Source organism: Vitis riparia, chromosome 12, assembly GCF_004353265.1.
Source record: "Vitis riparia cultivar Riparia Gloire de Montpellier isolate 1030 chromosome 12, EGFV_Vit.rip_1.0, whole genome shotgun sequence".
NCBI lineage: Eukaryota > Viridiplantae > Streptophyta > Magnoliopsida > Vitales > Vitaceae > Vitis > Vitis riparia.
In genome coordinates this window covers 6,079,717-6,151,805 of record NC_048442.1, presented here as the reverse complement: position 1 = coordinate 6,151,805, position 72,089 = coordinate 6,079,717, and the positions used below count along the sequence as shown (strand labels likewise).

Genomic DNA, 72,089 nt, shown 5'->3' with positions numbered 1-72,089 from the left:
GAAAACACTCATTTAGCAACTTATAACATTGAACATTAAGTGGTTAACCGGTTAAATGCTACCGGTTGATACAATTTCTCAACCGGTAGCCACTGCCACTTTTTTGAGGCACCATAAAAATGTCCAGTGCTAACCGGTAGCAAAAAAAAAAGGCAATGTTCCTACTTAGGTGGAAGTTGACCAATCAAGAATAGGAAAACATAATGCCGTCAAATTTTGATAAGAGGCAAAGCGAATATGAAATTAATGGAAATGAAAAACAAACTTTGTAATAACAATATAGGGATGCATAATATAATCCATAAATCTAAACGTAAGTACATCATCCATATCCCATCACCAGCATAGAGGGAAAACGTTTATGCCATTTTTGTCAATGGCCTATCAGTAATAAAACACGTCTTAAGATGAAGTCATAAATAGAAAAACATATTACATAATCCAAATGTTAAAAAAAATCCCCAAACGTTACTTAATATATTTCTATGCAAAATGTAGAAGGGGTCAGATATGGTCTCGGCCATGAAGCGAGAAGTGGCCTAGTAGGAATGACATCTTCTCATCTTGCTGCCCTCGTATAACCTGCATACCCGCTTTGAATTCCTCTTGGAAGCCATCAATGTGAGTCTCCAAAGATGTCAAATGTCGATCATTGGCTAAGGTCATCTCCTCTAAGCGGGTACCAAGAAGGCTAATTTGGGCTGTCAAGTTATCCGAAGCCTCAGCCTCGTTCCGACCTATATGTGAAGGATGATATGCATCCGCTGTAGCTCTTACACCTTCTTTTGATAGTATTGGTGTCACATTTGCATTTTCAGAAGTTCTTGCCTCTATAGTCTGATTTTCATTTTCGTCATCTTTGGAGGACCCGTTGTCCGAAGACACATCCACCTCTGAAGGGGGGACAACTGACTTCCTTGCCCATGAACCATTTTTTTTCTAACAAAATGCATGCGCCGAAGTGAAGCTGCATTATATGTATCAAATGATTTCAGTTGCTTCCCGTCGGTCTCATTCCGCAAATTGACAGTTAAGTATTTGACAATCTTTGTGATAAACATGCCATATGGGAGCACTGAATCTTCGCTTAATGAAGAAGCTTTCATATGTCGAAAAAATATGTAACCCATATTAACCTTTCTTTCTGTGAGAATGTTGTCAACCAAAAACGCCTCTAAGAAAGATACATCGTCTCGATGGCCTCCTTTGGGGATGAAAATGTACGATATCATGTGTTGTAGGATGCGACTCAACATGGTCAATGAATGAGAAGTTGGTCTACCAGATTTCGGATAACCACATAGCCTCTGCATAGCTTGTACAACTTTGAAACGTTCCACCCGTGGCCACTTCTTTCCTTCATATAAACAAACCCCTTCATTTGGAATTTCTAAAATTTTACAAAGCTCAGCAACATCAAAATTGATCGGTACACCATTAATGCTCGTAGTAATTGGTCCTTCATATTCAAATTTCATATTGCAGTAGAAACATTTGACAATCCTAGGATAAACAAACTCTTTCACGGAGACAATAGGAAGCCAACCCATTCTCGCGAAAAACACATCAAAATGGAAATAATTGAGCTTTACAAAATCAATCTTCTTACCTGGGATTATGGTTCGATTGGCAAAATGAATATGAAATCTTTGTGCTAGGTCAGGGGTTGTGAACGTAGATCGATCAAAGGTGACCTTCTTACGAACCTCCGCACTTACTTCGACGGCTGGTCATTTTCCTTTGTTGGTGGTGCGTTGTGCTCCATCCAAGGTGTTCCGGTTGCTGTCGATGGGTTGTTGGCGATTGGAGGTCTTTCTTTTGGTCCCGCGCATCCTTGATACCGCCGTTCTCTTCCCTTTCCTGTCGGTGGAGGATGCTTCGGTCGGTGCTCGTTTTGGAGCCATGAATATTCCGAGTGGGCTTCAGGTATTGCGTGAGGATGAAGAAGACTCAAATGGAAGATGGACGGGTTCAGGTCTTGCGCGAGGATGAAGAAGAATGGAGTAGAAGACAGAGGGGCTGAGGGTTACAAGTTGGGTTTGAACATCGGTCGACCTTCCTAGTATATGGAAAGACATCCAGTTTATGAACTAATAAAATTTAATTAACTTAATGTCTTACATTATATTTGCTACACTATTAATTTAATAGTTTCCATATGAACTCATTTAACCTATACTGGATTATATGAATAAATCTTTTGATGTACCTTAAATAAATTAATTGAAGTTAATTTCACAAAATTTATATTAAGGAAAATAAAATATGACAACTTAAGTTAATTAAATCACATAAATTAACTAACATTTCTGATATGTACGATATAGTATAATGAACTCACTAAGATATAGTCAGCTTAATAGATAAAAATTTTAATTAACTAAATATACTACCATAGGGGCATTAAAATTAATTATGGTTGTATGACAAACTGTTAGAATAAGTAGGATATACCATGATGAGTGAAATAAATTAATGAATCTGAATTTATTTAAAATTTCCATAAGTAGAATATCATAACATATCTCATTTTACGTAATTAAGTCTAATTAACTAACCTTTCTCATATCTAGGATATATTAGGAAGCATTAATTAAAAATAAATCACGTTAATTGATGAAAAATATAGTATAATGAACTTACTAATATATAGTCACACCTATTAGATAAAAATTTTAATTAACTAAATATACTACCATAGGGCCATTAAAATTAATCATGGTTGTATGAAAAACTGTTAGAATAAGTAGGATATACCATGATGAGTGAAATAAATTAATGAACCTGAATTTATTTAAAATTTCCATAAGTAGAATATCATAACATATCTCATTTTACGTAATTAAGTCTAATTAACTAACCTTTCTCATTTCTAGGATATATTAGGAAGCATTAATTAAAAATAAATCACGTTAATTGATGAAAAAATATAGTATAATGAACTTACTAATATATAGTCACACCTATTAGATACAAATTTTAATTAACTAAATATACTACCATAGGGGCATTAAAATTAATTATGGTTGTATGACAAACTGTTAGAATAAGTAGGATATACCATGATGAGTGAAATAAATTAATGAATCTGAATTTATTTAAAATTTCCATAAGTAAAATATCATAACATATCTCATTTTACGTAATTAAGTCTAATTAACTAACCTTTCTCATATCTAGGATATATTAGGAAGCATTAATTAAAAATAAATCACGTTAATTGATGAAAAAATAGTATAATGAACTCACTAAGATATAGTCAGCTTAATAGATAAAAATTTTAATTAACTAAATATACTACCATAGGGGCATTAAAATTAATTATGGTTGTATGACAAACTGTTAGAATAAGTAGGATATACCATGATGAGTGAAATAAATTAATGAATCTGAATTTATTTAAAATTTCCATAAGTAGAATATCATAACATATCTCATTTTACGTAATTAAGTCTAATTAACTAACCTTTCTCATATCTAGGATATATTAGGAAGCATTAATTAAAAATAAATCACGTTAATTGATGAAAAAATATAGTATAATGAACTTACTAATATATAGTCACACGTATTAGATAAAAATTTTAATTAACTAAATATGCTACCATAGGGGCATTAAAATTAATTATGGTTGTATGACAAACTGTTAGAATAAGTAGGATATACCATGATGAGTGAAATAAATTAATGAATCTGAATTTATTTAAAATTTCCATAAGTAGAATATCATAACATATCTCATTTTATGTAATTAAGTCTAATTAACTAACCTTTCTCATATCTAGGATATATTATGAAGCATTAATTAAAAATAAATCACATTAATTGATGAAAAAATATAGTATAATGAACTTACTAATATATAGTCACGCCTATTAGATAAAAATTTTAATTAACTAAATATACTACTATAGAGGCATTAAAATTAATTATGGTTGTATGACAAACTGTTAGAATAAGTAGGATATACCATGATGAGTGAAATAAATTAATGAATCTGAATTTATTTAAAATTTCCATAAGTAGAATATCATAACATATCTCACTTTACGTAATTAAGTCTAATTAACTAACCTTTCTCATATCTAGGATATATTATGAAGCATTAATTAAGAATAAATCATGTTAATTGATGAAAAAATATAGTATAATGAACTTACGAATATATAGTCACACCTATTAGATTAAAATTTTAATTAACTAACATATACTACCATAGGGGCATTAAAATTAATTATGGTTGTATGACAAACTGTTCGAATAAGTAGGATATACCATGATGAGTGAAATAAATTAATGAATCTGAATTTATTTAAAATTTCCATAAGTAGAATATCATAACATATCTCATTTGACGTAATTAAGTCTAATTAGCTAACCTTTCTCATATCTAGGATGTATTATGAAGCATTAATTAAAAATAAATCACGTTAATTGATGAAAAAATATAGTAAGTAGGAAACGGTATGAAAACATAGTTACAATAAATAGGCTAAACAACATTAAGAAATGTTAATATTATCAATTAAGTCCATATCTCCCCTTTATATTTTGTTAAGTTATACATATATCCATTTCAAATGGGTGTAAAAAATATCCACATTAGACTGACTTTCCCACCTGCTATAAATGTTATATTTAATGGCACTTAAAAAACTGATGCAAATATCTAAACTATCAACCACCAAGTGTACCATTGTGGTGGTTGGTTTTCAACATGTGGCAACCTATTAAAAAATGTAATAATTCCATCAACCAACCACATACATATGTTAGTATATATTTGGAAGGGAACATATTGTAAGGAGCCTGGAGACTGAACGAGGTTTGCTATATGTTGGAGAACAGGTTATAAAAAACATCCAGAAGACAAATCTTCAGGTCAAGCTGCATCACAGTTGGACTTTCCATTTTCACGATATGATCTTTAACTCAATAAAGATTAGCTAAACAAATCCATAATACATTTTTTAAGCTGAATGCCCTCAACTTTCAAATGGATGGGGAAATATTCCCAAAACCTAATAGTGATTTTTAAATGGTATGTAATGATGTTAAAGAGTTTGGATTTTGATTGTCTATAGCACATTGTTAGTAATATGCATCAGTGATCTGTTGAATCAGTGTGTAGTGGTTGAATAATTTCTCATTACGCAAAGAGATAACCTTCGACAAATTGTTTTCACCAATCGGGTTTAGTAGACATAATTTGACAATTACGATTGTGCTCAACTAAGAAAAGGTACAGCTATATATTTAACAATATTGAGCTCCCGTACACCTAAACAAGGTTAGAGCAACAAGGTGAAAATCTACAAGGAGGGGCAAGTTTAATTTCAAATGATTGGATGGATTTTAATGAGATTGGAGTTAGGAAATGCGCATGGTTCACTTGAGATGTATAGAAAGTTAATGTTGAGGCTATGCAGACTACCAAAAGGGAGCTCTAAATAATTTTCTTATAGGCTTTCCCCCAATCAGACATGATTCTAGCACAATGACATTATTATCTGATATTGAAGAACAGTTGACATTAATTTATTTAATATAAGTGATTCATGTTGGCTTTAAAAAGCACACTATCATCAAAATTATAGGGTAATACATATTCAACTGACTTAAAAGGAGAGAATCAACCTTAAGAAATGTGTATTATTGACTCCCAATATGGGGTAAGTTTGGAATAAGTTTGGAGGCGTACCCAAAAGCTTCCATGCTTTTGGATAGAATTATATAAAAGTGATTTTCCGTGTTTTTAAAGAATGTGCATGAGAGGTATTAATTATTGTGACTGCCAAACTCCTTGAATATGGCAACTAAGCTTAATGATGAAATTTTTGTTAACATAGTATGCCTAAATAAGGCAACATTCTAATGTTCTGATAAGGAATGAAGGCCTTAATGAAATGAACAACGAAAACAAACAATTAGCTACTCTGTTAACAAATTATAACAGTGAACATGTAGAGGTTGAACGGTTAAATAAGACTGGTCGATACATTTTCTCAATCGGTAGACACTGACAATTTTTTTAAGCAGCACCAAAATGCATCTGGTTAATTTGTAGGTCAACCACTTTCTTCCACATTATAATAGCTTAGAGCAAGGGAAGAGAATAGATTCGGTTTATGAGGAACCAAACAATTGAACCGATTGTTTTTTTATGCTCATCAAGACCAACAACACCGTCCCCTACGACTAAAAAGTTGGTCAATCCGAAATATTGTTCTTGCACAAGGACCTCCAAAAGCACTACAACCTTAGCCTCACAGCAGAACCATGTCTAGCAAGTTGACTTTAACTATTCCTTCACTTGGTTGTCTAAGGTCAATTTAAATTATGGTGCGTTTCTGTATAGATGTCAAACGTCGATCATTGTCTAATGCCATCTTTTTAGGGTATTGGTGTCACATTTGCATTTTCACAAGTTATTTCCTCAACATAATGATTTTTAAGTGATATTTAATGATTTTAAAAAGTTTTGCTTATGATTGTCTATAGCAGACAAGTATCAATTTTGCAACATATGACCTTTTAAATTGAAAATCATGGGGAAATTATCATGTGTGCAGTGTACACCAGTTCTATAATTTCTCAAATTCTCAATTTTTATCCAAAAATGAGAATAGATGACGTTGTCGAATTCGGTTTATCTTCAAGTATGCAATCAATTGATACAAAAGTGATACGATAATTTGTTAAAGTATTATTGGGGCACTTTTTTACATTATTTATGAAATGTAGCTGATGAAATTGGTGAAGGAGAAAACAATCAAGCGGGAGTTTGAAGTGAAATAGGAGGACGTCGTCAATGACGATGCATATATCGGAGGCACTTACCACCTGGGTGGAAATGGTTTGAAAGAGAAGGTGTTGAAGGGTATTTCAGATGAAGAAGTATACAAATTGCAATTCGATTGCATAGATGAGGCTGAAACATTTTACAACATGTTAGCAAAAGCAGCCGGATTTAGTATTTGAAAAGATGATTTGAAGTGAGACAAGAATGAAGAGATAATATCTCAAATGTGGGTGTGTTCTGGAGAATGATAGCGAGCGACAAAGTTTATTGAAAATGACAAGTGACAGCGTGAGCCACGATCATTGACTAGAGTTGGATGTGAAGCTGCATTTCGTATAGACTTGAATAGGAAAGATGGAAAGTGGATTGTAAAGGAATTTATAGGAGAGCATAATCATAATTTGGTCGATGCTATCAACACACAATTCCTTCGGTCTCATCGAACAATAAGCAATCCAGATAAGGCACAAGTTGATATTTTACGTAAAGTAGGTGTTAAAACCACACAAATTATGGACTATATGGTCAAACAATCAGGGGGACATCAACACGTTGGTTTCACACAAAAAGATATGTAGAATCACGTTGATGCAATACGTAGAATTGAAATTAAAGACGGTGATGCGGAAGCCGCATTGGCTTACTTGTGTGGAAAGGCAGAAATTGATTCTTCCTTTTTTTTTTTTATAAATTCAACGTCGATGAAGAAAGTCGAGTAACAAACTTGTTTTGGGCTGATTCAACTGCTCGAATGGATTATGCGTGTTTTGGGGAGTCCTAGCATTTGATACAACGTATAAGACAAATGCCTATAAAAAGCCTCTAGTAGTGTTGGTTGGTGTTAATCATCACCACCAAACTGTGGTCTTTGGTAGTGCGTTATTGATAGATGAAAGTGTTGGTATGTATGAATGGGTGTTGGAGACATTTCTTATTGCAATGATGAATAGGAAACCCATATCCATAGTAACTGATGGAGATAAAGCTATGTGTAAGGCAATTAAAAAAGTACTACCCCATGCGTGTCATCGCCTATGTTCATGGCATTTGCAATGAAATGCATTCACGAATGTGCATATTAAGGACTTCACAAGCATCGTTGCAAGGTGCATGTTCATGTGTGGGAGTGTGGAAAAATTTGAAAAGATTTGGCATCAAATGGTTGAAAATTTGGGTCTTAATGAGAATCGTTGGGTCACCGAGATTTATGGGAAACGTAAACAATGGGCTAAGGCGTATTTACGTGGAAAATTCTTTGCAGGGATGAGAAGCACATAAAGGTGTGAGAGTATGAATGCATATTTAAATAGATTCTTAAAATTCGTTTGCGATTGTATGAGTTTGTACAACAATTTGATAGGGCGATATTGAGAATAAGGCAAAACGAGGCAAAGGCAGACTTCGAGTCGAACAATTCCTCACCTATGCTGTCAACCAAGCTATCCATACTTGAAAATCATGCTGCGACGGTATACATGAAAGAATCCTTCCTTAAATTTCGGGAGGAAATGAAGAATGCAGAGTTATTCTTTGTGGTAAGCCTTGTAAGTGATGTTTCAATGCGGGCATACACATTATCTAAGTTTAGACACCCGAACTTAAAATGGGAAGTTCAATTTTCCCCGAATATTGTAACATTAAATGCTCGTGCATGATGTATGAGTCAATTGGCATCCCTTGTTGCCACATGGTTATTGTTATGAAGGTGGAGCATTTGGAAGAGATTCCTAACTCATGTATTTTGAAGAGGTGGACAAAGTTGGCAAAGATGCATACAAGATCAGCACCGGAGAATCAGACGAATAACGACATGGATTGGTTTGTACGATATGGTTCATTGAGTTCGATGTGCAACAAGCTCTCCTACTATGCGTCTGATACGTCATCTTCATTTCTAGAAGCGAAAAATGAAATAGAAAATTTGACGGTGAGAATGGAGGAACTCTATAACAGTAATTTGAAAGGGAAGAAAGTAGCGGGAGATGGAGCAACAAGTCCAAACCAAGTTCGTGATCCAAATATTGTGAAGACCAAAGGAAATCCAGGCAAAGTTGCAACAAATTTTCAAAAAGGAAGACGATGTAGTCGATGTAAAAGAGTGGGTCACACAATTCGAACGTGTATTGAACCTAGAATCCCTCAAAATAGTCATCAGCATCAGATGGTATGTCAGATTTAGTAATAAACTGCCGCAAATATGAACTTGTTTAGCTATACTTACATAAATGACTAACATAATTGTTTTCATGGCATTATGAGTACGTAGCAGGAAAGCAATTTGTCTTCTCAATGTGACATTCAAATGGAAACGATGCCTTCAACAAATTCATCAGTTGACATGTTTGCAACCTTACCTGTATGTATAATTGCCTTGTTATATAAGAACACAAACTTTGATAACATCAAATTCAACAAGAATTGACAACACTTACTAGTTGAAAATGCAAGGAATGCGATAGGAGCATTTGTCAAATGACCAATTTGACATATATATAGATTATGGTGAATTTGGCAATGTAAGCTTGGGAATAAAAAAGGACTTTTGAGATGAATTTGATCTATGCGTTATTTAATGATTTGGCTGGAATAATTGGAATGACATAGGACACTTGAATTTTTACAATGGAATGTGCATGTGCAGATAACAGGATTTCAGCAATATGGACAAACAATGATAACACCATGGGAAGGTGGGGATCCAAACAAATATCCAAATGAGAAAGATATGCAACCTTTTTATTATTCATTAAAGGAGTAAGGGGTGCAGGTATTAAATCAGTATATCTATTAATGTACGTTGTCACTTTGCATAATATGTACTTTTAACTTAAGTATGTGATGGAAAGGTTAAATTCCGATGTGGATGGAATGTTGTGGATCCTACATATAATATTTACTTAGGGAATTTATGTTTCTCATAGTGTATAATTGGATTTTCAAAATACGGAAGCTACGGAAAAATTTAAAGAAAAATAAAATAACTAAAAGCATTATAAAAATAGGTTGCACATTGAGTTGAAAGCCGAGTTACGAAAAGCTTGACATCAATGTTTAATATCTTGTACATAATATCCATTGGACAAATTTGCAAAGAAGCTCCAACCACTTGGCCATATAGTCATCTTCATCATCATGGCCATCTCCAAGCAAAGCAGAAACGTTAGCTATAGCTATATGCTCAACACATGGGATTTGACTTATTTCATTAGCTTAGGAGTTAAGACTTTGGGAAGTAAAGGGCGGTTAAAGATCAGGCGTAGCGGACTTGCCCAATCCTATCTTTCCTCGAAGTAAGTCCGGAGCGGGAGCAACTTCTACAACAAATTAAGACTAAACTTGATGACTTGGGGGGGGGGGGTTATGAGGTAGTTGTAACCGCATGTTTATCATAGAGATAAAGCGGGTTCGTATCACTTTCTGGAAAGCCAGTCATACTAGAACCGCATGGTTCCATGAGGATCATTTTTCAGTGGTTGTGATGCCCTTTGGCTACCAAACAAAACTGTAACTTAAAATAATATTTAATTAAATTAAAAGAAACTAACTAATGTTAAACATTAATGTCCAAGCTTACATGTCATATTAATTTATGAACAATTTTTTCTTGGATGAATTCCAACAAGTATAGTATCCCGGGTTAGGAACTTTTTCCAATGTACGATTTCATAATCTTCCCTCCAATTGTGTCTCACAAGATTATAGGGTTAAACCCATAAACACCTTGATGGATTAGACAAAGTCTCGTACTAAGATGCGAAATCAATTTTGATATTATTTATAACCTTTCAATCTCTTTTGTGCGGACATTGTCCACTTTGAGTTCAATGAATCCTCACAACCTGAAAATGTGTCTATCCTATTGAATAGATACTCTCCGTATTTATGATGTTGATTTATAAAGATGAAGAAATTGTTTTAAATTTTGTTTTATGGGTGAATGGGAGCATGAAAAAGGAAAACAAAAAGGAAAAAGTTAGTAGATGTTGACTAAAATGGATAAAAAAAACACACACACACACTCACAAATATAAAAAATTCGCCAACCGGTTGCCACTAGTTAAAAATATTCTCAACTGGTCGAGAAAATTCCTCAACCAGTTTCCACTGGTTACAAAAATCCTCAACCGATTGACAAAATTCCTCAACCGGTTGCCACTGGTTAAAAAAATCCTCAACCGGTTGACAAATTTCCTCAATCGGTTGAGCAAATTCCTCAACCGGTTGCCACTGGTCAAAAACTTCCTCAACCGGTTGAGAAAATCCGTCAACCGGTTCCCTTAATTCCTCAACCTGTCTCCACTACCTTCACAAGTTGTACCTATAATTCACACCATAACCTATAGTCCTACAGGTACTAACTATATAATTTTTAGCATAGATAAATGAATATATATATATATATATATATATTTGAAAAGCAACCCAAACTATATAGGGACAAAAAAAAAAATCTAATTATCTAAAAGATTGTAGAAAATCAAAAATGTCGAACATGAATGATGCCTATATATTACAATTTCAATTTGCCGACCATATTGAAAGAAGAGTATAGCAAATCAAAATAAAACAGACTTAATGATGAACAATGTATGGTCATCCAAGGTAACAACTTCCCAATAAACATGATGATATGTGGAGATGGAAATTATAAATATTAGAAAAACAACAAATATCATAATAATAATTTTTTCATTGCTCGTGTCGATGTCTTTGTACAAACAATAGCGATGATGGTTTGTCTTTCTCTATTGCCTTCGTGTAAAACTAAATCACTTGCTATTTCCCGACGTAGTTTAATAGAATTACATAAGTCAGAGACCATCATGGAATCACCATTGTTGAATGTCTGCATATGTTTAATGACATGCACTCCACAATCCCACCTAAGAAAAATAAAAGAAAAGAAAAACAACTTATTGAATGGTTGTATAATTATAGCTCAGATAAACAATAGTAATGTGAGTTATGTATTCATACTAACCCATTCTCTTGGGTCGGAATCGAAGGAGCCCAATCAATGGAGAATTGGAAGACATCTTTCCCTATGTCATACAGTTTGAAGAACGTTTGACAAAATTCAACCTAATTTATTATGAAAGTGTTAATAAATATGGAAGAGAAAAAAAATAGAATAGAAGAAAAATATAAACATAAAAGCATACCACTATTTTGACACTCTAAAATCGGAACTTGTCTTGATTCTTCGATTGTAATGAATCCAAAATTTGGATATGAGATTTTTTGAAGTCAATGACGTACAGATACCAATGACCGGTGCATTCATCATGCATTGGAATAAATAGCTGTAAAGTTAGAAAAACAATATATATGAGTTGGGGCGCAAAAAATCTACTATATTATAGGTGAAAACAATATCTATTCTAAATTTCATATATGCAATTAAACATTAGAAATAATTACTAACCTTCTCGCAATCATCCAATTCACTAATGTACTTACTCACGATGGATTTTTTTTATCAAAAAAAGGATGAGGAGTCCCGCACAAAATCATTTGCTAATAATAAAACATAATACGAACATTAGTATATTGTACTTAATACGTAAGTAAACAAGAAGAGAAATATGAGCTTACTGAAAATGTCGTGGGAAGATAACATCTTATACTTGTAATGCCTATAAATTGCCTCTGAAAATAATTTAGCTTTGAGGCTTCTAGATTTATTACCTGTTGTTAAACAATAACTTTAATAAATTAATTTAATTAATTTAGCACGCAATTGAAATAAATGAAGTAGGTACTTACAACATCCATCAAATTTTGTCTAGGGCGTAAGCACTCAAAATCTCCACGAACTCCATGTTCATGATCAAAGTCAACAAGAAGCTCACTAAAATAATAATATGTTAAAACATTCTTTACTAAATTGGAAGCATATGAAGGCTAAAATTGTTACAAGACATCTATTAATATTCTAGACACTACAAACCTTTTTGACAATGCTTTATTGAAAACATAATCAGCAACAAGAGATTGAAGTACATTGAATGATTGACCATCCACCACGTCTTCACGAATGGATATGGGGATTGACTAAATCGAAAATAGGACATAATTATTACCTGTATATGTTGAGTATCCAAAATAAGAACATGATATTAAACTATTTGTATTAAACCTCTGATGCTTGACGTTTTCCCATCTTCCTTAAATTGTGTACAAACGGGGAGACCTTGAATTTACTTGGTTTCCTCTCCCTTAATGTACGTGTTTTCATGACATGATCGGGATAACCACATAGTGCTCGTAATGGTTCCTAATATGGAAAATACCATTAATATACATCTATTTACTATGTAATGGTTAAGTAGTTGTAAAGAAAATATTTTTTTCTTTTGTATGATACACACCTTTCCATAATCTCTTCTATTCCTTTTGATTGGAAGTGGTAAAATATCTATATTTTCGTCTAGAATGATATGCACTTCAATTGATGTAGCACATGCATCTTCATTCTTTCCATTCAAGTCCTCAGTGCATAACTTCTCAATTGACAAAGTGCGAACATAATGTTCATTTCCATTCTTATCGTCCTTATCTTCCAAGCTTCTCTCGCATGAGAGAATGTCATTCTTCGTTCCCTCATCGTGCATTCTCAAAGGTTTTCCATTTGATCCAACGAAGAGACCTTTCAATGTAGTATATTTCTCTTCAAATTCAGCCAAAACTTTTTCACACCTACTACTTGCACCATGACACAAATCAATTAGATATGTCTTTACTTGTTCAAAGGTTTTATCCATCTCCATTAAGCTCCCACCGTGTTCCTAGTGATATATAGGAACTTCATTAATAACATAATTATACAAGGGTTCACTACTAATATTGATACTCACAATGCATATTGTAAAACGTACTCGTTTAATAACATCTTTATTTGGATTGATTTCAAATTTCTGCTCCTCATCATTCTCTCTCTCCATTGTCATCACAAATTTGAATTCACTATGATGTCGATTAATTTTACAAGGACATTACCATTAAAAACAATAAGCAACCGCAAACCCCACTTTGTTGTTTCATCTTAAACTCTCCAATCCCATGCACAAGATAAGACAACACAAATTCAGCCCAATTCATCTTTTTTATTCAATTGATGTCTTCCACAAGATGTAAGAAAGAACGTTTCACAAAAAGCTTCATTGTTGGGCACAATAATGCACCCAACACAAATAATACAAAACGAACTTTGAAATCGTTTCCACCTTCTTTATCCTCCCTAATTTGATTTTCTAACATCACTAATGGCAATTGCCCCTTTTTATCACAATATTTTTTACATAAATCATTGTTATGGCTAACATCTTTGTTCATGCCAATCTTCAACCCTCTTGCCCTCAATCCCATAATAAATTCAACATCAACGGAGGATAATTTGATACAAGTATTATGCAACTCTAACATATAAGTGTTCAGGTTGAAACTATTTATCAACCAAAGACATAACCCATGATCAATTTTCCTACATCGAAGTTGCAAGAGGCTACCAAAACCTATTTCTTCTATGGCTGCTCTTTGCTTTGGTTCTAATTCTTCAATAACTCTAATCACTCGCTCGGGTGAGCATCGAGTTTGAAGATATAACTGAAAAAATACACAAACATCAAACATGTTTAAATTAATATAATTTCCAACAAATACATAAGTAATGAAATTAAATATTCATTACAAAAAAATTACCTTTGGAACCACACCCTTTTAAAGTGAATATTGTTTTGAACTTTCTTTGGACTTTGCCATGAAATCTTCTTTTTCTACTTTTGAAAGTTCATTCCACTTCTTGCCCAATTTTTTCCTCAACTACATTAATTGGTCACATACTTTAAATTCTAATTTTAAAATGTAATTATATTAAACACAACAATATTACTCCTTACATCATCATTTATCTTAACTCCTTTATCCTTCTCTTTGATCATGGCCAATTGATCGTTACTATAAAACAATTTCAAACAAATTTAACTATAATAACCACAAAAAAATACATTGAAAAACATATTCTTTTACATGTTTCTATTTTTCCTTACTAGTAATATATCCAAGCTCCAATAGGCCTCTTTGGATTTCAAACAACTTCAACAACATTGCGTTCGCTCCTATAAATAAAATCAAATCATTTAAGTCAATTTTTATAATATGATTTCAAATATAATAAATCAAACATACTTTCACCACCACTACAAAATCCTCCCTAAATCTATGTACATTTTAAATGGTAACAAAATTAGCATATCAATTATTTTCAATCTCCAATTATGGATCTAACCACATTATTTTCATTAATGTCATCAATCCATAAATCTCACAAAAAGCATGAAATATAATGGCTACAATATTGTAAAATACATTATCAATACTCACATTTTTTTTCCTTGATATAAAACTCAGCAAATAATTACGACACAACCGCCTTTCGATTAACAAAAAATTGTGTCCTTTTAAGCTTTCTTTCTCCTAGTACTACATGTCTTCTTCTTCCTCTTCCAGTTATGTCTTCAATTCGGGTCTTCAAACCACGAAATTTAAAAGCCAAAAACACCCCTTAAATAAAATATAAAATATGAAGAAAATACAAGGGTTATGGATAGGAGGGGGGAAGCGAGAATATTGTACTCTTTACTTCAAAACCCGAAAAAACCCTAAATATGAAAACTAAATATGGACATAATCAGAGGGGATACGAAAAAAGCCAGAACTCGAAAACATGCCCCCCGAAATAGCTACAATATCTCACTCGAAAACACCCAATAACACAAAAACATCCAACAATACACGAAGACAACTTAAAGCACCTGAAAATAACAGCCGATGGAGATGAGCAAAAAACACAAGTACCTGGAGAAGAGCCGAGTATGGAGAAGAAAGGAAAAGAGAGGAAAATATCGGGAAACTCGGTAAAAAATGGAGAAAACAGAAACTCGACTGAAGATTAATGGTGAAAAGGGTCTCTATCTCCTTCTTCAGTGCTTTCTTTCCCCCATTTCTTCATTGTCTCGCATTTGCCTCTTAGGTTTCTTCCAAAGATAGGATTTCCTTTTTTTCCTAGAGTAGACTCTGGTTTTTAGGTTGGTTTTGAGTTTATTCCGGAGTTGTTTGAGGTGGGTTTTGGAAGATGATGAGATTATGAGTGGAGATTGAGAGAGGGTTGTGATTGTGGAGGCAGGTTGGTGCTAAATTTGGCACTGGACACTCCTTGAATGAAGAGAGGAAAAAAGAGGAAACTCGACCCGGCTGTCGAGGATGAGTGGAGATCAGAGCACGGGGACACAACCGACTATGGAAGAGAAGACAGTCGCCTATGGAGGAGTGTGGAGATGAGAGCACGAGACACAGCCAACCATGGAGGAGAAGACGCTCGGCTATGGAGGAGAAGAGAAGGGAAAAACGAGAAAAGAGGGGCTGAGAGGTGGAGAGAACAAGTAGAAAATGAGGGACGAGAGGGAACAAACGAGAAAATGGGCTAAGATGGGGAGACAACAGGTAGCCAGTTTTTCTTTTTTCATTTTTTCTTTTTCTTTTGAATGGCTGAGATTTAATATCTTTCATCCAACAGCTACAAAAAATCTGAGGCATGGTACCTCTCTCGGCACCATAGAATTTTCCAAGTTTAAAACATATTTATTTAATATAAGAAGACTAGTAATTGAAAATTACATTTATGGCCTTTTACTAAATAATTTTTTATATATATATAAAAACAGAAGGAAAAATTAAGTTAAAACAAAATGCCACATAAACAAAAATATGTAAATAATTAAGGGCAATTAGTCATTATCTTAAAAATATCAATTAGTATCTTTATATGAAAAATATATTCAATCTTTTAGGAATAAAAATGTAAAAATATAGTCATATATATTGTTTCAAATATGTTTATTTTATTACACCTTATACCAATTTTCTCAATTTTTTAAGGGGAGAAAAATCTAATTAAATACAATAATGATTATCTATTAAATATAATTTTTTTCCCACATCGAATGTCACTTGTTATCTAATAAGATGGTAAACACATGGGAAAAATGATGATTCAACTACTATTTTTATTTTGCATAGGCCCACTCATTTGTAGGATGCCAAGGGGAAGATGACTTCTCATCTTACTCCATGAGTCAATAAACCTTTGACATAAACTTTCACACTGTGTTTGATTATAAGAAAGCACTAAGAAAGGAGAAGAATGGGAAGAAGAAAATGTCTCAAGTTTTATGAAACAAAAAAACAAAAAAAAAAGGAAAAATATTGAATATAATTAAAATTTGTTTGAAACTTGTCTATTCTTATTTAATTTTTACATCAAAAAATTAAATTAAGTGAAATGAGTTTAAAGTAAATATTAAAAATTAATTTATTAACTTTAAATCCATTTTTTTATTTTCTCTTGTTTTATCTTAATTTCTTTATATTTTTTTTCTCTATTTTCTTTCACTCACATTTTCCAAGAATCAAACAATCTTAAGGTTTTCTAAGCAACTATCATATTTTATGTTGGCTCATAAAATTCTATAAAGGTAATGCTTTAAATCCTATGGAAAAAATGAATCACAACCAAAATGCAAGTAAAATCTTTAATCTTAACGTCATCCCAATCCACAAGATCATTTAATGTTAGGAAGCATGCATTGACATTTTAATGTTAAATAAATACAATCTCAAATGATATGTTTATCATATTTGTTGTTTATGAATTAAGAGTTGGTTGGCAAGTGATTGAAATAGAAGTTTATTTAATCCTTAGTTTTTTGTTACTTGTCTAAGAAATGCTTTTATAAGAATGTAATAGACCTTGTTTGTTTATTTGATTGTTTGTTTGTTTGTTCGTTCGTTCTAACTTAAGAAACTTCAAAGTTGTTTCTAACTTATCTGTTATTCTAAAACAATTTTGGGTTAATGGAAAAAGTTGTTGTTGTTGTTGTTGTTGTTTTTTTTTTTTTTTTTTTTTTTTTTTGTCTTCTTAAAAAAAGGTATTTTTCTTATGACTTCTATAATAAGGACTCACCCCCAACCATATAGATATTGTCCACTTTGGGTTTAAAGGGGTCCTCGCGACTTTAAAATGCATCTACAAGGAGTTCATACTTATATAGCGACAAGAACTTTCTCCTTTATCTGAAGTGAGATATCACAATCACTATCCCATGTAGTCACAACATCCTCTTTGTGATCTAAGGGATTGCAAGGTCAAACAGATAAACACCTTTTACAAGACCAAACAAACTCTCACACTAGGGTCGGGAATGGGCTATGATACCATTTATAATGACCAACTTCCAACAGTGTAGATATTATTTTCTTTAGGCCTAAAAGGGCCATCATGACTTTAAAATGAGTCTACAAGGGTCAAGAGGAGTTCATACTTATATATTGTCAGGAACTTTATCCCTTATTTGATATAGGATATCACAATATGAAATAACCGTCACGCCCTTGGAGTGGGTTTTGGGGCATGACATCAATAATACTAACTTAATTTTGCACTTAAAAGATATTGATACATGCAAATGTCAGCTTCATAAGACCTACAAACCAATTTCTATCTTCACTCTCGTATCTTTGACAAGAGAACAATAGGTATAAATCCAATATAGGTAAGAAAAAGAACCAAAGGTTCACTAACTTGAAGTTAATTGAAATGTATCCCTATAAGCTTGTACCGGCTATAGAAATAGATAAATTCTAAAATCATCTAATCCATATGGAGAATTAAGCATCTAACATATGACAACCAACTAAGCTTTCAAATTTCTAAGAGAATGATTTTATTGTTTATGCATACATAAATGTGAGCTACCTGAGGTTAATCTTGCCTTCCTTCTGTTCTTATTTTTATTCCAAGCTTCTTGATCCAAAGATTTCTAAACACCTTACAAACATCTTAAGCAAAGTCTTAAAGAGTATTCAAATGTAAAAGGTCGTTTGGATAACTCAAAACAACCACATCAAAACTGACCAGTTACATTTCAAATCACCAACACTACAAAACAAAACAATAATCTCCAACTAAAGAAAGGTTTAGAAATCTTCAAACAAAACTTGCATTCTACAATGTTGATGTGAAGTGAGCTTTTACTTACATGTATGTGCAAAGAAAAAACAAGGTAGATGCTCCTTGAAAATTAGAACACAACAATATTTGTCTTACTGAAGTTTGATATGGAGTGAGATTCACATGAAAAATATCAAGCTATAGATTGGTTTATCAACCTTAAAGGTTACAGTTTGGTTTCCTATTTAGTTCTTTATGGAATGTGTTTGTTGAACCATGTATTTTGAACTTACTACTTTTGTGTATATATATTGACATATATAATGTTTTTTCTTTTTACATTATTAAGTTTTCTATTTCAAAATAGGAAACAAATAAACAATTAATCTCCAAATCCCAGGATCAAATGTAGTAGACAAATATTAATATTTCAAAGGGTTAATTTCACTCACCTTCCTTTAAATTTGGGTTGAATTGCCACCATTAGTTTAAAATTTCATCAAATGTCACTCTTATCTTTTTTTATTTGTTAATTTTACTCATATCCCCTTTAACTCAAAATAGAGGAGATATCTAATATCTTAAAATGATGGTGATGAAATTTTAGACCTTAAGGAAAATGAGTGAAATTGACCCTATTTAAAACTAATTTATGGATTTATCAATACTGGAGGTGATTGAATGAGAGGTAGGTAGAATAAGGCAACCCTAACCCAATGTAAAAACGAGTTCCTCCTTCACAGTGACTTGAACTAGCCTACTTGATCCTAAATCTTGGGCTCTAAGAAAATGAATGAATAAGACAACTTTGAACCAACCTAAGGAATAGGATAGGAGCAGAAGCCTTACAGAGGAAAAAGAAGAAAACAACTATAATAGAGAAAAACAAGCCTAGGATAGCCAAGGAGACAAATCTAGTGATCATATCCATTAGTGCCATCTATCGAAAATGCTTCATTCTAAAAGCTTAAGCCTTGACTTAAGAATGATTGAAGCCATGAAAGTCAAGGAGGAGTCTCAAGTAAGACAAAATGGGCAAAAGTGGAGCAAATAGCCATTAAAAAATAGGGTCTCCCTCAATAGGTTCTAAGAAGGAGAGTGTGGCTCGTCCAGTCACTTCACTCGTTGGCTCGTTCATTCACTTCGCTCACTTACACTGTCCCTCCTTAGCTCACCCTAGGCCCGAGCCTTTTGCTCTTATAACGTAAGCTCCAAAGCTTGACACCAAGTCTTCATTGACATAATATGCATGCTTAAGGACCCCTGATTTTGAAAAGTGCCGGTTGTTCCTTGTCTCAATTGTAACATTAGATGGAGTAGTAAAAACAAGAAAATTAATGGCAATTAGACTTTTTTTTTGTCACTAAGAGATGCAACTCCTCAAAAGAGTGTTGTGCTAAACCTCACATGACCTTTCCCAAAACACGTAGACCCCTACAAATGGTCCTAAAAAAAAAACATGACTAAACACAACTGGAACCTAAACTAGTCCAGAAGAACTTGCTTTATTGTACAACCGATGATGAGCCAAACCAAACAAGAATATAAGTACAAGGAATTGCTAACAAAAGTCTAGCAACTGAAACTTCAATAACTAACTCCAAAATAGCCACATGAGTGGGATGAGATCTATGCCTCTTCGATTGCACTCAAGTTCCTTCAAAAGAAATCCTCACCACTTTCCTTACTACTTAACCCCACGATTCAATCTATATGGTGGGACTGAAGACCTAGTAGAACATTTGTATCATTGTCAATAGCTCATTGCCTTAGTCGACAACCACAAAATACTACTTTGTCAAGTCTTCCTTGCAAGTCTTGAAGGCCATACCCTCATTTGGTTCCACCAAATGCCACCACATTTGATGCATGGAATTGCTCAACTTTGTGAGTTGTTCTTAACATAATATTATGCTTGCAACCTTCAGAAAAGCTTTACCCCATGGAAACCCTTTATTCAAGTCAATTGCAAAAAGTAACCTTGGTTGTATGGAAGATGTGAGTGTTTAGCTAGGTTGGAAATTCCAAAAAAAATTCCTAAGTGTCCTCTAACTCGGTTTTTCCAATTCTTCTTCAAACTACTTAACCTTTGGAGATTAAGCCTTTAGATTTGCTAAGAGGTTGAGGTTTGTAGCTGAGTGTGTGTTGAATGAAGTAAATCAACCCTATTTTTCATTTTTAAAAGAGTTAAGAAAGTTGGGAGAAATATTTTTGCAAAAAGACTTTTGTTCCCCTATTTTTGGATCAATCCAGGTGCAGGGGCAAATCAATCCAACTAACCTATTTTTAAGATCAAATTTCAACCATTAGATTAAAGGTTTTTTTTGCCTTTTAAATAAAAACTTCTCCCATTTTTGGTAAGGAATGACTGTAGTAGCCGTGAGAGAGAACTTCTCATTTTATATCATTTTAAGGGTGTTTGCCTACTAAGAAAATCTCATTCAAGTTTTCCAAGAAAAAAAATTTAATGGATTTTCAAAAGATAAACATGAGTTGATTTCTAAAACATTCATCTCTCATTCTCTTGGGTTTGTGTAAAAACCTATTTTCTTCTTGTGTGGATTCAAGAAGAGATCGAGATCAAGCTTGGTGTGGACTCCAAGTGTGCTCTGGAAGAAGAAGGTGAAAAGTTGAACATGAAAGGTACTAGTCAAGTGGTCCGAGAAGGATTGGTTGGCTTGATCTAGGTAAAACCTTGTATTCAGTTTTTATTCTTCATAGTGGATGTTTTCAATCAGTTGTAGGCCTGTGGTTTTTCATCTCTTCAGAGGTTTTCCACTTCAAAATCCAATGTCAATTGTCTCTTTCTCTCATTCTACTCGTTGATTTATTTTTTGTTTTTGATATCATTGGTTATTTGGGCATATATGTTGAATGAAAGAAATGTGAGTTGATACAAGTGTGATTATCCATGGAATATCTTCAATAATTTTTCTGTTCAATTTGGTAATGATATCTTGTATTAAATTGAAATGAGTTAAGGAGATAATTATTCTTTTGTATTAATTTTGAGTGTTTAAGCATTTTCATGTGAATTACATTTATAAATTGTTGGGAGAGTGTTAGTGCATACATACTTGCTTGTAGATTTTGTACTTTGTTGGAAAGTTGCTGGAAGAGAAGTTTATTGACATTGATAAATTCTAAGGTTGGGTAATCTTTGTTGGAAATTTTTTTTTTAGTTCAACACCTATTCACCCCCTTCTAAGTGTAGTCCATTATTGAGATTCATTCAATTGGTATCAAAGTAGGTTTTTAAAGCAAAAATCATTTTTTGGTCCTTGAATCTCAATTATGAAACCTCATCAAGAGGGAGCTTCCATTGGGAGACCACCATTCTTAACCGGTGAAAATTATTCTCATTGGAAAGTGAGAATGCAATTTTTTCAAAATGCAAAGTGAAAAAGTTTGGAATGTCGTTGAATTTGGTTGGTCTCCACCTAAGGTGTTGGATAGAGAAGGTAGACCAACAAATGTTATCAAGCCTAAGTTGGAATGGGATAGAGGTGACAATGAAGCTAGTAAGAACAATGCTCAAGTCATGTATTCCATCTTTAATGCTATTAGCACGGATGAATTCCGTAGGATAGCTACATGTACTTCAGCTAAGTAGGCTTGGGACATCCTCCAAGTGACTCATGAAGGAACTAATGCTGTGAAAGTGTCCAAACTTCAAATGTTGACCTCTAAGTTTGAGACAATTAGGATGGAAGATCATGAGAACTTTTGAGAGTTTCATGCAAAACTGATGGACATTGTGAATTCTAGTTTTAATCTAGGTGAGCCCATCCCCAACTCCAAAGTGGTTAGAAAAATTCTAAGATCTCTTCTAGAGAGACTTAGAGCAAAAGTCATTGCCACTGAAGAGTCCAAGGATGTGGATTCCTTACAAGTAGATGAACTTGTAATTTCACTCCAAACCTTTGAAATGACTCTTGGATCACCTAGGAAATCAAAGGGCATTGCCTTGAATGTCATTAAAGAGAAGTCCATAGGTTCTGAAGGTGCGGGTGACGAGAAAATGTCGGATGGAGAAGTTGCTAGATTTGCCAAAAAATTCAAAAAATACATAAAGTTCAGGAAATATAAGAAGAAGTCCAAGGAAGATGCTAAAAAATGGAAAAATTCAATGGGAAATTCAAATGTAAAAGACAAAAAGAAAGACAAGAATGTCAAAAAGGACCTTGAGGTTAAGTGCTTCAAGTGTGGGGAAAAAGGCACTATCACACTGAATGTCCCTCAAAGAAAAAAAAAAAAGGAAAGAAAGCCATGCAAGTCACTTGGAGTGACATAGAATAATGTCAATCAAGTGAAAAAGAATCCAATGCAAGTGAGGAATGCACTAATTTTACATCTTTTATGGCAAGTTTCATTGAGGAACCACTCAAGAAAGAGGTTTTTAGTGAGTCTTGTAAGTCAAGTGACTCCGAAGGTGATGAGATGAGTTTTGACTCTGCATATGAGACTTTGTACAAGGAGTACTTAAGTTTTAAATAAGAACAAATTGAGTGGAAGGCTTTTAAAAGGAGTTTAATCAATGAAGTTAAAACTCTAAAGGAAGAAAAGAAGTCTTTGCTAGATAAAATCACCTTTCTTGAGAGTGAACACTTTGACATGAAGAAAATGTGTGATAAATTGAAGAGTGAAAATCAAGTGTTTAAGAATGAGTTGAGTCTCAGGAAAGAAGAGTCACACCCTAGCTCTAAAAGACTTAGTGATTTGATCAATTCAAGGAGGAAATCATTTGATAAAAGAGGCTTAGGTTCTGTTGACTACCACTCCAAGTAGTGGTAAAACAATTTTTGTCAAGCCTTGTGAAAGAGTGGTCCCTAAGAAAACTCTCTCTAAACTGAAACTTCATTGTACTCATTGCACTAAAATGGGACACACCGTTGATAGATGTTATGCTAGGATGTTTGAGAGTTTCAAAAGAAATTTGACCAACCTAATGAATGAATCATTCACTTTGAGAAATAGGTTGTTACAAGGAGACAAGAGAGTGTTCAAGAGGGATTCAAATATCCCTCGTCATAGTGGTTTCCAAGGAGGCACTTCTAATAGAATGACCGAAGTCATAAGTGTCAAACAAATATGGGTGAAAAAGAGTGAACTTAATTGCCTTGTTGTTCACACTGTACTTAGGGTAGTGAGTCACATTCATGGTACTTTGATGGTGGTTGTTCATGTCATATGACAGGTAATAGATCATTCTTTACTAATTTTATTGAATTTGATGGAGGAAATGTGACTTTTGGTGATGGTAACGTTGCTAGTGTGAAAGGGAAAGGCACAATTTCTGCTCCCAGTGTCCTTAAGCTTGAAGAGGCCTTGTATGTGGAAGGATTGAAAGCTAACTTGATTAGCATTAGTCAAATATGTGACAAGAAGTTCAATGTTCAATTTTCACAAAATTTATGTAAAGTGTTTGATTTAAATGGAAATTGTGTGATGATTGGATTGAGAACTTCAGATAATTCCTAAGTTGTTTGTCAAAATCCTTCTACCTCTTCTTCTTCTTCCCTTGTATGTAGTAGTTCAAAAGTTGAATCAATTGATTTTTGGCACCATAGATTTGGTCATTTAAACTACCGTGATTTGATGAAGGTTGCTAATAATGAAGTCATTAGAGGGATTCCTATGCTTGGAAAACCCTCTAATCCTATTTGTGGTACTTGTCAAAAGAGAAAACAAACTAAGAGTACACATAGGAAAGTGGATGAAATTATGCACACTCAGTTGACATCCTCTAGAACTTGTCTAGGACATCTCTTTGCATATCCTTGAGTCCTAGTTGTCTTCCTATGTTCCTAATGTCTTCAAACTAGTTTTTTTTTTTTTTTTTTTGTCTTGGTTCAATTTTTCTCTATTTTTCACTTGTTTTTCATGAAAATTGTTAGTTCATGTCAATGACATACTAATTTGTATTTCTTAAAAGTGAGATTGATTCATAATGATCCTAAAAGCTTCAAGATGTCTTTGTCTCCATGGCTTGATTGATAAACATGATATTGAATCCTTATTATTTTGATTTGATTAGATAAACTACAAAAGGTTAGCTTCATTTCTTTTAAGTGAGTAAAAGCTCATGGTTGAACCTTATGATTGTATAAATGGTGAATAATGCTCTTTAAAGTCTAAATGTAAACTTATACCTATTTAATGAGCATTAAAGAGTGAATAAAGTCACCCAGAAATTCCTTGAGTGGTTGAGATGATTGTTCCTTGATTGTTTGCCCTCTCTTTGCAATTAAGTTTATAAAAAATATGGAAAAGAAAATAAAAGAAAAAGAAAAATATTAAGTTTCCCATAATGGTTATGGCTCCTTGGCAATGTTTCAAGGGTGAAAACCAATCCTAAGGGTAAAGTCTATATCTTTGTAATCATTGCAATACTAAATGTGAAAATCAAATGAGGTATGAACTTTGTTAAAATGATGCAAATGGGTCATGTTAAACAGAAATCCGGCCAAGAAAGGTGCAAATTGACTTCTTGGAATATTATCTTGAATTTCTCTAGGAATGAATAGTGTCTTGAAAATGATTTTTGTCTCATGGATGGATATATGTTCATAAGTGGAAATAATGGATATAAAACATAGCTCACATGCCACTAAATCGAGTGCGAAATCATCATATATCACAATTCAATCAAATTGATTTTCAAAGGAAACATCCAATAATGTTGGGCCCTCACCAAAGCCTAATTTATTTTTGAGTGAATCAATTTCATAAATTCTATCACTAAGAATTATGAAAATAAATTCACACTTATTTTAAAATGAGAAAACAAAGGCTATGCTTAATTAAGAAAAAAACACCCAAAAGGGGGAGGGGGGGGGGGGGGGGGGGGTGAATTGGGTTTTTTAAAATCTTTTCAATCACAACAAATTCAAACACAATATAAGCAAAATAAAAAGATAGAGTTAGAGAATTCAAACTCGGGTTTATAGTGGTTCGGCACTTCCTTGCCTACGTCCACTCTCCTCAATCTCCTAATCGAGTGAGGGTTCCACTAACTTGAATCTTCAACCAAACTTCCAATCTTTTTACACTTGGATTCTAGCTCCAATGGGCTCTTACACAATCTCTTCAAGATTCAAACCTCTTGAAGGCTTTAACACTCAGATTTTTATAAGAAACAATCCCTCAACCTAGCTTAAGGATAGCTCAAATACAAGACAAAGCTAGGATGACACACAATAGTGCACTAAAGGATATGTAAGTGGTGATTTAATGCACTATGAAAGAAATGAGAGCTTTTTGATCAAGAATAGGTAGGCAGATTATTGAATGCAAGTGTTCTCTTGTCAATAAATGAAGTGGAGCTCTCAATTTATAGGTTTCTAAGCTCGGGAGTCAAAAACAGCAAAAGGTAACCTCGTCCGATCGAGCTAAGGGTCGACCGGTTCACTAGTCGTTGGAGCATTTAATGCATGATAGGTTACTGTTGCCTTGACTGGACCTTGACCGGGAAGAGAATCACCTCGACCGGTCCTCGACCGGACGAGCACAACCGGTTGACCGGTTCCTCAACCGGTTGGCCATAACCTCAACCAGTTGAGCCTTTTTGGTCCCCAAAACCTTTTTTTTTTTTTATTCTTTTCTTTTCTAACACTTAGGCAAGGTCTTTAGGTGAATTATTAAGCCAATTATAAAACATTTTACCTAAGGTACATTAGTTAAAAACTTGGGTTTTAATGAAATCGAAGTTTTAAAGAATAAACCGAGTTTTCTAAGTTGCATAAAACGTGTGAAAATCCTAAGTGCACTCATGCATTCATCTTACATTAGTTTCCTATGATCACAAGTCTTCCAAGCGTCTCGATCTTGTATCCATTTGGTCCTTTGATGAATTTTTGAGTTTATGCCTGAGATTCTTAACCATTAAACAAATTAGTCACTTAACCATGGTTTGTTATCATCAAAACCCAATTAGAAGAACCCTTGGGCTAACATAAAACATTTTGAAAATCAAAGAAAATTCGAAAGTGGTTTACCGGAAAGAAAATGATAGCCAAATTTGATTGAAAATGGGATTTTGGTACCTAAAAACTCTTTAAGGATAGAAAATTTGGTGACTTGAAATTATTTAAAAGCCAGAAGTTGGAAAATCATTTGAAAACGGGGTCAGGAAAATCATTTTCAAAATAAATAAAAAATGATGTAACGGGAGATGGCACGTGGCATAAAGGTGGCCATGTAGACTATGCAAGGGTGGAGTGAGGAGTGATGGGATGGGTTATGAGATATCCAATGGAATTAAGGCAACAAGAGAGAGACCTACTGAAAACTTCTCAATGAGATCCACTTCTATAGGATCAGGTACTTCAGAGCTGAGGAAATGAACCATCATCATAAGCTGACTGCAACACAAAACCATAAGAAGAGGGTTCGATTCCAGGCTTGGCAAGCATCATCCTCTCAATCTTGCTCACAATTCACTTACCCATCACCTTCTACATCCATTCCTCGAATTGTCTCATCTATTTCTTTATCAGTCAATTTCTCATCGAGGCTTATCATTACATGTCGAAACTATGCAGCTGAAATAATTCCATTTTAAACCTTATTGAAGACTTGAAAGCTTCTTTGAGTTCTTTTTCAGAATCAATATTCTTTAATTTACGTGCCATCAAGTTCAAGAATCCAGGGAAATCGATGGTATCATTTTGATCAGCATCAACTTCATTAATCAAGTGTGAACATGAGCTCCTCTAGCAGGATAAGGGGCTTAACTAGGCTTTGGCATATCATCCCGGCTTCTAAAGCACTATGGTGAGTCACACTTCCTCCTATCAGTGCAAGAACGAACCCTCACAACATGGGAATGAATTTCACAAGACACACGGTACTGCATTTTTGCATACAGCTTGGGAAGAATATAAGTGTCGTAGACGTAGGTCTCTTGAACGTTCCTCACCGTAGCTTGTTCCACGACATTCCTCACCAAAAAAAACTTTGGATTGCCTTGTCCTTTAGGCGGCACTTCTTGCAATTTAAGCAGAGAATGAACATGACATGTCCACAACCATGTTCGTTGCAGTTACCGTTTCTACGCTTGAACGTCATAGCTGCTAGGCTTCTGGTTTTTAGAGACCGAAGCTTGATCAGAGACCCCTGCAATCTTCAGCACAGCGTCTGGCGCTTTTTCAAGTAGCAATGCATTTTTACCTCAATCTAGTTGACGCCTAGGGAGAGTCATCTCCTTATAGACATGCTTAGAAAAAATCTCATTGGTGCACACGGTCACATGTCTTGAGCATTGAGCCATGTTATTTACAAATTTGGTATGGAGGAGTCACTGCCATCATCCATGCAGTTACTAGAAGCGAGCGGCAGCATCAACCATGGCCATACGTTGACGCCTGACTGTCAAGTCTGAAGGACAAATTGGACCTGAAGTATCCTGACTTCTTACAGGCTTTTTCGACTTCTCAGACCGTGAAGAAGAGTTTTCAAATGTTGGGGAAGGTGGGTTCGTAGGGTATTGGGAGAAGTGGTTTTGAATGGTGGAATGAAATATAGAGATAGGAGGAATGGTAATGGTCGTGATGGGTATGAAAGTTAGGAGACTTCTTGCACTTGGAAAATAATAGAGATGAAATGAAGGTGAATCAGATGGATGGTGGGGATGATAAGTGTGATATTTGCATGATGAGGATGAAAAATGGGTATGGATGGTATAAGAAGGTGTGGGCATGGGATCAATGGAATGGGTAGTGCAAGTGAGTGAGAAATGGGTATGGTGATATGCATGGGCAGGGAATGGGTATGAACGAGTTAGTGAGAGCAATGGGTATGAATGTGAGCGTGGTGGATGGAAATATATCAATGAAGGAGAACGGGTATGATGGGTATAGTCACTGGGCATGCTGAAGTATGGGGATGAGGGTGGGCATGTGCAATGATCGCTACGTACATGGATAGGAAGTGAGCAAATGGGTTTGGTGGATGTGCATGGGGGTGATAAAATGAAAAAGTGGATAATGAGAGGTAATGGGAAATGGGCTTTTAAAAAAAATGAAGGTTCGAAAGGTGATGAGTGAGCATGGGGATACTTCTTGGAATTAACACAATCGTGACCTCCCCCAGCCGTTTCTAACCCAAGATGCCAGCTTGTGCAGTAATTGATTACTACTCAAAAAGTGATCTTTTATAGCTTGTTATAAACCCTTTTAAACACTTTTGAGTAGTATTTATTACCTTTTAACTCAATTAGCACATTAAGGACCCTTGCAAGGGTTACTGATAAGTTTTTGGTAAGTCTTGGTGTTTCTGATAGCTTTTTGATCATTAAAACAAGCTAAGATGAGGGAGAACTTAGTGTAGTCCATGGCAAAGCAATTTGAAGCTAAATTACATGAAGAATCCAAGTTTTGGAGAGCTTTGTAGCCTTTTCCAAATCAATCAAGTATGCAAGGAAGAGAATCAGAGAAGGAATCTAACATCCAACAATTTTGCAAGCTTGCGAAATGCCCAAAAGGAGTACAAGCTGTAGGATAGAGAGCAAGGCTATGAAGAATGAATTTCACACCCTCGCGAAACTGAGGAATGAATTTCGCAACCCCTTGCGAAATTTTTGCAAGCCTTGCGAAAACAAAACTGAAGAAAATGGATTTTGCAACCCCTTGCGAAATTTTCGCAAGCATTGTGAAATATTCCTGTGTAATCTTCAGATATTTTTGCACTGACTCCGTTAGATTTTTATCTCAAGATATTTTGTGTAATTACCTATTCTCTCCTTATAATCAGCTAAAGATATTTTTAGATATTTAGGATATCTAATTGAGGGGTTAAAAATATCTCTCTATATATGTCTTAAGATATCTCTTTTTGTAATAGCTAGGAATCTTGGAAGAAATTCCAGAGAACACTTGTAAATTCTCGTAGTAAGAAATATACAAAGCGTTGCTCTACCTTACCTACTCATTTTGTTTTTATTTTCTTTCTAGCCAAACAATCTCTGAGGATGTTTTCTCAGAGGATGAGTGGCTAGGCTTTTTGTTTCTTGGATTGAAGAAAGCTAGGTAAAGGATCCGGATACAAAAGTGGGAGGTTTCCTTGTTTTGAATGAGGAGAAGTTGTGACCCGTTAATGACTTTTATTTTTATATTTAACTTAAAATCCCTTAAAATCACATGGGCCAACACTTGGTAAGCTTTTTGGACTCCCTCCATGAGATCCATTAGTTATCTCTTGCGAGCCTCTAGGAGGTGGTTTAAAGGTAGGATTACCTAGAATAGCCAACACTTGGTAAGCTTTTCGGACTCCCTGGAGACATCCATTAGTTATCTATTGTGAGCTTTTGAAGGGTAATCCAAGGTTAAGGATCACCTTGAATGGCCAATACTAGGTGAGAGGTACGAGCCATTGAAAAATGATTCACAGTGAGAGGACTTTAGTGTTTGAAACCATTAATGGGAAGCAACTGTAACACACCGGTTCGGGAGATAACCATTCTTTATGTTAAATCCCCAACATGAGGAAAAGATCCGGAATCTCCCCTTTTGTCTAAGGAACCTGAACCTAGTGACCTAAAACTCCAAGAAACCTTTTCTTTGTAATTAATCGCAGTTACTATTTTTGGTTAATTTAAAACCAACCCTTTTCAACCAAATATTATGTTTTTTTTTAAAAGCTAACTCATAAAAGAAAAAACACCATTTCAATACTTTAACTAATATCATGTGTGAGATGAAAACCCATCCCTGTGGACAATCCTAGAACCACTATGCTATGCTAGCTATGCTACCCTAGTATATGGTGAATTAGGTTTATAAATTTTGTTGATAACTCCCGCCTAAGGACTGAATTAAATATTACACCAATTGGGGGCGAATCAGTAATCCTACAGCACCATTTTTTCAGTTGTTTTGTGAAGCATTAACTTTCTAGTAGGCTAGTATTTAGGCTTTAACCACCTCTCACCTTCTGAAAGAAGCTAGGTAATTTTTTCATGAATTGCCATAATTTCTTCCAAAGAGGCACCAACTATTGTTTTTCCAGTATCAAGTGATGGGATCTCGCATACAAGCTCTTGATGTTCAATAATATATTTGACAAGTATCCATGGAAATTGTCACCTCTACTTGAAGTTACTCCGAACCCATATTTCTTGAGCCTTCATTGCCTGTGTTACATGTTTTCTTACCTCACTAGGTTGCAAAGCCAAGATAGCATCCTTAGTATTTCATCATTGCAGGCTCATAACACTGAGTTGCAGTTGTCACCCCCCTCATTTTCCCTCTGAGCTACTAAAAAATTCCTAGTCTGTTCTTGTCTCCAGCAAACCTTGCCCCCCCAAGCTAACTTCTCATCCCAAAATATCTCTGAAACCCAATCATCCCTCCTACAGCTTGCCCCTCAAGCTAAATGAATACCTCTACAAAATATCTCCCCCTCAGTACCTCTCCCATACGCTCCTCCATAACGAATTCAACTTTTTCCAGAATATTCTTGACATGTGTCACCACTCCATTGCAGCCCTAGAACCACTAACGTGATTCCCTGACAGCCCATTAGGATGCAACACATGGCACTTAGAGAGCCCTTCATCTGGCAAGAGATAACCTGTAGAAAAAAATAAGATAAAATGAGCCCCAAATGGTGGTCTACAGTCATCCTAATGTTTCCCATCTTTGGTGGATCAATTTTCAGTTTTTCGAAATCTTGTTGATGTGTTTCTTGTGCTTTTTTGTCAGTTTTTGCCTAAGTCATTTTTTAGTAGGGTGTCAATCGATCTGTTGAATTTGTAGATCGATCCACTGTGTGCATAGTCTTGTGATCAAGAGCCCTTAAATGAAATGTGGATCGATCCACCAAGATAGATACCATTTGGTTCTAACACTTAGAATTTTTTGTGAAAAGTTTCCTGCAATTAAGTTGCATAGTTTTTTTCCACCAAGAGCTCATGAACAAAACCTGGATTGATCCACCAAGATCGATATCACTTATGTCTTTGTGAAAAATTCCACTTTTGTTTCTAGCTATTTATACTCATCTTTATTAGTGTTAAGAGACATTTTCGTAATTTAAAGTTAAAATTTTTGAAAAAGTTAAAATCCCCATAATTGCATTTCTTTCTTTCATTTCTCTAAAAAACCCTAAGTTTTTTCTTCCAGAGAAGAGAATCTTTCTTCTTTACGCATCCTCTCTGCCTTTCACCATCAGTCTTTAATTCCAACCACTATCACCAAAAATCAACATCATCAATGTTCTCTTCTGGTCATTTTCACTAGATTTTGCTCTCCGCCTTTGTCGTTCCACTTTCCACCATTGTCATGCACCACAACTCATCACTTTAGTTTTTGCGCAATCATCTCATTCTGTGTTACCGACGGCCAGTCTTTCTCTTCCTGTTCTAGTTGTCTTGTTGGTTCCAGCCCTTGCTGATGAAAATAGCATGTTCTGCACAGCTAAAAATAACTATCTGTCGAACATAGCCTTTGTTGTCGACCAATCCCTTTTTTCTTCTTGCCAGCATATTTTTCAACAAGTTTGTTTTGTTTGTTTCGTTCCAGCTTGTCTTCTCCAAGTTGTGCTGTTGGACATTATCTCCAGCAAAGGTTCTCATTTTCAATAGTCTGTGCTTTTGTGCGTCCAGGTGTTTGCATCTTTTCTAGCAAGTTACTCAAACTTGGTTTCAACATAATTTTCCTAGGTTTCTAATCAAGTTTTTTGACAAGGGTTCAAGTAGGCGTCAGGTCTCTCTGCACTACTGGTCTTTAGAGTATGTGTTTTTAGGTATTTCTTCATCTATTCATTACCTTTTGTGAAGTCTTCTCAATGTAGAATTGTGTCTGATTTTTTTAGGTGCTTGGTTTTATATATTTTTATGTAGAGCTATGCCTTCAAAAGGTCGTGGGAGCAAAGTCCCTATTAAAGGGTCATCCTTTAAGACCCCTAAAGGTGCTTGGGATGAGAATTTACTTATTAATCCACCTGTCTAGCCTCCTAGTATCCCTAAGGCTCCTATGAAAACTTCCATTGATGGGATTCTTTTCAATGCTTTCCTAGGAAAGTTGTATAAATACTTGTACACCAAGGTTTATCATCACAGGTCTCTTGTTCTTAAGAGACAATTACATTTAGACTCATTTAACAGCACACCAATTCCAACACTACTTGCAGAACTAGATTGGTTTCCTCTAACATGCTTCACTATGACTACGTTTGCACCTATTGTTCGAATGTTTTATTCGAATATTATTGAATATGACTTAGATGAGTCCTACCTAAAGTCAAGTCTCTTTGGAATTGTTGTTAAAGTCACTCTAAAGGTGGTTGTTGAAGTCTTAGGCATCCCATTGGTTGAAGCACCCTCTGTGAGTGAATTGGAAATCATCCCTGAGCTATTGGATAGAGTTTTCATTGATTTATGGGGAGAGGTTCGAGGTCAATTAGGCTTAGTTATTCACACTAGTAGCATATCTCATCTTACGTGGGTGTTGGCTAATTTTCTTACCTATTCGATTTATCCATCCTCTCATCGAGCTTATATTTGAAAAAGGGGATGCCTCATATTATCCCAAATTCTTCATCGAGAACCCATCAACCTAGTCTTTTGCATCATAGATGAAATGATACTTAGAGGAGATCCTTTTGCATCTAAGAAGGAGGTTATTCCATTTGGCATTTTAATCACTAAAATTTGCCAAAGGGCTTAGGTGGAATTTATTGTAAATTCATCGTTTCTCAAGCCAATGGGTCCCATTAATACCACATCTTTGAATCAAAGTTAGGGACAGATTACGGGTGCCCTTGGTTCTATGAAGAAGGTGTGTCGTCATAGAACTAAGATCCAAATTGGTGAAGGTGACTCAGATTCAACTATAGGATCAAGTGTCCTACCTCAACTTTGTGATAGGTTTGATGCATTGGATCAGAAAATTTCTACATAGTCTACTTTGTTTTCTAAGTAGATTTCCCAACTTCAATCTCATATGGAAAAGAGTTTTCCTCCAAATGATGGACAAGTACTATGCAATATGGATTAGCTGCAAGCTCTTGAAGATCTTGTCCACAAGCATCTCCCTTAGTCATGTTTATTGCTAGTTATCTTTTTGGACAACTTACTTCTAGTGTCATGGTCGGTTCGCTAGTTTTGGATAGCTCCCAAGTGGCCTTGTCTTTCTCTAGGACAAAAAAGGGAAGACTTTATACATGGATGTTGCTACATGGGATACTTGATGTTGATCATGTTTAGTTTTTTTTTTTTTTTTTTTTTTTACAGGTACTTGATATGATGATCATGATCATTTTTTTTTTTTTTTTTTGTATATCTATGGATATTTGACATGGTACTGGCATGCTTGCTATCTTTAGACATCTGATAATTTTGAATGGATATAGTTCTATGTTTGAGTGTGGATATTCTAGTGAGAATTCATTTGAAACTTGTAAAGTTTCTTGGCAATATATTCAGATGCTACTAATGGTTTTCTTGAGATTTAATTGCAGGTGTTGTAGTATCTTTGGTGTGAGTGAGTGAGTGACCTTGTATGAGAGTTAGGTGGGGCTTACTTACTTGTACTCATTCATGTTGTAAAGGGTTTTGTCCTAGAATTGTCAAAGGGGGAGATTGTGAGTGTTTAGCTAGGTTGGAAATTTCGGACAAAATTCATAAGTATCCCCTAACTCAGTTTTTCCAATTCATCTTCAAACTACTTGACATTTGGAGACTAAGCCTTTGGATTTGCTAAAAGGTCGACGTTTGTAGTTGAGTGTGTGTTGAATGAAGTGAATCAACCCTGTTTTTCATCTTTAAAAGAGTTCAGAAAGTTGGGAGAAATATTTTTGCAAAAAGGCTTTTGTTCCCCTATTTCTGGATCAATCCAAGTGTAGGGGCAGATCGATCCAACTAACCTATTTTTAAAATCAAATTTCATACATCAAATTAAGGGTTTCTTTTGCATTTTAAATACAAAGTTCTCCCATTTCTAGTAAGGAGAGACTACAACAATCGTGAGAGAGAATTTCTCATTCTATGCCATTTTGAGGGTGTTTGTCAACTAAGAAAATCCCATTCAAGTTTTCAAATAAATTTTTTTTAATGGATTTTTTGAAAATGAACATGGGTTGATTTTTAAAGCATTCTGTAAACCCTCCATTTTGTCCCCTTAGCACATGCCTTGGGTGTTCTTTCAATGCTGTATAGTAGTTCCTTGGTGGCTTATTGCTACTCACGCAACCTGCCTTCTTTGAGCCACCTTGGAGATTTTTGGTTGAGGAGTTTATCTAGCCCTTCACTGTGACCTTAGTCGCCCTTTGAGCTTAGGTTAGGATTCACTTGGGTGCACTTTAGGTTAGATTCCACTTAGTTCACCCTAGGCCCACCTAGGTTTATCTAGGCCCACTTAGTTCGTCCTAGGACACTTAGACACACCCTAGGTCACCTTAGGTGTTTCTGCATGGTTTGCATGGCTGCATGGTTTGCAGGGTTGCATGGCTTGTATTTTTGAATGACTGCATGGTTTGTATTTTTGCATGGCTGCATGGCTCGTATTTTTGCATGGTTGCATAGCTCGTATGGCTTGCTTGTGGTTGATTTTTATTTTTTTAGTTATGTGATTTAAATTTCTTTTGATTTTCAATTTCATGATATTTATTGATTTTAATCTTTATTTTATTTTTATTTTTTTCTTACCAGCTATTTGAAAAATGGATCACCAAGATTTTTGACAAAGGAAAGTCCAAGTTTGCAGATGGAGTGCAGATATTAAGGATATTCACACACCAAAGAGATTCTAGTTCTAGAAGGAAAAAAATTTAGATGGGAAGGTGGAATTCTCCAGATTCGTGGTTGCCATGTGAAGAATTCTCTCCAAGAAAGGAAAGCACGACTAAAGCACAAGAAGAAGAGATTCTTCAAAGATATAGCAGGCATATCATATGGGATTCATGCGCCATTAAGAGAAAGATAGTAGGTTGTGAGAGGAACAAGGGAGAGAGTTTTTTTTTTTTTTTTTGGTTTTGGTTTTTATTGAAGAGAGGAGAGGAAAAATAGAGAAGATACAGAGATAGGGCATCTACGGCTGCAAAGAGAATGTTTGAAAGTTGCTAGTGTGAGAGCGGGTTAGAGGAGGACTTTTAGTGGAACTTGAGAGCACACACGCAAGAGACTTTTTTTGGGGGATTCACAAAAGGATGGATTCTAATTTTCGATTGGTTTTTTAAAGAAGAGGAAAGCTCACTAGTTTTAGGGTTCTTGAGAAACATTCGTCAGCCTACATCTACTTAGAGGTAAGTTATTCATTGTGAAAATCTCTGCTCCTTTCTAAGTTTCCTTTATTTACTATTATTGATATTTGTTTGTATGATTGGGGTGGCCATTAGAGGCAACTTGTTGCTGTTGATTTTGGATGCTTCATGGTTTCTTTATAGTTGCTAACCTTGCTTCTCTTCTCATGTTCAAGAATGATCCAACTTAGTTTTAGCTTCTCCATGATGTCTAGAAAGTTTTCTTATTCACCAACATCTAAGCCCATTGATTGAAACATGAAACATGGCTTTTTCCGATTTATTTCGCTTCCTTCCTACGTGCTTTTTTATTTATTTATTAATTTCTCCCTATTCTTGGTGTTTGAATTTTCTTGAGCATGGGATTATGGAGAGAAGTGTCTCAAAGAAAGGTGTTACTGGTCCCAGAGACTGTTGGAAGATTGGGTGGACTTGTTCAATCGTGCCATTTTGATTGCTATCGATGTTGTGCTACATTATTTTTTCACATCCTCCTAGAAAGTGGCAATGGGCTACTTCATACTTTTGGACAAAGACCATTAGTTCTAGTGCAATTGTCACAATGTCTATAAGTTGTCGTGTGTTAAAAGTCTTTCTATGATAATGGTGCCTTTTTCTTTCATCTCAGAGTGCATGGATGGTGGATCTCTTCTCTACTTTCAGAAAAAAATTAAATCAGTTTCAGAGTTATATCTTACTGCCATCTATAATCTGGTGTTCTAGTTGGATAGGGTCTGTTGGATCCTGTTCAGAAGTTGGTTTCTAGTGGCTGTGATAATATTGTAAGGCGTAGAAGCTATATAATAGGAATTTGACGACAGAATGTTTCCCTACATAGTCAATTGAAAAGCTCGTGTGATCCTAAGCAGAAGGAAAAACACATTGATATGTTGAATGATCGGTTAAAGCTCATAGTCTCTTCCATAGGGAGGCTTGCCCGAGTGAAAAGCATTATCGGTTGAGTGTTGTGCTAAGAATGCCAAAAAAGGGTTTCTCCATTTCTGTTTTGACAGCTGATAGTAGGAGCAGTTTTTCCTTTCTGAGAAGGAAGGTTATGTATACAGGTGAACCATCCAAAAGAAAGCACTATACGAAAGGATTTGGCAATAAGAAACCTAAAGAATCAGGGTATGTCAAGTGAAGGTTCAAATATGGAGGATAAGGGCAATATCCAGATTTCACCCTTCAATTCGATCATGGTTTCATCTTCTTTGGATGATCAAGAGGAAAATGATTCTACATCCCAACCTTCTATTCTGAGTCAACAATTCTCCAGTTGAAAGTCCCTGTTAAAGTATTTGGTGATTTTCATAGATAATCTGATGATTTGACACGTCTATTTGATGAATATGGATTCCCATTCCAGCTTCAGGCCAAATGCTCTACACATTCAGGGCGAAAATTACACTCGGAATGACCAAGACCTTTCTCTCATCTCTGATTTTCTCATTCCGGAGCGTATCAAGTAACCATCAAACTTCCTCATCAGCAACCTCGCTAAAGAGTAATCTTCCAATTATTGAAAACAGAGTGCATAATGACATGCATGCCAAAACAACCTTGCAAGGAGGTCATCGAAAGAATTGTGAGGTTCTCTAGGTATCAAATAATGGATCATTGCTAGTATGTGTTTTTTCACATGTTGCAGTTGAAAGTAGAGATGAGCATGATGAAGTCGAGCATAGTGAAGCTCACATGTTTAGAAGAGAGTGACTTGTTGTCCACAATTGTTGATCAAGTTCATGTTTGGGTAGTTTTTGAGGAAGAGAAGAGTTCCTCCTTTTAGGCATGCAGCTTATGGACTTATACAATACCTTTCATATTAGTCTGCAAAGCTTTTTATGACAACCAGTTAGCTGGCTATGATTCCGAATCTTTGGAACAGAAAACTCTTCCTTTTACTGGAGGAATGGAGCTTGGTGATGCTGTCCACTTTGGCACTCAAAAGAGGGTTCTGAAGTGCAAATCTCTGACGAAATGATAGGATTGGGATTATAGGCACTGACAGAAAATTCAGAAAGTATATTCAGTTCACCCCACACAAATAACTTGGTATTGCCCAAAAGCTCTTCAAATATGGCAAGCTTCAAGAATAAAGTCCTGGACAACCCTACGGCTACCCCTCTTCTGGTCAAGTTCAAGATTACCTTGCTATTGGTTCTCTCTTCCATAGGCATGGCCACCTTCTGTCTTTCAGTGGTGCGCCACTTTGCATGCAGTGCTCCTACTGCTCCGACAAATTTGATCCACCTTAGGGCATACTATGGAATTTTGATAAATGGGGTTCAGATTATTGTCTGAAATGGCACAATGAGATGAGTTGTGGGAGTTCCTTCTACCAAGGTGACATTCATTCGCTCCAAATGGGTCAAATCTCATCCTTAGACTTGGTATCTCTAACACCTGTCAGTCTCTATTCCTCCTGCTCCTATACCAGCACCAAGTAGATATTCAGAATACAAAAGACAATCCTCTTCCTAGGGTCACAATTCTGGGATAGAAATGCATGTTTTCGCAAATGAGAAACTGCCGGCAGAGTTAGGCAAGAATGAGGCTTTAGTTGCAGTACTACAAGTGGAAATTGATGACCTGGATGGAAGTTCCTTTATTATCTAAACATGAGAGATTGAAGTTCGAGATACAAAAGGAGTCTTATGAAGTTCTCAGCAGAATAGGCTGACAGTAATTCTTTACTTTCAGTTTTGCAAGTTAAAAGTGCCAACTTGGGTATGAATCACGCACTGGAAAGTTCGAGATTTCCTTTTCTCTAGTGGACCATATCCTACCTCATCAGATATCTTTTCCTCCGAGATAAAGTAAGAGCTTGAATAATCAGTATCCATTTGATCTTCACGTCATTGCTAGAGAGCCCATCCAAAATCACTTTAACATTCTGCATCTATGACCATACAGTAGAAATGCCCATAAGAACAGTTGATCTTATTGGTTCAGATGCAATGGGCACATCATGCTTATTTCTGAGAAGATGTCTGAATCTGCTAGAAAGAAACTCATTCTTCAAATTAGAAAATAGGTCCATCTAATTCAGTTGTTCATGGCTCTTCGCCCACCAAACCAAAGACAGTTCAATGGGCATCTAAAACAGTTTCTGCAAAGTCTATCCAGCCTAAGGAAGCTCACCTTCATCAGTTCATGGACATGAAAATGGCATCTAAAGACCTTGATGTGCTTCTTTTTGCACTCAATTAACAATTCAGGTAAGATTTGGCAGGACTTCAAGGAATAACAAGTGTGACATAGGGGCTTTAGACTTGGAATTCTGGGCAGATAAAGAAATCATTGACGAACAAGGAAACTTTTCATTCACCAGCGTGAAATATCTTTCACATGGTTCTACTTATGAACACCATTAAAGCTTGCTGGCATTGGCATCTGCAACTATCCGTGTTCACCTACAGAAGTTCAGGTTGACAGTTGACATTTAATATCATAGATCCTAACTAGAAAAATCAAGGAGACATCAGCTTCTAGTCACATCACCAGTTCTCTTCACAACTCGGGTCTGCAATATTCAAGTAATGAGGAATATTTAGCAACAGTTGCAACCACTAGCAGTACAATCTTAAGTACACTCTCAGGCTTTATTCCTACACAGGCACCTTGATACACATTACCCTTCTCCTAATCCTTTTTCTTTTCCTTGTGATCTTACACCTTTAAAATCTGGATTTCAAAAACCTTTTTCATTAAATAATTCCAGTTTTCTTTAAAAATTCCATCCTTAGGAATTTCTAAGTATAAAATCCAGATTTCAACAAATCTTTTGTTGCCACTTTCCTTCGGGCATGCATTTTCATTATTTTATTTTATTTTAAACTATTTTCATGGTTTTGTTGATTTTTAACAAGCATGAATAAACTTCATGGTTCCAAACAATGGAATTCATAGAATTAACTCATGCAAAATTACTTTGGACTTTGGTGGGGGCCCGACATTCTTGACATCTTCTTTGATATTGGTTCAAATGAGGTGTTTGTTTGATATTTGATTGATTTTGATTCCTTTTTGTGATAGATGAGATTATTTTGTGCTTTTTATTGAGCTAACTCTATTTCTAAAGAAGTGTTGATGCTTGTTACCCAAGTACGCTCTCTATCACCTATTTTCAGAATTCTATGAACATATATGTTATTATGAGTTATGTCCATGTTTGATATTATCTTTGGATTCCTTGATGTTTATTTGATTTGCTCTGATAAAAGGCATGTTGTGTGTCATATTTCTGAACTAACTTTGATGTCTTGTGATGATAGCGCTTGAGAAGCAGTCAAGGTACACATCCTAACTCTTCTTTATGTTTGTGATTGACTTCCTTCTTTGGCATGCTAAATTTGAAATCACCTTAGTCTACCCAGGTACCTTTAATTAACTGATTAATCGTCATATTTCCCTTAAATTAGCCAATAGAGACCTCTTTAGGGCTTAGAGAGGTGCTACCTCTTTTGAAGTACCTTCTTAATAAGTAACCTGATCCTTGGACCTAGACTCCGGTTTTTCAAAGACACGTTTTTCCAAACCTATGGAGTCACTTCTTTAGGGTTTTCTTTCTTGTTTTATTTTTTCTTTTAAAATAAAATAAGTAGCGACTCCGAATTTTCCAAAACTAATTTTTCACCATTAAAAAAAAAAAAATGAGTCTCGCCATTGAGTGGGGATGCACGTGAAAAATACAGGTCCACACATTCATCTCTCGTTCTCTTGGGTTTGTGTAAAAACCTATTTTCTTCTTGTGTGGATTCAAGAAAAGGCTGAGATCGAGCTTGATGTGGACTCCAAGTGTTCTCCGAAAGAAGAAGGTGAAAAGTTGAATGTGAAAGGTACTAGTCAAGTGGTCCTAGAATGATTGGTTGGCTTAAACTAAGTAAAACCTTGTATTCAGTTTTTATTCTTCATAGTGGATGTTGTTTATCGATTGTAGGCCCATGTTTTTTTTATTGCTTAGGAGGTTTTCTATGTTAAAATCTGATGTCAATTGTCTCTTTCTCTCACTCTACTCTTTGATTTATTTTTAGTTTTTGATATCATTGGTTATTTGGGCATATATGTTGAATGAAAGAAATGTGAGTTGATACAAGTATGATTATCCATGGAATATCTTCAATCATTTTTTTGTTCATTTTGGTAATGATATCTTATAGTAAATTGAAATAAGTTAAGGAGATAATTGTTCTTTTGTATTAATTTTGAGTATTTAAGCATTTGCATGTGAATTGCATTTATAAATTGTTGGGAGTGTTACTGCATACATACTTGCTTGTAGATTTTGTACTTTGTTGAAAAGTTGTTGGAAGAGAAGTTTATTGACATTGAGAAATTATAAGGTTAGGTAATATTTTTTGGGAAATTTTTTTAGTTCAACACCTATTCACCCCCCTCCCCCCTAGGTGTAGTCCATTATTGAGATTTACCTTTTAGAAGAGTTGTTGACTAAGTCTTAATAGGCATATCAACATGGTAAAAGAGCTTGGGAAACCAAAAAGACTAGATCACAAATCCTAAATGGACTCATGTTGAGAGAAACACACCACCACAAATAGAGTTCATCATCCCACCCTAACAAGTAATGGACACAATCAATGACAAATCCATAACTAGGTCCCCAAGGGTGCCTTATCACGCAATGCCTTTGACCAATTGGTCTAGGAGTCACAAGATGAAAGCTGCTACATGAGCAATAGACTGGTATCTATGTGCATGTATCCATGTATCATAATAATTAAAAGAATATATATAGATATATATATAGTAAAGGGGTAGAAAAAGAATAAGTAACTATCCACCTTAAACCAACCTCTTGGACCTAATTGTTTGAAAATTAGGAGGTGGTATGTACATAACATTAAACGGGGAGGAAAATCTAGTGAAAATACTTATCTGAAATCCTTCAGTTTATTAGAGATTGATATCACCTAGACATTGGGAGTTGATAAATTACTTGAGCATATTTGAAGCTTGAGAAAGGCAATAGCCTATACATCAGTTTAATCAGGATGTAATGATACAACTACTCAAGGTTAATCTTGTTCAAGCCCAAGATAGAATAAAGTTGTATACAAACAAAAAGATAAGTGAAAGGACATTTGAAATGGGAGATTTGGTCTTCCTTTGTTTGCAACCTTATAAATAAATTATTATATCCTTAAAGGGGAATAAGAGGTTGTTTTCTCAATTCTTTGATCTATATAAGATTATTGAACAAATCGGACAAGTAGCTTACAAATTAGAATTTCCATTTGAGTCAAGAATTCATCCTATTTTTCATGTTTCTTTCTTAAAGAAGAAAATTATGAAGTCAATCACTCCTACCATTGAGTTATTCGTAATTCAAGAAGATAAATAATTGTAATTTGAACCCATTTTTGTCTTGGATAGGTGAGTGATCAATCATCTTATGATACAATGGTTGGTTCAATGGTCTAATTCAAATCATGTAGATGCAACATGGGAGGATGTATTTAAGTTACAATAAAATTTTCCTTTATTTTAGCCTTGAGGATAAGGCTTTAGTATATGTGCATTCTGGTGCATATAATCTAATGGAGTAAGGTAGCCCAGTGATGAGCCAAAGTTGTGTTGGTCTATTTAGGCTTGGGTGGGGCCGAGCTAGTTGCATTGACCAGATCATTGACCGCGTTGGCTACATGGAAATATCGATAAATTGGCAAAAATTGTTGAATTCACGGAAATATCGCCCCACCGATATATCTTCCTAATATTTCTATCATTGGTTGCCAATAAATTGATATTTCAGGGATATATCAACGATACATCATGAAATTTTCAACCATGATTATCACATCACTATATGAAATTGCTAAAATAATATTAACATTTTAATACTATAGAAACATAATACAATATATTTCTCCCCCTTTTTGTGATCAACAAAAAGTCTCAATTAAGCATGATAAGGGGATTCATTAATTCATCCTAAATAATGTCACAAAAATAAACAATAAGCATTAGCATCATTTTACATGGAAATATGCAAGATGGAATCATTTTTTCCCTTTTTTTTCATTTGAAAACATATTCCAAATAAAAATTTGCTCAATTTTATAGCATTTTCCAATATAAAGAATGATTTAGTAAAACTTGTAAGGAAATGAAATATTTTTCATTTAAAACATAGCACTATTAATTTTTAACTTCTGCAATTTAAAAGATACAACACATGACATACATAATGTAACATCATCAAACCATGTATGCACATGATAATTTTATTTCATGTAAGGTTTTCATAAATGATGAATTCTTCTTAATTCAAACATTAGGCTAGAAATTATGCAAATTTCATTAAAATGATTTTTATTTACATGACCATAATTCAAAACATTATTATTTTATATATATATAAAAAAAACTTCAAATCAATAGGATTAGATAGAAAAAACAATTTGAAGCATTTCTAAAAGAAAACCAAATGCTTATATCCTTCTTGTGCCAATTTGATACTTTTGATGATGATTGACATTACTTTCATTTCCTTTGGAAGATTATTTGTTTGTTTACTCTATTTGTTGTGGAGTTTTCTTCAACTTCATTTGACCTTTGATTCTCCTTCACTTGCCCTTGTTGTTGAGCTAAGCATCATCAATTCTATCTTCCAATTAACTAGCTCAAAATTATCATTGACATATTCTCAACCAAAAGAGTTAGAAGAATAAAAAATTAAGAAATGCTCCATCATTGATATAAATCAAGTTTTTCCCAAAAACTTTCTTTTGATTTGAAAAATTGAGCATTTGCATCCAAGTGACAAATCCAAAGATAATATTCAAAAAAATTTCTTTAAAGATGTTTTATGCATAAAAAAAAATTATATTTCACATTATCAACATATATATTTTGAAGTATGAGAGGGACAACATTACTTAAAATAACCAATTTCAAATTTATTCAAGTAAAAATATTATTCTTCTTCAAGCATGGATCACACAAAACCAAATAGATAATCATTGGTGCCCATATCTCCTTGGGTCCTCAACAGTTAGTATTTCCTTAACGAACAATTATTACAATAGTTCTAAAAACCAACCCTCGAACAGCGGCCTTTCTAGTCCAGTCCTCTCTTTTTATTGTAAGAGGCATTTTTCAAAGAGAAATTTTAAAAATTAAGATATAATTCTTCAAAGGCATTTTGTAATTCAACATTTGTAGTTGGAAAATTGATCTCATCTTCATGGTCCTCTAAAGCACAAAGGAATGTTTGGCATCCTCATTTGTGCACTCTTTTTCTATGGAAGCTTCATCATTTTCACTTCATGTTACCATCACTACCTTCTTCTTTTTAGCACTTGCGGACTCTTTCTTTGAATGAAGCCTTCTTTCTTTGACCTTCTCAAATGGGATATATTTCATTAACTTCTTTGAGATGAGATCAAACTCTTCATTTTCGCTTTCCTCCTCTTCATCATCAATTGTTGAAGTCTTGAATGATATGTCATTTTTTTTTCCTTTTGACCTCTTGATACTTGTTCATGTTGATCTCATAAGTCATGAGTGACCTAATGAGTTCTTCAAGTAAGAGCTTTGAAAGATCTTTGACTTCTTGGACGACAACCACCTTAGCTTTCCATTTCTTTGGCAAGGACCTCAAAATCTTTATAACCTTTTTTATTTAGGTATAGGTCTTTCCCAAAGCTTGAAGTCCATTGGTGATGTCCATGAACCTAGTAAACATCTCACTAATAGATTCAAAATCCTTCATTGAAAACAATTCATAATCATGCACAAGGATGTTAGTTTAAACTTTTTAACTTGGTTGGTTCCCTTATGAGTAATTTTTTAAGAGTCTCCATATATTTTTAGCAGTTTCACATTGAAGTATCCTATTATATTCATTTTTGTCTAATGCACAATGAAGATAACATATAATTTTAGCATTTAGATGTGAATTTCTCTTTTCTAGCCCATCCACTCATGGATTGACTTTGGAATGGGCACCCTTTTTTAATTTTAATTGGAATATGATGTCTATCTTGAATGACTTATCATAAATCAAAATCAATAGACTTTAAAAATCAAATCATTTGCTTGCTAATACCCATGATCATTTCTAGAAAAGAATGGGGTTTAGAAATTAGAAAATCTTTCAGCTACTAGCCATTGGGGTTAATATGGTTTAATAGATTAATCAATCAATTCTCAACTAATTAAGGTTTTAGCCTTGACTAGTTGAGGCTTAGCCTAGACTTGTTAAACATCTTTCTAGTTTTGAGCATTTTTGCTTCCCTCAACCTATCTAAGCCTAATCAAAACATATTTTTAAGATCGGATTAAGGCTAGAAAACCTTGGTTTATAGCTCCTCAACCTTTAGGAAACCTTTAAAAAGATTTTAACCAAATTAAAACTTAAATTTTTCCTCAATTCAATTTTTTATCTAATTTGTAAAAGAACTAAAAACAATTTAGCACTTGGATGATTTTAGGTGCTTAAGTAAAAAACAAAATGCATGGTCTTAGTGCACAAACAACCTTACAACGAGATCTTTGACCAATGATCTTCAATGATTTTTTTTTTTGGAGGTTTTCTTCTTCTTGATTTTGATTTGACTTGATATATTTTTATGATTGTCACTTTGAAAATCTTCTTGTTCAACACACTTAGAATAAACCATTAGTTCCAAACCGCTTTTGCGATCTTTAAAATCGAGATTAACTGGGCATTGGTTTCACAAAATCATTGATTTTTTTTTCTTTTTTAATCTAAACTAAAGGTATATCAATTTTATTAATTAATAAAAGATCTTCTCTTTGCAAAGCAAAATGCATAGCTATGGTTGGAGAAGAAACATATTGCTCTTTCGTTTTTTGCAAAACAACTTAAAATAATTATTGTTACTAGTTGGAATTGGTTTCCAAAACTCATAAAATTGATAATAAAGACAAACTTATGCCTAAGGTCAAATGAGGTTTATAGTATTAAGTATCAAACTTTTAAAAGTGTGAGTTAAGGCTTTAATGTACTATATCATAGATAGCCTTTTCAAATTGTAAAAATTCACTTCTTTTATAGAAATTTATTATTTAGTGTGGGAGCGACAACTTGGGCTTAGTTTTCATATAATTGATCTGCAACTTTGAAATTTTGAAGCCATTGTTGACTAAAGGTGTGATAAGTCCGTCTTCTTAATTCACCTGCAGATACTATAAGACTCTTATATAAAATAAAATAAAATTTCTATAATCTCTATGATCATGTGCATATGTAACCCATATCTAATCCATGAATTAATTTTCTGCAATCAGGATTTGCATAATCAGTGCGAGTGTTGGAATTTCACTCATATGCCACTTTCATTATCAATTACTAGAAGATTAAAGTCAATGACAAGATCTAATTTATTCCACTCTCAAGTTCTCAAGTTCCCATAATGCAAGTGGGAATAAGATAAGTGTGATTGCCCTAGTGGGTTTGTGCGGTATTGGAAAGACCACACTTACTCAGCTGGTGTATAATGATAGGAGAGTGGAGGAATGTTTTGACCTTAAAGCATGGGTTTGTGTTTCAGATGAATTTGATATTGTCAGGATAATGAAAACCATTCTTAAGGCAATCAATTCTGGAACTTCTAATGACAATGATTTGAATCTGCTTCAACTTAAATTGAAGGAGAGCCATAGCAGGGAGAAATTCTTACTTGTCCTTGATGATGTTTGGAATGAAGAAGACTATAGTAACAAGGATTTGCTACAAACTCCATTCAATGTTTGTCTAAATGGAAGCAAGATTATTGTAACTACACGTAGTGATAAGGTTGCATTAGTCATGTGTTCAGTTCATATTCATCATTTGGGACAGTTATCCTTTGAGTACTGCTGGTGGCTCTTTGCAAAACATGCATTTGAAAATGGAGATTTTAGTCTACATCTGGACCTAGAAGAAATTGGCAAAGAGATTGTAAAAAAGTGTAAAGGATTGCCTTTGGTTGCAAAGACTCTCAGGGGTGCCTTATACTCAGAGTTACAAGTAAAAGACGGGGAAAACCCATTGAACGGCAAAACATAGGATTTACCAAATAATGAAATTCTCCCCCACCTTAAGGTTGAGTTATTATTTCCTTCCACCTTTAAAGCGATGTTTTGCATATTGCTCAATTTTTCCCAAGGACTACAAATTTGAAAAGGAAAACTTGATTTTGTTATAGATGGCAAAAGGTTTTTTGCAACAACTTGAAGGCAAGAAAACAATGGAAGAGGTAGGTGATGGATACTTTTATGACCTATTATCAAATGTCATTTTCTCATAAGTCTAGTAGCAACAAATCATATTTTGTAATTCATGATCTTATCAACGACTTGGCTCAATTTGTTTCCAGACAATTTTGTGTTTAGCTGAAAAATGATAAGATGAATGAAATTCTTGAAAAACTTTGTCACTTATCATATTTTTGAATTGAATATGACTGCTTTGAGACTATGTTTGGTACTCAAGAATGAGGTTGTAATTACAAACAAAATTAAAAATAAATAATTTTTAATAAAATATGAATAATTATATTATAATAAAATCATAAATTATATTTTTTATAAATGTTATAAAAATAAGGATATTAACATCTTATAAAAGCATAATTGCTTTATTTTGTTAAAAATAAATAATAATAATATAAAATTAATAATTGTTAATACCATTTTTAAAAATCATTAAACTTATGACTTTGTTTTTAAAAAAATATATATTTTTGAAGAATAACAACCACACAATAGTATTAATTTTTAGAAACAATTTTATTTTTAAATCATAAGCCCAAATTTTTTTTATTATTATTTAGCAAAAAAAAAAAACTTTCAAAGTTTTTTTTTCTTCAATGAAAATAAAAAATTATTTTAAACTAAGGTTTAAAAAAATGAAAATCAAATATTATTTTAAACTGAGATTTAAAAATGAAAATAAAATATTATTTTAAACTATATGTATGAATATTGTCAATTCATTTCTTTTTTTCGTTCTCATTCCGTTATTACTTAATATTGAAATGAAAACAAATAATCATTCTAACCTTGCATTGTTATATGCATCCAAACATAAGAATTAGAATTACCAAATTCATTCTTATTCAAGAATAAATAAGAATGAAAAGAAAATTTTCTTTCTCATTCCTCATTTCCATGTACCAAACATGCTCCGAGAGATTTGGGACCCTTAATGAAGTTAATGGTCTTCGGACCTTCTTACCATTGAATTTGAGGACTTGGCCTCGATATGACAAGGTTTCAAAGGTTATATATCTACCATATGGGCGTAAATATCTTCTACAGTTTTGCTGAAGTAATAGACTTTGGAATAATTTATTACTTAAAAGTTCAATATTTAAAGTTCAATTATCATTGTGATATTTAGACCTTACAACCATCAAAAGGTTATCTGAATCAGTTTGTAGTTTGTATAACTTACAAACATTGATGCTATACTATTGAGATTCTCTATTTAAATTGCCTACAATGATGTGCAAATTGATTAGGTTACATCATCTTGGTATTAGTTATAGTGGAGTGAAAGAGATGCCGAGTCAAATGGGTCACCTTTTACAAAAATTGAGTAACTACAGAGCGGGGAAGTAAAATGGGACAAGGGTTGGAGAGTCTTCAAGTGGTGCCCGTAGTGGTAGAAGTAGAGGGTATTCCTTTGATTTTATTTTCAAATAATAAAAAAACAAGTTGACACCACCAATTTTCCTAAAATTTATTTTTGAACAGTAAAAAACAAGTTGATATCATAGTTACCTATCCTATCTATTATGGTCAATTCCAAATTGAATAATATGGTATACCCATAATCACTTAGGTGACACGACCTATTTTTCCTTAGATTTTATTCTCAAACAAAATAAAAAATAAAAAAATAAAAAGGTTGACATGACCTATTTTTCCATAAATTTTATTTTTGAATAGTAAAAGAAAGTTGACACCACCTAGTTTTCCTTTAAAAAAAATTGAACAATAAAAAACAAGTTGACACAACCTATTTTTTCTTAAATTTTATTTTCAAATAGTAAAAACAAGCTAACACCAGCTATAAGTTGACATGATTTATTTTTCCTTAAATTTTATTTTCAAAGAGTAAAACCAAGTTGACATGATCTATTTTTTCTTAAATTTTATTTTTGAACAATTTGCAAGGACTGTCCTCTCCTACCTGTCTTTAAATCTCAAGTCTTCAAAAGAAATTAGAGATCTATGACTGCCCCAAGCTCCAATCTATATCCTTGAGAGAAGAGCAACTGCCCCCAACCTTTCTATTCTAACAATCCCGAAGTGCCCATTGTTGAAAGGTTAGTGCAAAGTTTTAGACAAGGGAAGATTGGCATAAGATAGCACATTAGCACACATTCCACACATTGTGATCGATGACCAAGTTTTGTAATAAAGGTAGCATTACACCAATTTTTAGTCAAGTATTGGTTTTGTCCTAAAAGTAATTTTCTCACGAAAACTGATACGCTTAAATACCAATTTTAATTTGAACAATTATAAATAGGAAAAAATAGGCTTTAAATTTTCTAATTATTATAATACTTTCTTGCTTTCTTTTAGGTTATCAGTAATTCTTCACTTTTATAAATTGATGTTTCATATCTTCATAAGAAATCTTCTTTTAATCAATAATATCTTATTGAATGCTTCAAATTATTAAGGAGCATGATATGCATATTGAACCAAAATCCTCCAAGCTTAAACTTTTAGGGAAATTGGTAGTTCAACAAGGTATTAGAAGTTGGTTTGCTAAGGGTCATGAGTTCAAGCCACTTGCAATATGCATGTTTGTTTCCCTTATTTGTTTCTCCTCTCCCTCTTTGCAATTTTTTAATATCTCTCTCCCCCAATTTACATTTCTTTAGTATCTCTCTTTCCCAATTTGCAATTCTATGGTATCTCTCCACACGAGGGAGGGTGTTAAGGAGCATGATATGCATGTTGAACCCAAATTCTCCAAGCTTAAGCTTTTAGGGAAATTGGTAGTTCAATAAGGTATTAGAAGTTGGTTTGCTAAGGGTCATGAGTTCAAGCCACTTGCAATATGCATGTTTGTTTCCCTTATTTGTTTCTCCTCTCCCCCTTTGCAATTTTTTAATCTCTCTCTCCCCCAATTTACATTTCTTTAGTATCTCTCTTTCCCAATTTGCAATTCTATGGTATCTCTCCACACGAGGGAGGGTGTTAAGGAGCATGATATGCATGTTGAACCCAAATCCTCCAAGCTTAAGCTTTTAGGGAAATTGGTAGTTCAATAAGGTATTAGAAGTTGGTTTGCTAAGGGTCATGAGTTCAAGCCACTTGCAAAATGCATGTTTGTTTCTCCTATTTGTTTCTCCTCTCCCCCTTTGCAATTTTTTAGTATCTCTCTCTTCCAATTTACAATTTTTACTATCTATCTTTCCCAATTTGCAATTCTATGGTATCTCTCCACATGAAGGAGGGTGTTAAGGAGCATGATATGCATATTGAACCCAAATCCTCCACACTTAAGCTTTTAGGAAAATTTATAGTTCTACCAAAAAGTCAAGCAATTCTACATGTCTAGTTTCGTAACTTGTGTTTCTTGTATAACTTTATGGACCTTGAACTCGAAACTTGTGTTTCTTGAATTCATTTTCATTGGCTAACTCACTGAAACCTCATGACAGGCCTTGGATCCTAGTTTTCTCAACAAATTCGAGCGATCTAGCAGATATTTTTTAGCATCCAAAGACCCATGATTGATACACTTCTAGCTTGGGGAACTAGAGAAAGCTCAATTCTATTGGAGAGTGGAGTATGCAACATGTTCTATGGTTCCAATTAATAAGACATTTCAATTCCTTTATTTTAACTTTCTAAGCTACAAACTACAAAGATTTTCAATCCCATATGTTGGGAAGTCATTTGTTTTTATTTTTGGCTCTGGCTAGCCGTACCACCGAACTGTACCGGATAGGAGCATCATAATCGGAATGGGCCAGGACCAGAGTGGCCTCCCCAGGATTCGAACTCAAGACTAAGGTCTTTTTTGTTGCCCTCCTGGTACCATTTGGGCTACTACCTTAGTCTTGAGTTCGAATCCTGGGGAGGCCACTCTGGTCCTGGCCCATTCCGGTTGTGATGCCCCTGTCCGGCACAGTTCGGTGGTATGGCTGGCCAGAGCCAAAAATAAAAACAAATTACGTCCCAACATAAACGTCGGCCTTTTTTGCTCTGGTGCCTAGCCGTACCACCGAACTGTGCCAAACGGGGGCATCACAGCCGGAATGGGCCGGACAACGCAGAGTCTTATGGGGCCATTTGTTTATTTGGCCCTTGGGGGGTAACGTCCCCAGGATTCGAACTCAAGACTAAGGTCTTTTTGGTTGCCCTCTTGGTACCATCTGATTATACTCTAATTGTCGAAACTTGAATAAAGTGACAACCCCAAAGGTCTTATCCTTTCAATATTTTACATATCAGATAGGTGATTTTGTTCATATATATATATATAAATTATAGACTATTGAAGGGCAGGCTTAATCCCTACCACTCATATTTACACATTCAGAAAAATAAAAATCAATGATTCTGCAATTTTGTTTTTGACAGCCAAATTGCATGACTGAGAGTTCTTGCTCACTAGTTAATATTTTTTTCTTCTTTACGGGCCCTTGTGTTTGGTTAAGCATGGCGAAGTTGCAGCGAGTTTCATATCATAAACCAAAATTCTACAGTTTGGTTTGCATCTGCTTCAGTATTTGTTTACCATATGTTCAATAATGTGGACATACCTGTAGGGTAGGGTAGGTGGAAAATATTCTTATTTGTTTATGTGGACATTTGGACTATTAGTAGACTAACTGACAGGCCATGTTCATCCGCCTCTTTACTGTATCTAAGGCCCGCCCTATTTGGTGACAAGGTTCTTCGTTGTTGACCACAACTAGTCTGCTTGATTTGCATCTGCTTTCATTCATTTTTCTTTGATCCAGTATTCACTCCCCTTGCAAAACCAACAGACATGGCCGGGGCTATAGTAGGAGGAGCATTTCTCACCGCTTCTATCCAAGTTCTACTTGACCGGATGGCTTCTCGCGAGGTCCTCACCTTCCTCCGGGGACAGAAACTCAGTGCTACGCTCCTAAGGAAGTTGAAGATAAAATTGCTGGCAGTTCAGGCAGTGCTCGATGACGCTGAGGCCAAGCAATTCACAAAATCAGCTGTAAAAGATTGGCTGGATGACCTGAAAGATGCTGTGTATGATGCAGAGGACCTGTTGGATGAGATAACCACTGAAGCTTTACGCTGCAAAATGGAGTCTGATGCTCAAACCAGCGCAACTCAGGTACGTGACATCACCTCTGCCTCGCTTAATCCGTTTGGTGAGGGGATCCAGTCCAGGGTAGAGGAGATCACTGAAAAACTAGAATATCTTGCACAAGAAAAAGATGTTCTGGGATTGAAAGAAGGCGTTGGAGAAAAATTGTCACAAAGATGGCCCGCGACTTCCTTGGTAGATGAGTCTGGGGAGGTGTACGGAAGGGAAGGTAATATACAGGAGATAGTTGAATATTTGTTGTCCCATAATGCAAGTGGGAATAAGATAAGTGTGATCGCCCTGGTGGGTATGGGCGGTATTGGAAAGACCACACTTGCTCAACTGGTGTATAATGATAGGAGAGTGGTGGAATGTTTTGATCTTAAAGCTTGGGTTTGTGTTTCCGATGAATTTGATCTTGTCAGGATAACGAAAACCATTCTTAAGGCAATCGATTCTGGGGCTTCTGAAAAATATTCTGATGATAGTGATTTGAATCTGCTTCAACTTAAAGTGAAGGAGAGACTTAGTAAGAAGAAATTCTTACTTGTCCTTGATGATGTTTGGAATGAAAACTATACTAATTGGCATATGCTACAAACTCCATTCACTGTTGGTCTAAATGGAAGTAAGATTATAGTAACTACACGTAGTGATAAGGTTGCATCGGTCATGCGTTCAGTTCATATTCATCATTTGGGACAGTTATCCTTTGAGGACTGCTGGTCGCTATTTGCAAAACATGCATTTGAAAATGGAGATTCTAGTCTACGTCCAGAACTAGAAGAAATTGGCAAAGGGATTGTAAAGAAGTGTAAAGGATTGCCTTTGGCTGCAAAGACCCTAGGGGGTGCCTTATACTCAGAGTTACAAGTAAAAGAATGGGAATTTGTGTTGAACAGCGAAACGTGGGATTTACCGAATGATGAAATTCTCCCCGCCTTAAGGTTAAGCTATTCTTTTCTTCCTTCACATTTAAAGCGGTGTTTTGCGTATTGCTCAATTTTTCCTAAGGACTACAAATTTGAAAAGGAAAATTTGATTCTATTGTGGATGGCAGAAGGCTTTTTGCAACAATTTGAAAGCAAGAAAACAATGGAAGAAGTGGGTGATGGGTACTTTTATGACCTATTATCAAGATCATTTTTTCAGAAGTTCAATAGTCAACGTAAATCATATTTTGTAATGCATGATCTCATTAACGACTTGGCTCAACTTGTTTTTGGAAAATTTTGTGTTCAGTTGAAGGATGGTAAGATGAATGAAATTCTTGAAAAGCTTCGCCATTTATCATATTTTAGAAGTGAATATGACCCGTTTGAGAGATTTGAGACCCTAAATGAAGTTAATGGTCTTCGTACCTTCTTTCCTTTGAATTTGAGAACTTGGCCTCGATGGGACAAGGCTTCAAAGAATACAAAACCAAGTATTACATGGCATGGTGTAGATTTTCAGTTGAGTAATAGAGTTTGCACCGGTTTATTGTTGAAAGTTCAATATTTACAAGTATTATCATTGTGCTACTATAAGATAACGGATTTGTCTGATTTAATTGGTAATTTGAAACATTTGCGCTATTTGGACCTTACCTACACACTCATCAAAAGGTTACCGGAATCGATTTGTAGTTTGTATAATTTACAAACATTGATATTATACCATTGTGGATGTCTTGTTGAATTGCCTAAAATGATGTGCAAAATGATTAGCTTACGTCATCTTGATATCAGGCATAGCAAAGTGAAAGAGATGCCAAGTCACATGGGTCAATTAAAAAGTCTACAAAAATTGAGTAACTATATAGTGGGCAAGCAAAGTGGGACAAGGGTTGGAGAGTTGAGGGAGCTTTCCCACATTGGTGGGAGTCTTGTCATTCAAGAGCTGCAGAATGTGGTTGATGCTAAGGATGCCTCAGAGTCCAATTTGGTAGGCAAGCAAAATCTGGATGAGTTACAGTTGGAATGGAATCGTGGTAGTGATGTTGAACAAAATGGAGCAGAGACAGTGCTGAACAACTTACAACCTCATTCAAACTTAAAGAGACTCACTATTTACGGTTATGGTGGTTCAAGATTTCCAGATTGGTTAGGTCCTTCAGTTCTGAATATGGTGTCGCTACGTCTCTGGAATTGTACGAATGTGTCAACCTTCCCACCGCTTGGGCAGCTACCCTCTCTTAAACATTTATATATATCGGGGTTGGAGGAGATAGAAAGGGTGGGCGCAGAGTTTTATGGGACTGAGCCCTCCTTTGTCTCCCTAAAGCTCTATCATTTCGGGGTATGCCAAAATGGAAGGAATGGTTGTGCATGGGAGGCCAAGGTGGAGAATTCCCTCGTCTCAAGGAGCTTTATATAGAGAGGTGTCCCAAGCTAATAGGAGCCTTACCAAACCATCTGCCTTTGTTGACGAAACTAGAGATTGTAGACTGTGAGCAGATTGTGGCTCAACTTCCAAGGATTCCAGCCATCCGTGTATTGACGACGCGCAGCTGTGACATCTCACAGTGGAAGGAACTACCACCACTACTGCAGGATCTCTCAATTCAAAATTCCGACTCTTTGGAGTCCCTACTGGAGGAGGGAATGTTGCAAAGTAATACTTGTCTTCGACGGTTGACAATCAGAAATTGCTCTTTTTCGAGACCCTTGTGCAGAGTTTGTTTGCCCATTACATTGAAGACGTTAGGTGTAGAGGAGTGTAAGAAACTAGAGTTTCTCCTACCTGAGTTTTTAAAATGTCACCACCCTTCCCTTCGCTATTTTTGGATCTCCGGAAGTACTTGCAATTCTCTCTCATCCTTCCCACTCGGCAACTTCCCAAGTTTAACTTACCTCAATATCAACGATCTCAAGGGGCTTGAATCCCTCTCCATTTCAATTTCAGAGGGCGATGTTACAGCTTTGCATGTGTTGAACATCAGCAGTTGCCCTAATCTTGTGTCTATTGAATTGCTAGCTCTTGACTTCTCACTATATTCCATCTTCAATTGCAACAATCTCAAGCGGCTGCTGCACAACGCTACATGCTTTCAGTCATTAACAATAAAAGGTTGTCCTGAATTGATATTCCCAATACAAGGTCTGCAAGGACTGTCCTCTCTTACCTCTCTCAAAATCTCAGATCTTCCAAATCTCATGTCTCTTGAAAGTTTGGAGCTTCAACTGCTCACCTCTCTTGAAAAATTAGAGATCTGGAACTGCCCCAAGCTCCAATTCTTGACAGAAGAGCAGCTGCCCACCAACCTTTCTGTTCTAACAATCCAGAACTGCCCATTGCTGAAAGATCGGTGCAAGTTTTGGACAGGGGAAGATTGGCATCATATAGCTCACATTCCACACATTGTGATCGATGACCAAGTTTTGTAATGAAGGTGGCATAACACCAATTTATAGTCAGGTACTTGTTCTGTCATAAAAATGATTGTCTCAGGAAAACTAACATACTTAAATACCAAGTTTGATTTGATCCATTATAAATAGGAAAAATATGCTTTAAATTTTCTAATTATTATAACAATTTCTTACTGTCTTTCAGGTCATCTGTGATGCTTCACTCTGGCTCTGATCAACATATCTTCATAAGGAATCTTTTAAGACTCCCTTGCTTAATTAGTGCCTTGTCAAATGCTTCAGATTTCATTTAGAGTGAATTGATGCTTAATAGCCAAGCAGCTCTGCAGGTCTGATTTTGTAAATTGTGTTTCTTGTACAATTTTATGGACCTTGAATTTGTTTTCATTGGCTAATTTGCTGAAATCTGATGGCAGGCCTTTGATCCTTGTTCTCTCAACAAACTCTAGCTGTCTAGCAATGATTTCCAACGGGACCATTTTTTTGTTGTGAGTTCAGGTTCATGACTCTTTTTGGACAACAGTAGCCGAGATTTTTTGCACCCAAAGAGTCATGAGTTGATACTCTGCTGGAGGAACTACAGAAGCTCAACTCTGTTGGAGAGTGGAGGATGCAGCAGGCTCTATGATTCCAGTTAGTGAGACATTTCAATTGCTTTGGTTTAACTTTCGAAGCTACAAACTACCATACTCATAATCTCATATGCATTATTTTTCAGGTTCTTTGAGGTTGCATCTGCGTTGATATCTTAGTTCTTCTCTAAAAACAACAGGTATGTTTCTTTTGATTCATACTTTTCATAAGCTGACACATTGTGGAGTTCCATCATTTTCAACACAAGATAAACCTAATACTAAATTCTACTGAAGCTAAAACAAAATCTTACTGCCTGAGGTTCTGTCTTTCATGAATTTTATTCACTATGTTTATATGGCATCTAAGCAACCTAGACGTTAACATTTTCCTTGGTCTACATATTGTTTTCATCTCTTTCAGCTTTGATTAATCTGCAGATGTTCGGTTTAGGCACCTCAAACTCAAAATCTTCAGCTTCTGTCATGCCATCTCCTTCTCATTTACATGATTGTCATCCACCTTTGAGCTTTACTTTGTTAATGGTAAGATAGTCATAATAGTACTACAATAGTTGAGCATGGATTGACAACAATGCATGCTTTCAGTCTTCAACATCACATGGTTGTCCTGAATTGATATTCCCAATGCAGGGTCTTCCCTCCAACCTAAATTCACTTACAATAACAAACTGCAACAAACTTACATCCCACATGGACTGTGGCCTGCAAGGGCTGGCCTCTCTTACCTCTCTCAAAATCTCAGGTCTTCCAAATCTCAGGTCCCTGGACAGTTTGGGGCTTCAACTGCTCACCTCTCTCCAAAAATTAGAGATCCGTGACTGCTCCAAGCTCCAATCCTTGACAGAAAAGCTGCTGCCCACCTCCCTTTCTGTTCCAACAATCCAGAACTGCCCATTGCTGAAAGGTCAGTGCAAGTTTTGGACAAGGGAAGATTGGCATCATATAGCACACATTCCAAACTTTGTGATTGATGACCAAGTTTTGTAATGAAGGTAGCATTACACTAATTTTTAGTCAAGTACTGGTTCTGTCCTTACAGTAATTTTCTCAGGAAAACTGATATGCTTAAATACCAGTAATTCTTCTTTCAGGTTATCAGTAATTCTTCTCTCTTGTAAATTGATGCTTCATATCTTCACAAGGAATCTTCTTTTAATCAATAATGCCTTGTCAAATGCTCAAAAGCCAAGCAGCTCTGCAGGTCTGATTTCATAACTTGCGTTTCTTGTATGACTTTATGGGCCTCGAATTCGTTTTCATTGGCTAATTCAATGAAACTCATGGAAGGCCTCTGATCCTAGTTTTCTCAATAAATTCGAGCTGTCTAGAAACAATCCTTACAATGGGACCTTTTTTTATGGAGTTCAAAGACTCTTTCTGGAAGATTGTGGCAGATATATTTTAGCATCCAAAGACTCATGATTGATACTCTGCTTGAGGAACCGAGAAAGCTCAACTCTGTTAGAGAGTGGAGCATGCAACATGCTCTATGATTCCCATTAGTCAGATATTTTAATTGCTTTTGTTTAACTTTCTAACCTACAAATTACAAGGATTTATAATTCCATGTGCATTATTTTTCAGGTTCTCTGTGTTAATATTCTAGTTCTTCTCTAGAAAAAACAGGTATGTTTCTTCTGTGTTAATACTTTTCATAAGATGATGCATTGTGGAGTTCCATCATATGCATGACAAGATAAACCCAATTCTAAAATCAACTCAGCCTAAAACAAAATATCTTACTAACTGAGGTTCTCTGCTTAATAATTCTATTCACCATGTCCATATGGCATCTTAGCGCCGTAAATGTTAACATTTTCCTGAGTGTAATCATTGTTTTAGCTTCAATTAATCTGCAGATGTTCAGTTTAGACACCTCAAACCCAAAACCTTCAGATTCTGACAGGCCACCACTTCCTACTCTCTGCTCATCTCCTTCCCATTTAATTATTGTCATCAATCTTTGATTTTTTTACATCGTTGATAGTAAAAGAATCATAATTGTACTACATTTGTTGAGCATGGATGCTACCATTTAATTTCCATATTCAAGCTTTTCTTGTACTTACAAATGATAATGTGAGCTCTGGATTTTCTTCTTTTAAATTTGTGATTCTGAGGCAGATGCTTGGAGAAGAGAGAAGTCAAACCATATCCAAAGTCATAGCAGTGCAGAGTATGGTTTTGTTCCACCAAGTTCAGGTCAGTTGAGTGGAATCTTATTAATACTTCAAGGAGGCATGATCAAATTGGCTAATTTTCCCAACTTGATGACTGCCTCTAACCATGAGCTATTTTTTTGTATCAACTTTGTGTTAAGAAATTGTGAACGTATTGGATCTGCTCATACCACCTCCCTTCATGATGAATTTTAACAACTCAGTACTTGGAGGATGGCTACTCAACTAAATCCTATTTATTGGAGCACAATTCCTAACTCAGGTAGAGTGCTATAAAAATTCAGTCTAAAAAGTATCTATAACCCCCTATGAATTTGAATGTCAGATTCAGCTGATTAGCATGAGACCAATTTTATTTTCAGATGGTGGCACTTTGAATCTTTGGAACAGTTGTAGGAGGAAGATTTGCCAAAGCCTCCCTATGCAATGCATGGGCCTTTGGTTGCAAGTGAGATTTGAAGATTCTATTCTCTCTTGGAAGACTTCAACTCATTTTTTTTTTTTAGTTTTGAGCTTTGAGCTTTTACTTCCAAGCATGTGCAAAGAAGAAAGAAAGCAACAACAAGGTCCACTTGTAGAAGTTTTACATGGAGTGAAACTCCCATAAGCTGTAAGTTTTACATGGAGTGAAAATATTGTAGCTATTGGTTTGTCAACCTTGAAGGTTATAGTTTTGTTTCCCATTGGATCTCTGAGGAATGTGTTTGCTGAATCATACATTTTGAGCTTACTATTGATTTTGTGTATATACATACATATAAATGATGTTTTCTTCTTCATTCATGTGGAATTTGCTTCTCTGGTATATGTATATGCCGAAAAGTTACAAATTTGCTCTAAGGTTCAATATGGCCTTCTTCTGCATTTTGGTGTATACAAGAGTTTACATCATTTGCAAATCACTTCCAATTCAGCCTCTTTTAAAATTTTTGGTTCCTTTTATTTTCTATAGTTTAAATTGATGTTGAAAACACTCCATAAAAAAATAATTAAACATATCTTAAATTTATTCTTAAAAATAACTACAAAGAAATTTTCAAAATTCTTTTTTTTTTTCTTTTATCAAAAGCTTACCTGTTTCAAAATCACATTAATTTTGTCCTAGCCAGTTTTATTTATTCTTAAAAATAACTACAGACCAACAGAGGGTTTTGCTCCTTTGTTGTTGTTTAATATGATTGGATTTTTTGAATAATTTATTTTTGTAGATGCTCAAAACGGATTTTCCATTTTTATCAGACCAACATTGAATTAGAAGAAGAAAAGAAGAAAAGTCCAAACGGGGCTCACAAGGTGGGTTCAGCTGTTGGTTTGGGTGGAGTCACTGCAACAGAATGGGTGTGAGCTCCTCCCCAAAAACCCCCTCACATGACATCTCTCTTTCCTCCTTTTTCCCTCTATTCCCAAAACCCAGTGCCCACCTTTCTCATAGGGCTTTTTTTAACTTCTCTGGTTAGTTTGAAAAAAAAAAAATCTTAAAAATGATAATTACAAAATTATTAATAAACTTATGATACTTTTTACCGCGTTGAAAAATATCTTTTAAAAAAACATTTTTTATATTTTTCATGTCAATGATACATATTAAAAAAATGGAATTTAGACTAAAAACATCTCTTAAAGAGAGATAATTTCATAAAACTGAATTTATGCTATAAGTATTTCTTCAAGAGACATTTTTTTACAATTTTTTTTATTATTCATACATGTTAAACAAATTGAATTTATATTAAAGATGTCTCTTCAAGAGACACTTTAAATGTAAATTCAATTTTTTTTTATCGTGTGTTATTAATATGAAAATTGTTAAAGTATTTCTTTAAAAGATATCTTCCAATGTGACGGAAAGTGTGATAAATTTGAAAATATTTTCCAATGTACTATATTTTGAAATTTTAATTTTAAATTCATCATACATTTATCAAAAATCCCTTTCTCATATAGGCTACAATGGCCCCATACTTTTCCACTCTTCCAAGATTCCAATTCCATGAATGAGATCGGAAATGCACATCTACCCACTTCTTCATCCCCGCACTTTAGTTTCCCCTTTTAATGGAACAACTCCAAATTGAGGTATATTCAAGCTTTCAAAAAATGGGTATATGTTAATTTAGATATGCCAATCCAACGGCCCAAAATGAAGGTTTGGATCCAAATACCCATTTGGACCCAAAACCCTAATTTGCGTTATTTTCCTAGATGATGATGAATCTCACTTCATTAGGGTTTCATATGTAAACAAGTAGCTGATCAAAAACTACCACAAAGTCAAAAAGTGGAACTCGATCTTCACATATAAAAATTTAATACTAAATCCACTCATTGTTAATTCCTATAGAAAAATTAGAGCAAGCTATTATGTAAAATTATGAATGAAGATATGAGAAATATTACATTATTAATTGTTGTAAAATCTATCTTAATCCGGTCTTTTCCTATTGCAAAATAAATAGAGTTTTTTTAATTGCTATAATATATTTATTTATAAGTCTAAAAGTGAACTCATTGGAAGCTCTAAACCTGCTAGTGTGAACAATTGGATTACTTAATTTGGTGATAGCTCATTCATTTATTTTTTTAATTGATTTTAAAATTTATTCACTTCTTTCTTTATTGGTCGTATTTCTTGGAAAATGATGTTGGACATTTGGGGCAACCTTCCTAGAAATTGTAGTGTATTTTATAATCTCATACACCTATAGTGATATTTCTTGGAAAATGTGGTTTCTTTTCTTTTTTTTTTTCAATTAATCGTGATCCAATGGTCATGCCTTTAGTTGTTTAGAAACCAGACTTTGGTTCCACATTGCCCTTGGCTTTTAGTCCAAGTAGTAGGTGGTAGCCACAGCCATATATGATAGTGTTTTCCACTCCCAAGATTCCATGATATCCCTCTGGTTATCTATTCTTAATCCTAGTAACAAATATTGTTATGAGTACATGGTTATACACCTCATGCTCATATACTTTATTGAATTTAACTTGATTGTCGAATAAAGGTGCGACAAGTCCATATTTTTTTTATAAAAAACAAATGATTACGAGACTCTTATAACAAAAAAAGTTAGAAAATTTTGTATATATCTAACTCATATCTAATCCTTAAGATTGTGATCAATCAGGATTAACATAATCATCAATGGATGAGTCAGAATTTTACTCATTTACCACTTTGATTATTAATTACTAAAAGATTAAAAATCAATTTACTCTACCCTTTCTTGCTATTCTAAGATTACATCCCCATTCATGAAGGAAGAATTAACTTAAAAACCCCATGATTAACAAGCATTGGACATTGTGCTCATTTGACCTAGATGTACCAATCTAATGGTTGAAAATCAATTTAATCAATGCTTCTTATCATTTCATAACTAACTTATATATTTGTACATCCTTCCCTAAAATATAAACAATCATAAATCACTCATAATAAAAGAGTGTAAAAATCTATATAGATGATAAATTGTTGCATGTGGATAATGTTAGGTTCAATTTAAGTTGAACTCTCAAGGCTTGAACTCACGCCAACTATGCAAATGTAGATGCAATTAGGACTTTTTAAGTCCAATTTAAATTCAATTGTCTTGATTCTATTTATTTATTGATCATACTCTGATATGATTTGTTTCATATTAAATGTCAGATTTTTTTTCTTGCCTGTTAGGTCCAACTAGGAGGTGGAGTCACTGCTAAGGTCCTACCCTTCTCTCTCTCTCTCTCTCTCTCTCTCTCTCTCTCTCCATCCATAAACCTTTGATTGATTAAAAATATACAAAACAATAATGGTGTTCCCCACTATCCAAAGATATCTCTTTGGAACATACATGCATTCAACAATTATATAAAACAGTAATTGTTTCCATTTCATATTTAATTCATGCATGTTATATATATTGAAGATTTTAAAATAAAGACCAGGCATTTCCAATAAAGACTATATTGCAGTGCATTTCATATACATGAAAAAAAAACTACTCTCTTTTACCTTCTACTTGATTTCTCTCATCCACCATCCACTTCTCTTCTCTTTGTGAAGCTTCTACTTGATTTCTCTCAATTCACCCACTTCTCTTCTCTTTGCGAAGCTTCTACTTGATTTCTCTCATTCACCCACTTCTCTTCTCTTTGCGAAGCAAAGACGTGGCTCTAGTTGGAGAGCCATTGCTCACAGCTTCTATTCAAGTTTTGTTGGAAAAGATGGCTTCTCGCGAGGTCCTGAACTTCTTCGGGGGACAGAAACTCAATGCTTCACTCTTGAATAAGTTGAAGATCACATTGCTCACTGTCCATGCAGTCCTCAATGATGCGGAGGTGAAGCAGAGTGAGAATCCATCAATCAAAGAGTGGCTCCACGAGCTTAAAGATGCTGCCTACGACGCGGAGGACTTGTTAGAAGAGATTGCTACAGAAGCTCTTCGGTGCACGACGGAGTCTGACTCCCAAACTAGTGGAACTCAGGTATGGAACGCCATCTCGACCTCTCTTAATCCATTTGGTGATGGGGTGGAGTCCAGGGTTGAGGAGATATTTGATAGATTAGAATTTCTTGCTCAACAAAAAGACGCTCTTGGGTTGAAAGAAGTTGTTGGTAAGAAACTAGCAAAAAGATGGCCGTCCACTTCTGTGGTGGATGAATCTGGTGTTTATGGCAGGGAGGGTAGTAAAGAGGAGATAATTGACATGTTGCTCCCAGACAATGCAAGTGGCCATGTCAAAACTGTGATAGCCATAGTTGGCATGGGCGGCATTGGGAAGACCGCCCTAGCACAACTTTTGTATAATGATGAAAGGGTAAAATCATATTTTGATATGAAAGCTTGGGTCTGTGTATCCGAAGAATTTGATCTCTTCAGGATATCGAAAACAATTCTTGAGGCCATTAATGGAACCGCTTTTAGTTGTACTCGTGGTGTAAATGACTTGAATCTGCTTCAAGTGGAGCTAAGAGAATCCCTTAATGGGAGGAAGGTTCTAATAGTTCTGGATGACGTCTGGAATGAGAGCTACAATAACTGGGACATGCTACAAACTCCGCTTAAAGTTGGAGCAAGTGGTAGTAAGTTTATTGTAACCACACGAAATGCAAATGCTTTGAAGATAGTTGGCGGCTGTTCACAAAACATTCATTTGAAAATGAAGATCCTCTAGCACATCCAAAACTGGAGGCCATTGCAAAAGAAATCGTGCAAAAGTGCCAGGGCTTGCCTTTATCCATCAAAACACTTGGGGCTCTTTTGCACTATAAGATGGATGAAAAAGAATGGGATAACATATTGAGGAGTGAAATGTGGGATTTGCCGAGTAATGAACTTCTTCCAACTCTGCGGTTAAGCTATTATCATCTCCCCTCAAAGTTGAAGCGATGCTTCGCGTATTGTGCAATTTTTCCTAAGGGCTATCAGTTCCGAAAGGAGGGGTTGATTTTATTGTGGATGGCAGAAGGTTTTCTGCAACAACCAAAAGGCAAGAAAAGAATGGAAGATATAGGGGACTGGTACTTTCATGAATTATTGACAATCATTTTTTTCATAAATCAAGTAGCAGAGACTCATGTTTTGAAATGCATGACCTTATAAATGACATGGCTGAACATGTATCTAGAGATTTTTGTACTCGATGTTTGGAAGATAAGATGAATGATGTGTATAAGAAGACTCGTCACTTCTCACACCTTGTAAGTGAATATGATTCCTTTGAAAAATTTGAGACTCTTGTTGAAGTTAAATGTCTCAGAACCTTCTTCAAATTGCAACCACTATTCATTCAGTCTTGCTTAAGTAATAGGGTTTTACATGATGTGATACCAAATATTAGATGCCTCCGTGTTTTGTCCTTGTGTGGTTATTGGATTGTTGATTTGCCTGATTCAATGGGCAATTTAAAATGTTTACGTCTTTTGAACCTTTCTCACATACCTATCAAAAGGTTACCAGAATCAGTGTGTAGTTTGTATAATTTACAAATAATTCTACTCTCTAATTGTCGTTGTCTCTGTGAGTTGCCTCGTGGATTGACGAAATTGATTAACCTACGTTATCTTCGTATTCGTGATTCTGGAATAAAAGAGATGCCTAATCATATTGGTTACCGTTGACTCCTACGGGGGTACAAGATTCCCCGATTGGTTAGGAGATCGTTTGTTCTTAAATATGGTGTTCCTAAATCTCAAGAATTGTCAACATTGCTCTTCTTTGCCGTCACTCGGCCAGCTGTCCTCGCTTAAGCACCTTTATATCTCAGGGGTGCATGGCATAGAGAGAGTTGGTACTGATTTCTATGTCAATAATTCTTCCTCAGTAAAGCCCTTCACATCCCTGGAAACTCTCGTTATTGAGAAGATGAGACAGTGGAAGGAATGGGTATCTTTCGGAGGAGGCGAAGGTGGAGCATTCCCTCATCTGCAGGTGCTCTGCATAAGGCACTGCCCCAACCTCACTGGAGAAGTACCCTGCCAACTTCCTTCCTTGACGAAACTTGAGATTTGTGGATGTCAGCAGCTTGTGGCTTCAGTTCCAAGGGTTTCAGCCATTCGAGAATTGAAGATACTCAATTGTGGTCAGGTTCTGTTTGGAAGCCCGCCTTATGACTTCACTCATCTTCAAACTTTAGAAATTGAAATTTCAGACATCTCACAGTGGAAGGAACTACCTCAGGGATTGCGGGGGCTCACAATTCTAAAATGCGTCTCTGTGGAGTCTCTACTAGAGGGAATAATGCAAAACAACACTTGTCTTCAACACTTGACTCTCAAACGTTGTTGCCTTTCCAGATCCTTGTGCAGATGTTGTTTACCCACTGCATTGAAATCAATAAGCATAAGTAGGTGTAGGAGACTACATTTCCTCCTGCCTGAGTTCCTAAAATGCCACCATCCCTTCCTTGAACGATTGTGTATTGAAGGTGGTTACTGTAGATCTATCTCAGCCTTCTCATTTGGCATCTTCCCTAAGTTGACTCGTCTTGAAATCAATGGTATTGAGGGGCTTGAATCCCTCTCCATTTCGATTTCAGAGGGATCTCTCCCAGCTCTTGATATTCTAAAAATCCATAACTGCCACGATCTCGTATAAATTGAGTTTCCAACTTTCGAGTTGACACCCTATGAGAGCATTCATTGCAGGAAGCTCAAGTCGTTGATGTGCTCCCTCGGCTCTTTTGAGAAACTAATTTTACGAGACTGTCCCCTATTGTTGTTTCCAGTTCGAGGTTCTGTGTCCAGCATAAATTCACTTAGAATTGACGAGTGCGACAAACTCACACCCCAGGTGGAGTGGGGTTTGCAAGGGCTGGCTTCTCTTGCACAATTCAGCATTAGAGGTGGATGCCAAGACTTGGTGTCGTTTCCAAAGGAAGGCCTGCTGCCCTCAACTCTCACCTCTCTTGTAATTGAAAGTCTTCCAAATCTCAAGTCTCTGGATGGCAAGGGCTTCAACTGCTTACCTCTCTTCAAAAATTACACATCGATGATTGTCAGAATCTTCAATCCCTGCCAAAAGAGGGGCTTCCCATCTCCATTTCTTTTCTAAAAATTAGCAACTGTCCCCTGCTGAAAAATCGATGCCAATTCTGGAAAGGGGAAGATTGGCAGCGTATAGCTCACATTCCACGCATTGTGGTGGACGACCAAGTTCTGTAATGAAGGTACTTATTCTGTCCTATAAACGATTTCCTTCAAAAGAAAGTAGGTTGTGATTGAAGCTTTCTAGTCATAATAATAATATCTTTTATTATTTGTCAGTTTCCTGTGCTGAAAAAATATTACACCAATTTATGTCATGGCAGGCCTAAAAGTAATTTTCTCGGGAAAACTGACATGCTTAAATACCAATTTTATTTTGATCCATTATAAATAGGAAAAATATTCATTAAATATTCTAATTATTATAACAATTTCTTGCTTTCTTTCACATTATCTGTATGTCTTGACTCTGGCACTGATTCAACAAGTCGTCATGAGGACTATTTTAAGACTCCCTTGCTTAATTAGTGCCTTGAAAAAATGATGCTTAAGGGCAAGGAGCTCTTCAGGTCTGATTTCGTAAATTGAGTAATTTTGTGGACCTTGAGTTTGTTTTCACTGGCTAATTTGCTGAACTGTCATGGCAGGCCTTTAATCCTTCCAATGGGACCATTTTTTGCTGTGAGTTCAGAGTCATGGTTCTCTTTCTGGAAGACAGTGGCAGAGATTTTTTTCCCATCCAAAGACTCATGAGTTGATACTCCCCTCGAGGAACTACAGAAAGCTGGACTCTGTTGGAGAGTAAAGTATGTGGCATGCTCTATGATTCCAATTAGTAAGACATTTCAATTGCTTTGGTTTACCTTTCTCAGCTACAAATTACAATATTCATAATCTCACATGCATTAATTCTTCAGGTTCTCTGAGACTGCATCTGTGTTGATATCTTAGTTCTTCTCTAGAAACAACAGGTATATTTTGATTCGTACTTTTCATAAGCTGACACATTGTGTAGTTCCATGATTTTCAAAACGAGATAAACCTAATACTAAATTATACTGAAGCTAAAACAAAAATCTTACTGCCTGAGGTTATGTCTTTGATGAATTTTATTCACTATGTTCATACGGCCTCCCGGTGACCTAGACTTTAGCATGTGCCTTAGTGCACACATTGTTTTCATCTCTTTCAGCTTTAATTGATCTGCAGATGTTCAGTGTAGGCACCGCTCATCTCCTACTCATTTACATGATTACCATGGACCTTTGTGCTTTACTTTGTTAATGGTAAGGTAATCATAATAGTACTACATTAGTTGAGCATGGCTGCAACCATTTTCATATTCAGGCTTTTCTTGTGCTTACAAATGATAATGTGAGCTTGAATTTTCTGTTTTTAAATTTGTGATTCTGAGGCAGATATTTGGAGAAAAGAGAAGGCAAACCGTATTCAAAGTCAGAGCACTGCCGAGTATGCTTTTGTTCCACCCAAGTCCGAGTCAATTGAGTTGAATCTTATTAATACTTCTAGGACACAGGTTCAAATCAGTTGATTTTCCAAACCTGATGACAGCATCAAATTCTGCTGGTTACCATGTGACCATTTTTATTTTCAGATGGTGGTATTTTGAATCTTCAGAGCAGTTCCAGGAGGAAGCTTTGCCAAAGCCTCCCTGTGCAATACATGGGCCTTTGGTTGCAAGTGAGATTTGAGGATTTTATTTTATCTTGGAAGACCTCAACCGATTTTTTTGAGCTTTGAGCTTTTACTTCCAAGTATGTGCAAAGAAGAAAGAAAGCAACGACAAAGATTGGTTTACTGAAGTTTTATATGGAATGAGACTCCGATGAAAAGAAATTGTAACTATTGGTTTTTCTGCCTTGAACAGTATAGTTTTGTTTCCCATTTTGTTCTTTGAGCAATGTATTTGTGAATCATACATTTTGAAGTTACTACTGATTTTGTTTGTATACACATATAAATGATGTTCTCTTCTTCATTCATATGGCATTTGCTTCTTTGGTATATGCTGAAAAGTTACAAGTTTGCCCTAGGGTTTTACTTGAAGTGAGGTTAGACATGTTTTTTTTGTGTATATAAGAGTTTACATCATAGGCCAATCACTTCCAATCCAGCCTCTTTTTATTTTTTTGGTTCTTTTATCCTCCTCAATGTGACTTTGGAGTTTAAGCTTTTGGGTCAATTTAATCGTTTAACTCTGCATCAAAGTGTTTGTTTTCAAGATTTCCTGGTGCTCATAAAATGTTTGAATTGATACCCAAGTGGAATTCCAAGACAAATAAAAAAAAAATAAGTATTTGTAGTAGTAACACATTATATAAGAGGAAAATGTAATTCAAAAAAAACAAAAAACATATATACCAAGTATCAAGTATCAATGCACTTCAAATGATTCTCTAAATTTTTAATTTTTTTTTTTTCAAATACTTAACTTAAAAAAATTAAATAAATAACACTTTAAAAAGTGCTTTTAATTCTAATAGAATCACTTTCAAAGAATTTGGATATAAATCAAACAAGTTGATTTTTAGTGCTTCTAAGGCCCTTTGGTAATGTTTTTAAAAATAACTCTTTTATAGCTTTTGAAAATATATAGTTTTTAAAAACGGTTCATAATTATTTTTAGTATAAAAATAGTTTTATTAGTTTATTATCCATAAAGATATCATATACTTATCTACTATGTAAAAGTTTTTATTTCCAATTCATGAATGAGATAAAAAAAACCCATCCACATCTACCCACTTCTCCATCCCCCACCCATGGAGAAGAAGAAAAAGGAAAATTTTGGGTTCCCCCTTTTAATGGAACAACTCCAAGTTGAGGTATATGCATGGATGAAAATTTCGCTAAATATCGATATATAACATATCGAGGAATATGGAAATATCACCTAGGCGAAATTTCAGGAAAAATCGTTGAAAATCGTCGATATTTCCCGATATATCGATGATTTGGCGATATTTCGTTGATTTTTCCCGATTTTTTCGAGTGGTCAACGTGGGTCAACACGCTTTATAGTGAAAGCTTAAACTTCCTGTTGAGGGGACACTAAACAAAAGGCGTACCTGAAGCTTGGCCTACCACTAGAGCAAGTATGCCCCTTGTTTAATATATTGCAACAAACATATTTATATTGAAATTCATCAAATAAACAAAATATTAAAAGAATATTTTAGAGAATAAATTAATTATAATTATTTTATAATTAAATAAAAAAAATTCATTTAATTGATTACCAAAAATATAAAAATTATTGTGATAATTTTCTTCATAGTGTTTTTAATATCATTAATAGATTATTAAATATTAAAAAATTATACATATATCACAATTTATTTTATATCATTTAATACAATTGAATTAAATGAATCATAATTTTAATATTAAATATATTTTCAAATTAAACATATTATAATCAAATATCACAATATTATTATGAAATAATATTTGATATAATTCAATAATAAATATACACTTATAAAATTCATATATTTTTATCAATGCATATGATATTATTATCAAATATGATAAATCATATTATACTTATATCAAATTCTTCAACAAAACGACTTTAAGATGTCTATTATATTTCTAATTATATTTTTATAAGGTTTTTCTTGCATTTCCATAAATTTTGATCAAGTTTAGGTTTACCAATATTTTTTTCCAAAATATCTATCGATATATCTTCAATATATTTTATATATTCGTAAGATTAAAGTACCATCTGTGATTATCGATATTTTTATCCCTGGATATATGCAAGCTTTCAACGATGGGTGTGTTAATTTAGATTTGTCGATCCAATGACCCAAAATGAACTTGGAATTTGGTTGTATTTTGCTCCATTAAGGCACTACAATGAATTCGATGATTAAGATTTTGTTACATGTTTTGGTTTGGATCCATGTACCCATTTGGACCCAAAACCCTAATTTGGGTTCTTTTTTAGGAAATGTTGAATCTCACTTCATTAGGGTTTAATATGAAGTAAACAAGTAACCAATAAAAAACTATCACAAAGTGACAAAGTAAAACTCGTAAAAAGGGTCTTCACATATGAAAATTTAATACTAAATCCACTTATTGATGCTTTTGGTCATAATACTTATAGAAAACTTAAAAGTGAGCTAGAGTGTAAAAGTATGAGTGAAGATGAAAAAAATATTATATTTTCTAATATTTGTTAAATCAATCTTAATTATGTCATTTCCTATTGCAAGAAAAAAGAAAAAAAAAAAAAAAGACCTTGAAATTTTTTGTACTTGCTATAAAATATTTATTTGTAAGTCTAAAAGTCAACTCATTGGAAGCTCTAAACCTACTGGTATGAACAATTGGATTACTTAATTTGATGGTATCTTATTGTGGACCCCATATTTTGCTCGATGCGTTCCCACTCGATGGCGAAAACTCGTTTTTTTATTTTGTTTGGTGAAAATTTGATTTTTAGAAAAAGACTTGGAGTCGCCACTTATTTTTGTTTTATTTTTTTTAAGGGAAAAACAAAATAAGAAGGAAAAACTCTAAGTGCGATTCCTAAAGGAAAAACAAGTCTGTGAAAAATCAAGTTTGGGTCCGGGAGTTAGGTTACTTATTGGGAAGGTACGGTGGTGAGCCATAGCATCCCTCTAAGCCCATGTATGTATGGTCTCTACTAAACGAATTAAAGGAATTGTGGCAATTAATTAATTAATTATGGATACCAAGAAAAATAATTAATGTATAAATCATGGTGAAAATCAATATATATAAAAATAATGATGAAATCTAATTACAAAAATATACTAAATGACAAAAGAATTATGCAAAATGATTTATTGAACTATATATATATTAAAAAAATAGTTTTCAATAAATTTCAAAGAATTTTATTAAAAATTATTTTGAATTAATGATTTCAATTTATTTACTTACAAAAAAAAAAAGAATCAATTTATTTTCTCAATTTCATATGTATTCAATTTTTTTAAAAAAAAAACTATTTACACTTATTGTATCAAAAGAATTTATTACAAAATTTCAATTTGGGTACAAAAATTATTTTTACTTACTTTTACTAGATAATAATGAATTTTTACAATTTTATTTACAAAAGTATTTTTGATTCATTTTCATTTAAAAAAAAAGTGATTTATGTAAATCATTTAAAAAGTCATAACTTTATTTGCGAAAGAAATTTTAATTAAAAATAAAACATAAAAAATTATATCCTCTATTTATAAAAAAAATATATAGGGATAATTGTGTTTTAGATCCAGCTGAATCCAAAAATTAAGATTTGGCCCATAAAAGTTGCATAATTAATGGGAAGAATATAAAATGTGAAAAGACCAATATACTCTTCAAAACTATTTTGAGTATTTTCTACCACAATGTTTGACAAACTTTTTTATTTTAAATTTTTTTAATAATTATTCTGAAAATTTATTATTTTTAGAAAACTAATTGTTTTTAAAAAATATATTCTAAAAATATATAATTTTAAAAAAAAATCATTTTGACATATTTTTAGTTATTTTTTACATACATAATTTTAATAATATATATTTTCCAAGTTGTTTGATTTTTAAATAAAAATAATAATAATTTATTTTTATTTTTTTGGAAAAGAGTGTATTTTTTTCCAAATCACTTAATTAAATTAAAATTTATTGAGGCTTACAAAAGGAATAAAATTCAAATTAATGTTTTTCTACTTTTTTTTTCATAGTCAAAAAGGTCATTTTTGGAAAGATAAAAACTTCATATCCTTCTTCTCAATTTCCACACTTTCTCTAGGTCTTGGGCTTAAATAGTGAACTTATATGGACCAAAGCTTAATTTTTTGGCCCAACTAGGTCCAAAATACAATTGTCCCTAAAAAAATACTTTTAATCCCATTTTAATTAAGGAAAAAGAATTCATTAAAAAAAACATTTTTTGGACAATTTTATTAAAAATTAATTTTTGGATAATTATTATTAAAAACAATCTCTCAAATTCTATTAAAAACAATTTTTTTTTAGATTTTTCTAAAAGAATTTTTCTGAATTTTTATAAATAAAATAAAATAATAAAAAAAACTTTCTTTTATTAAAAAATATTTTAAAATTATTATTTATTAAAACCTATTTACTGAATTCTTCCTCTCATT

The 72,089-nt window shown here is 34.5% G+C and overlaps 1 protein-coding gene and 2 long non-coding RNA genes across 5 annotated transcripts; 2 read left to right on the top strand and 1 right to left on the bottom strand.

Annotated features, from left to right (window-relative positions):
- Nucleotides 1–11,660: 11,660 nt before the first annotated feature.
- LOC117926230 lies at nucleotides 11,661–11,990 on the bottom strand. The gene is made up of 3 exons (XR_004653085.1): nucleotides 11,965–11,990; nucleotides 11,784–11,884; nucleotides 11,661–11,685 (listed from the first exon to the last, which is right to left on the bottom strand). It is a non-coding gene; the product is annotated as an uncharacterized LOC117926230 (long non-coding RNA).
- Nucleotides 11,991–51,948: 39,958 nt separating this feature from the next.
- On the top strand, nucleotides 51,949–57,454 carry LOC117926522 (putative disease resistance RPP13-like protein 1). Of its 3 annotated transcripts, none has more exons than XM_034845639.1 (6): nucleotides 51,949–55,734; nucleotides 55,873–56,017; nucleotides 56,105–56,321; nucleotides 56,407–56,460; nucleotides 56,702–56,806; nucleotides 56,915–56,945. In XM_034845639.1, exon 1 carries the CDS (start codon nucleotides 52,039–52,041, stop codon nucleotides 54,691–54,693), a length of 2,655 nt encoding a protein of 884 aa, XP_034701530.1. In that variant the 5' UTR covers nucleotides 51,949–52,038; the 3' UTR covers nucleotides 54,694–55,734; nucleotides 55,873–56,017; nucleotides 56,105–56,321; nucleotides 56,407–56,460; nucleotides 56,702–56,806; nucleotides 56,915–56,945. The 3 variants fall into 3 exon arrangements, with proteins under 3 accessions (XP_034701530.1, XP_034701531.1, XP_034701532.1); XM_034845640.1 differs by having other exon boundaries at nucleotides 56,685–56,806; XM_034845641.1 differs by lacking the exons at nucleotides 56,702–56,806; nucleotides 56,915–56,945 and adding an exon at nucleotides 57,376–57,454.
- Nucleotides 57,455–57,477: 23 nt separating this feature from the next.
- LOC117926523 lies at nucleotides 57,478–59,247 on the top strand. Its single transcript, XR_004653142.1, has 5 exons — nucleotides 57,478–57,786; nucleotides 57,869–57,910; nucleotides 58,409–58,486; nucleotides 58,605–58,726; nucleotides 58,827–59,247. It is a non-coding gene; the product is annotated as an uncharacterized LOC117926523 (long non-coding RNA).
- Nucleotides 59,248–72,089: the final 12,842 nt, after the last annotated feature.

Excerpts from the sequence above, each read along its gene's own strand:
- LOC117926522 (XM_034845641.1), top strand. The coding sequence starts at position 52,039 with ATGGCCGGGGCTATAGTAGGAGGAGCATTTCTCACCGCTTCTATCCAA.